The 71922-nt window shown below is 43.5% G+C and overlaps 1 protein-coding gene across 1 annotated transcript; it reads left to right on the top strand.

Annotated features, from left to right (window-relative positions):
* Positions 1 to 7725: 7725 nt before the first annotated feature.
* SDHAF3 (succinate dehydrogenase complex assembly factor 3) lies at positions 7726 to 43414 on the top strand. Its single transcript, XM_054385080.1, has 3 exons — positions 7726 to 7736; positions 17075 to 17225; positions 43034 to 43414. The coding sequence occupies exons 1-3, from the start codon at positions 7726 to 7728 to the stop codon at positions 43238 to 43240; spliced, it is 369 nt and encodes a 122-aa protein (XP_054241055.1). The 3' UTR covers positions 43241 to 43414.
* Positions 43415 to 71922: the final 28508 nt, after the last annotated feature.

Genomic DNA, 71922 nt, shown 5'->3' on the forward strand with positions numbered 1-71922 from the left:
TGTGGTGGAAACACAATGACATCTACTGGCCAATGCAGATGGCTGGAGGAGTGTTTGCAGGAGGACTTCAGGCAGAAACCAATGCAATTTGACTTTTGAAGGGAAAGGGGATGACATCCTCCTGAGAGGTGGGACAATAAATCAGACGACCAGCTGCAGATACTTCAACTAACACAATGTAAAGTGTAAACCAGAAAGTGTAAGGTGTTCTATTTACACACCACTTGTTTATTGTTATTTGAAAAGCAAACAAACAAGCAAAATACTGACCAAATCCTCGGGTGGTGCAAAGCTTCCCTATTGTCTTCAGTAGTGGCTGTCAGATGAACAAAGGAGTTAATGCAATTTACACTGGGTGTAACCAGCTGAAATCCACAAACAAGATCCAAAGTGCACAAAAGCCTCCTCTGCTCTTGGAAAAGAGATAGATGGAAGCAGAGCTTTCTGCTATCCTAAAATGCCACAGTCCTGATTCCTGCACCATGATGCCATTGGTGCATGTCTCTCTTAACATGATGCGATCTCTACAAATGTTGTGCTGAAAATGATACCTTATCAACCCCAAACACATGGGGCTCCAGCAGTAAGGTGCAAATAGTGCTATTAAAAATAAATAAAGGAGGCAATCAAAACATGCCTATTTCTGAAAAAGTGGATGCTAACGAGACAAAGAGAGTAAATTCCCTACCAGCTCACACTCCTTATATTCGAAGTGTAGCAGTTTGAAATCCCTTCTTTGCATAGAACCATAGAATGGTTAGGCTTGAAAGGGATCTTAAAGTTCACCTAGTTCCAACCACCCAGCTGGACACAGTGCTCCAGGTGGGGTCTCACGAGAGCACAGTAGAGCTCCCTCACCTCCCGCAGAATCACCTCCCGCAGCTTTCTTGTCACGTTTCTTTGGATGCAGTTCAGAACACACCTGGATTTTCAGGCTGCGAGTGTACATTGCTTGTTCATGTGGAGTTTTTCATCAGCTGACATCCCCAAGTTCTCCTACAATTTTCAGTTCTGTTGCCTCAACAAAAAGATGCAATTCAGCAGAACTGGCACCTCAAACAAACCATCACGCTTGCTGAAACAAGTGGGTTGTGCCAGTTTACTCAGTGAGTGGCACTGGACTGGAAATGTCACACAGCTACAATATCTGCTTAGCATCCAGAAGAAGAAAAGGCGGCTTTGGCTCTAGTTCATGGAACCAAATCTATCCAGAGCTGAGGGATACAGTATGCACTAGATGCAGTCCAGGGTTGTACAGGCTTCTAGGTGGTGAGGAGAAAATCTAGGCTGTCCAGAAAGGGCCAGTACTGTACACAGAGGCAAAAGCAGCAAATAGGAGCAGTGTGTTGCTATAAAGTGGTCACCCTAATCTATGGAGACCTAAGTGCTCTTGCACATTGATTTTAGCAGGAGTCAAGAAAGTGCTCGAAGGGAAGCATCATTTTGTAGGCTCTGTTTCTAACATGAGTGGCCCAAAGCTCTGTACAATATTGTGTGCTACTCTCTCACTTAAACTTCATCCTTTGGAGAGCAGAAGACTGAATGTGAGCAAAGGGGTAAGGATTTGACCTTAATGTCACAACCTCACTGCTCAACAATGAGCTTTTCACTGTGCTGTTTTTAAGGAAGGAAAGAAAAAGGGAGGAGGGCAGAGGGAAGAGACAGAAGAAGAGGCAAACCACAGAAATAAAAAAAAATGGCAAGGTGTTACTATTTCAGTCTGTGATAATAATGATCTAAAAATGGTCTTCCTCAGAGCAATGAAAAAGAACTCTGTGATAAAAATGATCTGACAGTCAAAATAACATAGAAAGTTCTCACCAGGCTGTGTACAGCAGATGGGTCTTTCTGTACATCTGATTTAGACAGCTCCTGAAGGGGATGCAGGCAAGATAGCAATGAGACAGCTGTGGGCTGGATTTCCCACCTCAAACAATTCCAGAGCATCAGAATTTTGGCATTTGATTCCTGACTAGCAGTGTTCAGAGTGCAGGACAAACCAGGAATGTGGGTGTCTGCAAAGCTGCTTGTTTGGATGTGACATCCTGAGCTTTGGTTCTGAATGGTTATATTGTGTTGAGGCAGAAAAAAAAAGAGGAAAATCAAAGAGGAAGAAAATGTCTTCCATATTTTCTGATATGTGTAACTTCTTGAAACAGAGCTATTATGGGACGTGAACTTTCATGTTAAACACAGTGACATCTAATAATGAATCAAAACTAAATCAGATGCAGATTTCTGGGCTGCTGTCCTACCACAACACCCGTGACTTCTGCAAGTGGGCCTGTCTGTTAGTGATTTCCCTGCTGCAGGAACAAAACAAGATGTGGCTTGAAAACTCTAAGTGTGATGCTTGTGTCTCTGTTTAGTGCTGATGTAAACCTTCCACATTCTGTGCTGGCAGGTGGGTGTACATCTCTATGTGTCCATATTTGTTGCTCCACAATAAATCTTGGTAACAAACACTCTGCAGAGTCCACTCAGTTATTCTCTTCCCTCATTTGACTTTTACTTACATTTACCCAGAGGTTGCCCAGAGATATGGTTGAGGCCCCATTCCTGGAGACATTCGAGGTCAAACTTGAAGGGAGTTTGAGCAACCTGATCTAGTTGGAGGTGTGCTGCCATTCAATGATGTCTGGACAGGTTGGAGAGCTGGGTGGAGGCAAACCTCATGAGGTTCAATAAGGACAAGTGCAGAGTCCTGCATCTGGGGAGGAATACCACCAGGCCCCACTACAGGCTAAGGGTCATCCTGCTGGAAAGCAGCACCATGGAGAAAGACCTTGGAGTCCTAGTGGACAGCAAATTATCCATGGGACAGCAATGTGCTATTGTGGCCAAGAGGGCAAATGGCTTCCTGGGGTACATTAACAAAAGTGTGTCCATCAGGTCTAGGGAGGTTCTCCTACCCCTCTACTCTGCCTTGACGAGGCCACACCTGGAATACTGTGTCTAGACTTGGGCTCCCCAATTCAAGAGAGACAAGGATCTGATGGAGAGAGTCTAAAGGAGGCCATTAGGATGATTAAGGGACTTGAACTTCTTTCCTGTGAAGAAAGACTGAGAGACCTGGGATTGTTTAGTCTTGAGAAGAGAATGCTGAGAGGGAACCTTATCTGGTTATAAAGGAACTGCTAAGAAAAAAAAAATTGCTCAGATAAGAAAAGTATTTTTTTCCTATCCAGATCCCCCAAATCTGCTGCATCTCTTGACTAGCAAGAAGACAATGGTAACCTTTGCTCCCCCTCTGAAATGCATTGCATTGCCTGGGATATTTGTTTGAAGGTACACTGGGATGCCAAACTGGGACCTAAAGATAGTAATTGTAAACACAGGGTTTTTTTAACAGACTAAAGACTTATGGAGGTATTTCTGTGTTTATCATTTCCAGGGGATCCAGGGTTTTTTGGTGTATCTTTATTACAAATAAACATCTTCCACTCGGTCAGGGCATCCCAGACAATGAAGCTTTATGTTTGTGCATGGGAGTCAGCAAGAGAAAATGATGAGAAATTCTTTATTTAAACCTGAAATGAATCAACCCATTTTGTTTGTCTGAGTTGAGAGAATCAGGAAATGCAGAGAGGCAGATCAATACTTGTGAAATAGAGTCTCAGAAAACAAAAGTGGGAGGGTGAAACACCCTGGTTAAAAACACATGTGGAAGAACACTGCTTTTCGGGAGCACTCAGCCTGTCCCATCTTTAGGTCACTTAAATCAGACATCAGAAGTGATCAACACTTTTTTTTCCAGCCTTACAGCAACTTCTGTCAAGCCCAAAGACAGAACTCCTCTGGGACACATAAACTGCACATGGGAACTCCCTGGGTGAGGGGTGAAGACAGGAGAAGGAAGTGAGGCTGCTGAGGCTGCTTGGCTCTTGCTTTGACCTCTTGTTGGCCCTGGGTAAATCTCTTTTCTTTAGCAAGCAGGCAAAAAGGAGACACTTACCCACCAAGGTCAGGATGATTACTAGGTAGTGAGTGAACAAACTATGAAATGGGTAAACAGCACAGCCATGCTAATTATTCTTAGCAGCTTTCAGTCCTCATCTCCTTTTAAACAGACTTTTTTGCCCTGTGGCAGTTCTCAGCTGCTTTCTTCTGGTCCTGCAGTGTGGCTCAGTGCTGAGATTTGACTTACCAACATCTGGAGGTATATGGAATGGAATACAAAACTTCTCTTTTTGCTAAGTGAGAAACACAGACAGCAGTCTTTGGGCCCTTTCCCATCCTTGAAAAGATCAACCAGAGGATGGAACAGGACACATATAAAATATCCTGAAACCTGTGAGCATCTCCCAGTAGGTGGTGTTCAAATGACTTTTGAATGTTTCAGCATATCTTTAGTCCTCTTTGATTCTGAGGTTAGATGGGTGGTGGTTACTGGCAGAATTATACAAATACAGGCTTCACAGCTCAGCAATCCTTGGATCCAGATTTGGAGTTCAATGTGGGTGGCATAGGAGCGAGTGCCAACAAGGCGGCTAGGACAGGGCTGTTACTTACTGAGATGAAGTGACTCAGTTTTGAGTCTTTGCACATGGCAATTAAAGAGCCAGAATAATATTTTGTAACTCCTAAACTGTAAGGGGGAAGCCTCTTTTTTATTTTATTTTCTTTTTTTTTTTTTTTGTAATACTGTTTTATTTTCCCTCTGATGAATGTTTTAATCTTGCCTACAGACATATTTCTGTTACTCAATGTCAGTCAGAGACAATCAGTAATTTTCAAGTCTTTTGCTGCTAGGGGCTTTTGCACTTCTGCTGTGGGAACACGTTTTAGTCCATTTTAGGGTTAAGAGCTCCTAATAACTGCATGTTCCCTTTGTCAAGACAGCTTCGACAGTGTATGCACAAAGATCATAGAATTGTTTCAGTTGGAAAAGACCTCTAAGATCATTGAGTCCAACCGTCAACCTAAGACCACCACAGCCATTAAACCATGTCTTGAGTGCCAGATCTACACAGTTCTTGAACACCTCCAGGGATGGTGATTCCACCACTTCCCTGGGCAGCCTGTTCCAGTGCCTGGTAACCCTTTATGTGAATAAATGTTTCCTAATATCCACCCTGAACACCTAATACCCACCCTTGGCACATCTCAAGGCCATTTCCTCTTGTCCCATCACTTGTTGCATGTGAGAAGAGACTGACCCCTACCTCAGTACAACTTCTTTTCAGGGACTTGCAGAGAGATTGTGGACTTTGCACTGGTTTTGTAGGGGTAACTTAGCACATGATGATGAGGTACTGTTCAAAAAGCTTTTAATAAAAGGCATTGACAGAGCGTGGATTAATACAAACCTCAAAGCCAGTTTGAGCAATTGGCTAAAACACTGAACTGAGACCCAGGAATGTCTCAAGTTATTGTCCTGTCTCTGCTGCTGTCTCACTGAATGTTGGCTTTGCAGGATGTCACAGTTTTTCAAGCTTCTCCCCATCAGTTGAACAGGGATGCAGTACTCGCAGGCAAGCTGGGTGTAGCTGAGAGAACATTCTGAAAGGTAAAACAATCAGTGGATATCCAGTACACATGCACAGGGCACAGTCTGCATTGTGGGAAAACCTGGGATGAATTACAAGAAAGAAAGAAAGAAAGATAAAAAGTCACCATGTTAAAACTCTTAAAAAGTCTGATTACAAAGTAAACCAAGGAAATAGGTTTGGGTATGTTACTTTAGACCACTACAACAACAGAACACTCACATGAGGTGAGTTGTCTGTAGCTCTGCTTAACATCTCTGTCAGCCTTTTAACCATGAGGTAGAGATTCTTCTCTTGCTTAGGACCACAATGATGTTCAGAGAGCTGCAGCACCTCTCCTCCAAGGAGAGGCTGAGAGGAGTTGGGGCTGTTCAGCTTGGAGAAGAGAAGGCTCAGGGGAGACCTTGAAGCTACATTTCAGCATCTGAAAGGAGGCCTACAGGAAGGCTGAAGACAGACAGTTTAGAAGGACCTGGGGTGACAGGACAAGGGGAAATGGTTTGAAACTGGAGCAGAGTGGATTTAGGTTGGAGGAAGTTCTCCACAATAAGGGTGGGGAGAACTGTAATAGGTTGTTCAGGGAGGTTGTGGATGCCCCCTCCCTGGAGGTTTTCAAGGCCAGGTTGGATGAGGCTGTGAGCAAACTGATCTGGTAGAAGGTGTCCCTGCCTCCTGGAACTGGGTGATCTTGAAGGTCCTTTCCAACCCAAACCATTCTGTCATTCTGTGTGTGCACTCGTGCATGTGTGCATGGCCATACAAAATGATCTTTAAGGTCTTTTCCAACCCCAACCATCCTATGAATGTATGAATATGTGTGCTTGGAAGGGCATGTGGGTGTATGTATATGTATATACATTTATATAAACCATATATATATATGTACACACCACTGCTGTAGCAAATCTGTGGCATATCTATTAATTTTCTTGTACAACAGCACATACATCATACAGACAATAGCTGAGCAGGAATCAAAAGCATTTCCTGACAGCAAGGAAAAATTATTTGTGTTCTAGGATCAGAAAAACAATTCATGAATTTGACTTTGTCTTACTCTTTTTTTTTTCCTTTCTCCTAATCAGTCAACAGTGTTAAATATTTCTAAACTGTTTACCCCACTTCAGTAATGTCATTTGATAAACTGAAGTGCTGAGCTCAGGATCACATACTTCAGAGGATTCATACCTGCAGATTTTGCTGAGCTGTTCATGAAAAAAACAAACAACCACCAACAAAAACAAAACCAAGAATAAAAACCTGCTATAAGCAGTCCCACAGAGAGGGAGGAGTGACTCCACATTTGCACTGTGAACTGTCCTGCAATCATTGTCACAACTGCGTGCTCTTATGCTACTATATTTCAGAGCATATTCAACACAGTCCTTCCTAAGAAGGTTGAAAAAAAAGGGTATTATCTACAGACCTGCTAGACCGACTGACTTCAGACCTGCATGGATGATGTTGCCCCTGGCTCTGACGAGGAATAACAATTTTCAAAACATGTTGGAGATGCCTGTGGATTTTAGAGTACTTTGAAATCCCGGTATTAAATGAGAGGTTTTGCTCCCAGGGCATAACTTTGAAAACAGAGAGCAGGAAGACAGTAAATGAGTCATAGCAAAGCCCTCTGGAAGCTTGTGAAGAGCAGTTTTTGAGGAATGGAGCTGCACAACAGAAAGGATACAATTCTTGTCCTTTTGAAGAATTTCTGAAGTATTGAGCCCCTCCAGTACATCTCTGCATAAGAATTAAAGATGATCCCTTGAACACAGTAAGCCTTGACAGACATTGATGCTGGGATATTTTTTAAAGGTGGGCTTCCTTTTGGGGTATCCATTTGTTAAACAAGAAAGATATGGACCTGCTGGAATGTGTCCAGAGAAGGGCCATGAGGATGATCAGAGGGCTGGAGCACTTCTCCTATGGAGACAGACTGAGAGAGTTGGGGTTGTTCAGTTTGGGGAAAAGTATCTGAAGGGGGCCTACAAGAAAGCCCGTGAGGGACTTTTTAGGGTGTCAGATAGCGATATAGCGATAGGACTAGGGGGAATGGATCCAAGCTAGAGGAGGGAAGATTTACATTAGATGTTAGGAAGAAGTTCTTCACCATGAGAGTGGTGAGACACTGGAACAGGTTGCCCGGGGAGGTGGTAGAACTCCCATCCCTGGAAGTTTTTAAGGCCAGGCTGGATGTGGCTCTGGGCAACCTGATCTATGGAAAGTGTCCCTGCCCATGGCAGGGGGGTTGGAACTAGATGATCCTTGAGGTCCCTTCCAACCCTGACAATTCTATGATGCTGTGGCATTTGAAATGCAAACGGTATCCTATACCTGGATGGGATTGTCCAATTTCTTAACACGACACAGCTAATGAGCTCACAATAAAACCAGCTGTCCCTCAGAATACCTTTTTTCACCACAAACTCCAGAAGGAGATCACTGCACCACTAAACACTCTGCTTTCAAGCTTCACTGACAAGGATTTTAAAACAGGCATTATTTTTTCTATACTATGAATTAACATAAAAATGTTATCATTTATCTATGGTGAAAAAAGAAAACAATAAAAAAGGAGAATAAATGGCACTATGGCACTTTGCAGATGCTATCTTCCATCAGTGGAAAGCCTCCAACCTTTTTCTTTTGAAGAGACTGTACCTCTTCTACCATTTAACACAGACTGAAACAGTTGATTTTTCTCCTACAGCTTGCTTTTGCAACTGAGGGACTTCGTGCTGCCTATAGCACCTGGCACTGTTGCTCCACAGCTGTTATTGCTCCACAGCAACAAGAATAAATTATCATTCAGCATCTCAGTGTAAAAACAGATATCAAAGTAGTAAAAAGCAAAATGCCACTTTCAGAAATCAGCAAGGAGTTTTGATTGCTAACTTACTTATTTTTCAGTCTAAAAATGATTCCTGTGGCACCCTGTAAATAACTTTTGTTTTGGTTTAGGAGTAGTGCAAAGCTGTATTTCATGAACCAAAAGGCAACCAACTCATTATTAAACCCCATATTTCACAGACGTGATCATTTCAATAGTAAGAAATGCAGCATGGCCTTTGATCACTACTGATCCTGCCTTCAGGTGGTTTGGGAAGGGGGCAGAGAGAGGAACTGATGAACAGTGATTGTGCTGTTGGATGAAATGGGTTCAAGGAACCTTGAATATTTATGCTACAGAGACCTTTTGTTTTCATGTGGTATCCTACAGTCCTATCCGGAATTTCAACCATTAATATATGATGTTATATCAAGAAACCACAAAGGAAAATCCTGCCTACCGTGAAATGTAACCCCAAATATTGCCAGATCCAGTGAATAATAAACCTGGTATGAGTAAACATCCAGATTCCTCCCCCCCAGCCTGCAGTGGGGTGCTGAATGTCAGGGTAGGGAACACAACAAACAGACACAAACATTTATAGAGCTACAGTTTCAGGTCAGATTTGTTTTCCTGCTTGATTACAACATCAGAAACTGGATAGAGACAAGATGCCTATCCAGTGCCTCACATCAAAGGTGATGCCAAGCGTTTGAATGTAAAGCCAGTCAAGTATTCTAGTACTTGGCCAGTATGTTAAATTATCCTGGACACACTGGATGCATTCAGACGGTAATCAAAGAGCCTGGAAGAGTCTGAGATGGGAAATGTACTTTGACAGAAAGTGACATTAAATTGCATGTGCTTCCTTTTAAACAGCAGACAATGATCTGGACTGGTTAAATGCTGACAGCTTTATGGACTCATAGAATTGTTTGGGTTGGAAAAGACCTCCAAGACCTTCATGTCCAACCTTCAACCTAAGAACAGCACAGTCATTAAACCATGTCCCAAAATGCCATGCCCGCACGTTTCTTGAACACCTCCAGGGACAGTGACTCCACCACCTCCCTGGGCAGCCTGTTCAGTATAGAAATTTTTCCTAATATCCAACCTAAATCTCCTCTGGGACAATTTCAGGCCATTTCCTCTTGTTCTATCACTTGATACTAGGAGAAGAGGCTGGCCCCAACCTCACTCCCACCTCCTTTTAGGGAGCTGCAGAGAGCAATGAGGTCTCTCCTCAGCCTCTTCTTCTCCCAGTTCCCTCAGCTTCTCCTCAGCAGACCTGTTCTCCAGACCCTTCACCAGATTTGTTGCCCTTCTCTGGAGCACCTCAATGTCTTTCTTGTAGAGAGGGGCCCAAAACTGAACACAGTATTTGAGGTGTGGCCTCATCAGTGTTTTATGGGAAAGCCTTCCACCTGAAAACCTGTAGCCTCTGAAGAAGGTAAAAGGAGAACTCCCAGCACCCTCAAAGGATGACAAAATTCGTGGTTGGCTTCAGATTTTGCAGCTCAGCTCTGATCTGCGCTGTGGGGCGTGCAGCACAATCTGGGTGCTTGCAGCTGCACCTCCTCTGAGCAGTGCAGTCAGCTGCTCTGTTTCTCCCCCAGTGGCTGTGGGCTTCACACCAGTATGACCCATAGGGTGACATGTAGTCTGTCCTCCCTATATCTTTAAAAAACAAGAAAGGACTTCCAACTGCTCTGTGAGTGGTTTGCTTGGTGGAGAGAGGGTGAAAAAGAAAGCCTGGTTTTCTTCCCACTCCCCTTTGCCACAGTACTGCTGCCAAAACTGAAGCAGCCACACAGAGAGCTGAGGAAACTTTTAAAACTTAATTAGGGAAGAAAGCAAACAAAATAATACTATAGTGTGTTTACTTAGAGCTGCAGTGCTGCCAGAGAAACCACATAGCTTGCATTTGTAAGCTGTGCTTTTCATATAAAACATACTTAATTAAACCACGAGACAGGACAACAAGCTTTCTCCTAACTTCATTTAAACACATAGTTATGTTGTGTTTTGAATTCCCCTTGGGTTAATGTGAAGCTGGGCTAAAAACTGAAAGTGATGTGGCCTATCTAGTTTTATTCCCTGAGTTTAGACTTCAGGGCCTAAAGGCATGTCAACTGAAGCTCCCAGGATCCATTTTATTCCCTGAGTTTAGACTTCAGGACCTAAAGGCATGTATCACAGTATATCAGAGGTTGGAAGGGACCTCAAGAGTTCATCAGGTCCAACCCCCCTGCCAGAACAGGATCACTTAGGGCAGTCCACACAGGAATGCATCCAGGTGGGTTTTGAAAGTCTCCAGAGAAGGAGACTCCACAACCCCCTGGGCAGCCTGCTCCAGGGCTCTGTCACCCTCACTGTAAAGAAGTTTCTCCTCACAATGAGGTGAAATCTTCTATGTTCTAGTTTGAACCCATTGTTCCTTGTCCTATCACTGTGTATCACCCAAAAGAGCCTGGCCCCCTCCTCCTGACACCCACCCCTCAGATATTTATAGACATTGATCAGATCCCCTTTCCTAACATCCAACTCAAACCTCCCCTGGCGCAGCTTTAGGCCATGCCCTCTAGTCCTGTCACAAGTTGCCTGGGAGAAGACCCTGACCCCCACCTTACTACAACTTCCCTTCAAATAGTTGCAGAGTGTGATAAGGTCCCCCCCTGAGTCCCCTCTTCTCCAGGCTAAACACCCCCAGCTCCCTCAGCCTCTCCTCACAAGACTTCCCCTCCAGTCCCTTCACCAGTCTCGTCACTCTCCTCTGGATTTCTCCTCTGGAGAAGATTTGGCATCTTCTCCCTTGTTCTGTTTCCCCCACTCTGTTACAATCATCAACATAATTTCTGTGCTCTTTTAGTGTTCTTCTGGAAGGAATTTCAACGACTCTGTAGAAGCACCTTTGCATAGCTTTCAGTTGTATGACAACTTACTTAAGGAGAACAGGAAAAAAAAGCTTCACCCATGAATGGTGCCCACTTCATATTTGTAATAACAAAATATGCTCTTTCATACTATATTTACAGGAGAATATTGCATTCTTTATAGAACTTTAATGTGGCTGAACATGTAACCAAGTAGAACAGTTTTTACCCCAAAGATTGTTCATAACAGAAGTCACACAGTGTTTCTAAATGTTGACATTTTCAGCTTTTCTTTGAACTTTCAAAACTTGAAAAAGAGATGTTGCAATAGAGGCAAAGTTTTGGGTGTTTTCTTTGAATGTCAGAAAAATTAAGGACAAAAAAAAAAAGGTTTCCAGCTCATGGTCTGATTTGGCACTACTGCCTATAAACGAAGGTGTAGGATCTTCCCCCTGAGTTTTGTTGCTCTTTAATCATTCTACTCAAAATTTTAATTTTGGATCAGTTCACTGAGCTGAACTCTGTTAGATAATTTCAGCAGAAGAGAACATGAAATCAGGGGAAACCCTCAGAGGTTCTTTGCAACCCTTCCCTCTTTCTTTCACAAGCACTTAGCTGGGAAGTGCTGGTGCCTCTGTGCTTTGGAATCTGGCATTGGAGTAAGGAGAGGTGAGTTGTGGAGAGGAAGGTGGGGAGATGGTGAGCAGGAGGGTCCACATACAAAGCATGGCATTCCTCCAGCATGAAGGTGCCTGCTTCTGGCTGGCTGCAAAAAGGTCTGCTCAGACATGTTCAAGCAGAGACTTGATAGAGTTTGGCAGCTAAATATTCTGAAGATTTCCAATCCACTTGGCATCTTTCAAGTCTGCAGGAGGCGAGCAGAGCTTCCTCAGGAATTGCTTCTTTTGACTGTCAGAAAAATGTGGTTTGGATGATACAGATCATATGCTTCAGATGAAAAGAACAAGAAATCCTGCAATGAATGAGCAGCTCAAGCATAAGCTGAACCAAAGCAGAACTTCCTTTTAATGTCCAAAAGCTATCAACATGCCAAGCATGCAGTTGGCTCAAACCCCAAAACAAGCTGGCTGTCTCTTGCTTCTGAAGTCATCAGTGCTTTATTTCCTACAGTTCCTGCTATTTGGTTTCATCCTATTATGAGATGCTTCTGTGGGTACCTGAGGCCACCAAGACGTGTTACAACAAACAACATTTATTATGGCATCATTTTTTTTTCTCTTCTCACTGCTTCTCACTGAAATGGAGCTTTTGAATGAAAACCATCTGTCCTGATCTCACTACTGTACTCTGCTGACAAGCCTGGAGCACATCAAGGACAGCCTGTGTGAAGAATGCCAGTTTCATCCAGGCCAGCCATGGATAGGAAGTTGCCTCTGCAGCCAGCAGCAAACACAGAATCATAGATTCATAGAATGGTTTGGGTTGGAAGGGATCTTAAAGATCATCTAAGTTCCAACCCCCTGCCATGGGCAGGGACACCTCCTACTAGACGAGCTTGCTCAAGGCCACACCTAACCTGCCTTTGGACACTTCTAGGGTTGCAGTCTCCACAACTCCTCTGGAAAACCTGTTCCAGTGCCTCACCACCCTCATGGGGAAGAACGACTTCCAAATGTCTAATCTCAATCCAGCTTCTTCCAGTTTGAAGCCATTACTCCTCCTCTTCTCACTGGACATGGCTGGTATCTTCATCAGCCTGTATCTTCCTGAGGCCTGCAGAAAGATTTGGTCCATTTTTTACCAGCATCCATGTATTAGAGTTGGCACATCCAACTTTTTAGTGATTTTGAAACAGACTGTCCCATGAGTCTCCCCTGGAGATATTCAAGGTCAGGCTGGACAAGTCTCTAGGAAACCTGATCCAGTGGAGAATGCCCTTGCTCACTGCAGGGGGGTGGACTAGAAGACCTTGGAGGTCTCTTCCACCCAAACTGTCCTATGATTCTATGCTAGGACTGATTTTGCTCCTGTTGAATCAAGGACAAAGCTCTACCTTGCTTTGACAGAGGCACAAGCACCCTGTGAATCTCCAGCTGTCTACAGCTTTTCCTAAGTGATTTCTGAAACTCTTTATTTTGCAGTTTGTCCCCACAAAGCAGGGATAATTCTGAGTCTTTTTAGTTTACAAGGTACACTGGAAGATGCCACAGAATACCTAGCAGGCAGTTTGTGCTGTCCTAACAGATCTTTGGATGGCTTCTGAATCAGAAAGCCTGCCTTGGTTTGGAACATGCAAAAAGGAATTGCCCTGACTCTATTTGAATGTTTAGAGAGTTGCTTAAAAACTTCATAGTTCTGAAGGAAGAGATGCAATTTTGATGTGATCTGCACAGTGCAGAAATAGGAAACACGTTCAGGAGTAGATGTTCTTTATTTGGGGGTTTTGTTTGTTTTAATTAAGCAGGAATTTAGGTTGTACATCAACATATACCCACAGTTAGAGAAGAAGACTGCAGATTATCCTGTGGTTTTTTTTTTTTTTTTTAAAACATGACAATGGGTTTTGGAAAAGAATTTCACATCATTGCATTCTATATTTAACAATTTCTCTTGATTCACAGAAAAGAACTCCTCTCAGGATGCTCTTAATCATTTAAAAAAATTACAGCAATTAGGACAGCTCAATAAATACCTCGGCTTCATCAGCCAACACATTACTGATAGAAGAGAAAATAAATGTGGCAATGTTCTTCTAGTCTTTCTGTATTTAGAGTTAGGACTGTAGCAAACAAGGTGGCCACTCTGGCAGATTCACAGGCTTAAAAGTCTGTCTTTTACTTGTTATTGATTTGCTGCTAGCTCAGAAGGATGGGTAAACAACTAGAGCACTTTGCATCTCTGCTTTACCACTGATTTCTTGTGCATCCCTGGGAAAAGGCAAGCAATTGAAGCAGCCCAGAGGTGCATAGATGCTGCAGGAATCCTTCTCTCCTGCCAGGCAGGAACCACCTGCCACAGAAGATGGGTAAAATGAATTTTGGTCTCTGTGGGGAGAATAACAGAATAACAGAATGTTATGGGTTGGAAGGGACCTCCAGAGATCATAGAGTCCAACCCCCCTGCCAAAGCAGGACCACCTAGGACAGGTCACATAGGAAGGCATCCAGGCAGGTTTTGAAAGTCAGACAACAAGGAAAAGATGTTGAAGGCTGCACATCTCTTGGTGGTGTCTGATGACAGGACAAGGGACAATGGACACAAACTGGAACACACAAGATTCCATGTAAACATAAGGAAAAAACACTTCAATTTGAAGGTGTCAGAGCACTGGACCAGGCTGCCCAGAGAGGTTGTGGAGTCTTCTTCTCTGGAGACTTTCAAAACCCACCTGGATGCATTCCTGTATGGTTTACTGGAGGTGATCCTACCTACAGCAGGGGATTTGGACTAGATGATCTTCAGAGATCTCTTCCAGCCCCTACCAGTCTGTGATCCTGTGAGTCACAGAGAAAGTGCCCAGTAGAGGGCTTAAGCAGGCCACTAATGGAACAGGACTCCTAAAAAAGAAACAAGGATGGGTGTAGCAAGAAGAAAGCTGTCAACCTGCAGAGTTAATGAAGTTTGGTGGTCATTACATTGAAAAGATTAAAATAAAATCTGTAAATGAATGCACCCTCAGATTCAGTGGAACTGCATCACCACAAATAAAACTGATTAAGCAAAGCAGGTTTTTAAACGTCAGTCTTTTGAAAGGCTTCAACATATTGAAGTCCACAAGGATAGACAAAATACAGAAAGACCAGAAATCCTTCCTCAAAAAAGTCTGAAAAAATACAGTTTGAAAATATAACGAAATCAATTAATCTGAGGATCAGGCCTCCCCTGCTAGTGCCTGTCTGTACACCCTGAGAGCATCAGAGGCACGAGGAGAAATGGAAACTGCCAGTGAGAAGAAGTGAAACTTGACAGTTTTCTTTCACTTTAGTATAATTTTTGTGTTACTGGGAACTTCAGTTGTCCATCACCAAGGTACTTGGCAGAATGAATAAACCTGAAGAAATGGTAGTAAGTGAAACAATGTGGAGTTTGCTTTTCCTCTGCTGCTCAGGCATAATGGACTTAAGGCAGCATGTTTTTGTGACATTTCTCAGTACCCTGGGGAAAGCTTAACACTCCCATGGCCTGTAGAAATGTTTCCTTTTTTTGTTCGAATCATCAGTGACTTGACTGGCTGGAAGGAGCTTTACAGGCACCCCTGATGTGGCAGGACTTTCACCAGGCTGCCACCACCTGATTTTCAGATTCTTTGCTTCTTCCAAAATCACCGCAACTGCTGACATTTGAAGATTTTCCCCTCGTGAGCAGGTTGGGTGTGACGCTAAACAGCTGGAAAAACTTCACGGAGAGATGTGGGGTTGCAGCTTGGCCTGTAGGTGGGAAGGAACAGAAAGCAGGAGCTTGGTGGTACAGCAACATGGTGGCACAAAGTCCAGGGAGGCAGTAAGATTTCTTACTACATCTCCTTATCTCTCAGTCAAGCTTAAAAATGCAGATACATAAAATTTAAGCTTCTGAAGCTTGATTTGAGTTGATGAATTCACTTCTGCCAAATTCTAACCCAGGTATAAGGCACACAGTTTGTTCTGCTGGTGGTGAAAACAAAGCTAAAAATCAACTGTTTAAAATTTTTTTATCATTATCTCTGCCTTCCATGCACATCTTTGTACAACTGTGAATCACTTAATTCATCCTCTATATATTTAAAAAGTAGTATTTGCAACTTAATTTCTTGGCAACATTTTGGAGAAGTGAGCCTAGATCAACCTCATGAGATTTAACAAGGCCAAGTGCAAGATTCTGTACACAGGTCAGGACAATCCTTGTTATCAATACAGGCTGCAGGGTGATGTGATAGAAATCAGCACTGTGGAAGAGGATTTGGTACTAGTGGACATAGTGGTGGTGTTAGGTTGACAGTTAGACTTAGATGTCTCCTCCAACCAAAATAATTCTATGATTCTATGAGCCAAAAAGGTGCACTTGCAGCCCAGAAGGCAAATCGATAACATCTTGGGTTGCGTCAAAAGCTGAGAGGCCAGCAGACTCAGAGAGGTGACTCTGGCTCTTTGCTCTGCTCTGGTAAGACATCACCTAGAGTACTGTGTCCATCTCTGGAATCCTCAATGCAAGAAGGACATGAACCTGATGGAGAGGTTCCAGAGGAGAGCCACAAAAATAATCAGGATGCTGGAGCAGCTTTCCTGCGAAGACTGGCTGAGAAAGCTAGGGTTGTTCAGCCTGCAGAAGGCTCTGGCACACCTTAGAGCAGCATTCCAGTATTTGAAGGGAGCCTACAAGAAGGCTGGAAAGAGAACTGTTTACAAGAGCATACAGCACTGGGACAGGGGGCAATGGTTTTAAACTAGGGCATGGTAGATTCAGACTGGACATTAGGAAGAAGTTCTTTACTATGAAGGTGGTGGAACACTGCAACACATTGCCCAAGGAGGTGGTGGAGGCCCCATCCCTGAAGACATTCAAGGCCAGGCTTGATGGGACTCTGAGCAGCCTGCTTAGTTGGGGATGTCCCTACTGACTCCACGATTTGGACTAGATGATCCTTAGAGGTCACTTCCAACCCTGCGTATTCTGTAACTCTAGGGTTTTAAAGACTGGGCAAACGAACACGGTACAGATGAATTTTCTGCAAAAAGCAGCTTTTGAGTTTACTCGGCAGAGTTTTCTGCCACAGCTTTAGTTTCAGTCGTCACTGAAGCGAGCATGGGATACAACCGCGGGTGCCAGGAGGGCCCTCTGCCACCCCGCCTCGGCCCCATCGCTCCGCCTCCGGTGCAGCCGCCTCAGGGCTCCGCCGGGCCCCGCTCCTCCGCCGCTGCCATGCCGGGTGGTGCTGGTGCCAGTGCACGGGGCCTGTACCGGCGGATCCTTCTGCTGCACCGAGCGCTGCCCGCCGCCCTGCGGGCGCTGGGGGACCGCTACGTGAAGGAAGAGTTCAGGAAGCACAAAGCGGCCGGGCCCGCCGAGGCCCAGCGCTTCCTGCGGGAATGGGAGGCAAGTGCCCGCCGCCCCGCGGGGGTCTGACGGGGGGTGGCGGCTGCCTCCCGAGCCGCGGGCCCGGCGAGGGGTTCCGAGCCTGGGCCGGTGCGCGGGGAAGGCCGAGGCAAGGCCAGGCGCCCGGTCCGGTGAGGGAGAGCGGCCCCTCGCAGGCTGCCGTTCAGTCGGGTGCTGGACCCTGGCTTGCCGTCTCTGTCAGCCCATGGCAGCAGCAGCTCGCTGAGCTCCGCGTTGTGTAAGGATCCGTGCCGTAGAAAGCTACACAAAAAATGCCCATTAACTCTTTCTCTCCCTGTTGCCACTGAGCTTCAGATGCCGGTTCGTGTGCTTCAGCAAGTCGAGGGAGATTTACTCGCCCCTGTACTCTGCCCTGCTGATGCCTCATCTGTAATACTGTGTCCGGCTCTGGTCTCCCCAGTTGAAGGACAAGGAACTGCAGGAGACAGATCTATGAACAGGCTTCCCATGCTCATTGAATTCCTGCTTTGACAGTATTTTTAGATCTCAAAACTGTTTTATTTTCTGTGGAGGATCATTGTGTTCTGCTCTGCCTTGAAAGCTAATTAGTGTAGACGGTGTCTAGGTTTACCAGCACAGATCTGACCTATCCCTTCTACCCACTGTAGCTGAAATTTTGGGATAAAGTAGCTCTGTTACCCTTGTCCTGTGGCATCAGGAACCACCAGGGAGAACACTACCTGGTATTCCCTTGAGAGGAAAGGATTAACTGTATTTTAATTGCCTCTTGCCAGCTGAAATATCCTGAAATCAGGGACATTTGTGTCTTTCTCTTATGCACCTGATGCATTGTAATTCTCAATTGCCAAAATGTTTCTGCATCACTGCTTCCAATTTTAACATCAGCTAAAAAAAGACAAGTTACAGGTTACTATTTTCAGTGCTAAAATCTTCCTTTAAATAGTTTTAGGAAAGGAAGAAAATGTTTACATTGAAATATTTGTAGCCATTTCTGCAAAGTAAGTGAATAGTGAAAATGTTTCTCAGGTTCGAAATGTTTTGGAAGTAGGTTATAGGGAAAACTGGGGGAAAAAATAGACTACAAGGAGCAGAAGTTGAATTTTGAAACCTGACATTTAGTGCTATTAGCTATGATATGTTCAAGGAAAGAAAGCTAATTTAATAACTGTTTTGAGTGTGTGTGTTTGAAGAACTTTGCAAATATGTCTGTCTTCTAACAAGATGCTGAGAGATACTAGCACATAGTTAATGTGGCTCTTCTCATTTTTAATTCTTGGTTTGTGATGGGAGGTTTTTTTTTTTTTTTTCTCCCCCAAATAGTAATCTGTTCCAAGGGTGGAATTTAAATCAGATTTCCATGGTTTTGGCTTGTGGGATTTACTCTACATCTTAGCCAGCGTCTTGAAGACTTGAGCTAGATAATTGAGGAGGGTGGACTGTAGATGGCTTGGATTAGTTTGGAAAGGACCATAGAGATCATCTACTCCAACTCCTCGCAACTGGACTTGGTTGCTCAAAGCCTCATCCAACCTGGCCTTGAACACCCCCAGGCAGGAGGCATCCACAGCCATTCTGGGCAACCTATTCCAGAGTCTCACCACCCTTGTACTGAAGAACTTCTTCCTAAGATCTAGAATGATGCTTTAATTCATGCTGGAATCCTCTCTGCCCCCTTTCTGGGCAGCAGGACACTGTTTTCATCAGAAATAGGCTGGAGGATGCTAGGACATGGTTTAGCCCTACAGTTGGTAGAGTTGGCCTTGATTGGTTGGCCTCGATAATCTGAAAGGTCTTTTCCAACCAAAACCATTCTATGTATGATTCTATGTCTCATGCTACAGCAAAATAGTATTAATAATTTTATATTAAAATAGTGTATCTTAATATATATTTACTAGCAGGTAAAGATTATAGATCTGATGATTGTGTTGATGATTGCATTGATGTTTCTTGATTTTAAATACAGTCTTCCATTTGAAGTGGAATCTTAATAAGCCACCCCATATGCTTCTTTTTTTCCAATGAAAATGTCCAAGGGTCACTTACTTTGACATGAAACTGTCTGACTTTTGTTAAAACTCTTCAAGTGTTTTTTGGATACTCAGACCTTCTGCATGTGCTTGATAACTAGCTCATAGTCTGTGTTTGTGGTGTGCTTTTATGTCCTCCAATATGATCTGTATTTTCTAACTGTTTGGTTGACAGGCATGACATTTTAGTCACATTATGGTTACACCAAACCATTTTTCCCCCTTTAAATCATGGTGATTCAAGGGAACAGGGCAGATTGATTATGTATTAAAGGAAACAACCTGAGCAAATTCACTTTATTTCTTGTGAAACATGGTAAAAAAACTGTAGGATTTTGCTGTGAAAAGCTTTAAAAAGAACTGCTAAAAGAATCCTAATTTTACAGGTCATTCAGGTATCCATAACTTCTAATATTGTTGCAGTTCTTTAATGTTAGATTCTGTTCTGTGGCTTTTGGGAAGATCCCAGAATATTCAGCCTAATTCTCAAACAGGGGTACAGGCATTTTGCAGTTCACAAAAGCACAGGTAGAAGATTAAAGGGAGATTTCTAAGATTAACTTCAGAAAGAAGTGGAGGAAAAAAAGAGGTAAAAAGGCTCCCAGATGATGCTGTTTAGTATGTGAATTATTCACATTGTTTTCACGTAAAGGAGATGAGAAGGGATCTCCTTGCTTGCCATGCATAGGAATGGAGGGGTGTAGGGATCCCTTTGCTGTGCATTGGAGTGGAGGGATTTGGGGATCCCTTTGCTTGCCATGCACAGGAATTGAGGGGTTTAGTGTTGGAACCCAACCATATAGATCATTAATGTAATTTTATGGGAAAACTAAAGTGACCTGTTTTCATTTAGAAAATCAGGAAATTTTGTTCTTGTAAGAGTTCTTAAGTGTGTAAGACTGATAGAAATACTCTGCAAGTACATTGTTCTACTGCATTGTTGTACTTTTATATAAGTGTATGTTGTGTTTGTCCTATCTTTGGTTTTGGATCAATGGTTTGTACTGCAAAACCTGCTGGAAAGCATCAAAGTGAGATACAAAGAAAGCAAGCTTTGTTGTTCAGGAGTTATGGTTGCTCAGGTGGATTCTAGTGAAGTATATAAATTTTTAATATATGTTCTTTTCTATTTTCTAAATATTTAATACATTAATTAAAATAATTGGTGCTCATTTACAGGAGATGGCTGATATAATTAGATTGATAGTGGTATTACCTTGGAATATTATTGAGTTAACGTTGACAGATATGGTAAGTGAATAAGATCGACACCAGTAGCTGGTGAAGGGTCTGAAGAGCAGGTCTTAGGAGGGAGAGCTGAGGGTTGTTTAATCTGGAGACAAGGAGGCTGAGGGGAGTCCTTCTGGCTCTCTACAACTCCCTGAAAGGAGGTTGGAGCCAGGTTGCAGTTGGTCTCTTCTCCATAGTAACGAGTGACAGGACAAGAGAGAGCGGCCTCAAGTTGCACCAAGGGAGGATTAGATTGGGTATTAGAAGAACCTTCTTAATTGAAAGGGTTCTCAAACCCTGAAGCAAGCTCTCGAGGGAGATGGTTGAATCCCCATCTCTGGAGGTGTTTCAAAGATGCAGAGATGTGGTGGTGAGGGTCATGGTTTAGCCCCAGACTTGCTTGAGTTAGAGAATGATTTGACTAGATGATCTTAAAAGTCTTTTCCAGCCAAAATGATTCTGTGGTTCTAAATCTTGTGGTAGGTGATGAGAATATTCACTTAAGAATAGGTAAGATTAATTACTTTGCTCCAGGTTACAAATGAGATAATGTAGAACATTCAACTAAGTAAACACTTGTTTTACATCATTTAAGTTAATTCTTCATTTAATTTTTGTTAAAAAATCATGACCCCTTAGATGTCTCGAGGTGAACAGAATCCTTCTGCAGAATTGAATGACATTTACTCACATCTAACAGATTGAATAAATTGCCTTTGAAATGCTTTGGCCACTTCTGACCCTGAAACCTTTTTTATAAGCTTCCAAATGAACTGAGACTGATTAGGGATCTGGGACCTAGTTTTGTATGCTCAGAAAAGTGATTTATATGTTTATTTATTTATCCCCGCCCCCCATTCCTGATTAAAAAAAGTAGGTAAAATTAAGGTGAAACTGTATCACTGTCTGGGGTACCTGGTCACATAAGGCTCAGTTTTTGAATCAATGTGGTGTTTGGTATGATGCAAACGATTGTCATTCATCAAATTTGTCTTCAGTTGCTTGTGTCACTTGCAGTATTGAGTTTGCTGAGGTGATTGTGAGATGATCTCATGCTGTTTCCCAGGACATAGTTGTCCTGATGCATCTTATTCTGCTTAGGAGTGGAAACACAGAAATTTTTACTTCTTAATTCTTTGGGCTTTAGCCTTTGACTTGCCTCTTGCCTCTTCTTGCCTCTTGCCTCTTCTTGCCTTGCCTCTCCTTGCCTCTTCTTCCCTCTTCTTCATTCTTCCTTCTTCTTCCCTCTTCCTCCTTTTTATTTTTAAGCTTCTCACACTCAAAAATACATCAAGATGTTAAAAAGAGAATTTGAAGTGCAAACAGCCAAGGAAAGGTGGGTTAGTGGAAGAGAAAGCTGTGGCCCAGTCAGACTGGGATGGAAATGGGAGGTGTGGGTTGCCCTTTGTACTGTCTCCCAGCAAATATATGGGTTGCATAAGCCTAAACTTGCTGCTAATCTCTTGTATTCTGCATTCAGTTTCAGAGAAGGACATTGTATTAGTGATCTTTTCTTTGTCTGACAAAGAAATACATTTTTGAGAGAGTGAAATATGGCTTGAAGGTTTTTGCCACTGAACGACTTTAATAAAAGTGGTGAAATAGGATTTAAGAGCAGTATTTCATTTTAACATTACCGGATACAGTGGAATTTGCTTTCAGTGATTTTATGGCTATCTGGATGAAAAACTTCTTGTTAGAAGTAAATTCCTACTGAGACTTAACATTATTAGCTCCCACTTAGGGTGTTCACTGGGTATTAATTTCTAAGAACCAAATTGGAGACAATTTCCTCTCTTTTCTTTGCTCTTTCTCAAAAGGCAGTACAGAATGTCTCACTTTTCTGAGAGTTTTGGATTTGTGGCTGATCAACTGAATAGAAGAACTTGTGGGATTTGGGTATGACTAGCCACAGGAAATCAGCCTGATGCTCTGACCTGGCCTTCCTGGTGGCCTCCTTTCCTCTAAGATTTGAAGTCTACCTGTGTAAGATGGCAATTTTGCCTTAGTTTGCCATGACTGGTTGAGTTTCCTGTGCAATTGTCCCTTTGACCAAAAAAATAAAGGTTGACCACATGGATCCCTGTAGCAGAGTATCACAGTGATAGCATCCTTTTCGTGTTATGGTAATACTTCCATCATAGAAATCATAGAATGGTTTGGGTTGGAAGGGACCTGCAGAGGTCATCTGGCCCAGCTACAGAGCAGTGAGAAGGGATACCCTCCATTAGATCGGGTTTCCCAGAGCCTTGCTGAGCCTCACCTTGGATATCTCCAAGAATGGGGCCTCAACTGTCTCCCTGGGTAACCTGTTGCAGTGTTCACTATCCCCATGGTAAAGAACTTGTTCCTAATGTCCAACCTAAATCTTGTCTTCTCTAATTTCAAGCCATTGTCCCATGTCCTATTACTCCAGGCCTTTGTAAACATTTCCTTTCCAGCCTTCTTGTAGGCTCCCTTCAGGTGTTCAAATTTAGGATTTAGAAGCAGTGTCTGCTGCTCTTCCATGGGAATCCAAGTGGTCTGGGAGATTTCTTGTGTGGAGAGACTTGGGATAACCTGGTGGATACCCACTGGCTTGTACATTGTGCACGGCCTACACTAGAAGGGACATTTTAATATGTCAAGGAGATGCTGAGGGAACTGGGATTGTTTGGTCTGGAGAAAAGGAGGCTGAGGGGAGACCTCACTGCTCTCTACAGCTCCCTGAAAGGAGGCTGGAGTGAGATAGGGGTCAGTCTCTTCTCCCTAGTATCAGGTTATAGGATGAAAGGAAATGGCCTGAAATATTTCCAGGGGAGGTTTAGGTTGGGTATAAGGGAAACTGTCTTCACTGAAGGAGTGGTCAGGCATTGGAACAGGCTGCCCAGGGTTCGTGACAGCCGGTGTGTGATTAGATCTCTAAATACCAAAGTAGGAGTGCTCAGAGACAGCAGAAATAGAAGCAGCAGTGGAGGTATTTTTACAGGATTGTCAGTTTAAAAGGTAATTCAGGTTTCCATCTAGTGGTAGTATCAAATTCTGTCCAAGCCATATGAGACAGAGCATATGCATAACTGTGCTGGATAACATACCCTGTAGTGCTTGTGTGTGTGCTGGAAAGCCTTTATCATGTATAAATTCTATACATAATAGCAGATCGCTCTTAGGGCTTCCAGTTTTTCTGAAGTCAGAGCTGTAGTGATCAGGAACCTTTTATTTCGGCAGCGTGCAGTCAGATCTCTGAGTTTTATCTTTGCTGCAAATTAGCCTGATTCTCTTTTTTCAGTGTTCCTTGACATCCATTTCCAAGTATACTCAGGACAGCGTACAGAAAGGAAACTGGTGTCTTAAAAATTGTACATGTGCAGGCTTGAGTCTTGTTAGATTTCTTGTTTCCACTTAAAAGGGAAAGAGGGGAAGGTGAGGATTCTGGTTGCTTTATCCTCATCTCGATGTTCAAGCACTGTAAATTTTTCATTTTTTAAATCTTTTGCAGGAGATTTTAGAGAACCTGAAGTATTTTACAGGAGATTTTGTAGAACTATACCAGCATAGGTTTTCAGATGAAGATAATAGGCAAGTAATTAGAAAATGAACCAAATCCTGGCCTGCAGGAAAAGCACTGGCCAGCAGGTTGGAGGAGGTGATTCCCCAGCTCTGCTCCACTCTTGTGAGACCCCACCTGGAATACTGTGTTCAGCTCTGGAGCCCTCAACACAAGGAGGCCACGAAGGTGATCAGAGGGCTGGAGCATCTCTGCTGTGAAGGCAGGCTGAGAGAGTTGGGGTTGTTTAGCCTGGAGAAGGGAAGGCTCCAGGGAGACCTTAGAGCAGCCTTCCAGTACCTAAAGGGGACTACAAGAAAGCTGGGGAGGGACTTTTTACAAGGGCTTGTAGTGACAGGATGAGGGGGAATGGCTTCAAACTGAAAAAAGCATAGATCTATATTAGACAGTGTGTGAGGGTGGTGAGGCACTGGAACATGTTGCCCAGAGAAGTTGTGGATGCCCCCTCCCTGGAAGTGTTGAAAGCCAGGCTGGACAGGGCCTTGAGCAAGCTGCTGTAGTAGGAGGTGTCCCTGCCCATGGCATGGGGGCTGGAACTAGATGGTCTTTAAGGTCCCTTCCAACCCAACCCATTCTATGAACTAATCCACAAATCCTTTGACCTCTGTTGTATTTTAAGACAACGCTGTGGGTCAATCCAGCAAACTGAACATGACTTGGAATTGCAGATTCCTGAGGATTTCTGCCTGTCTGTGTTTTCTCAACACCTTCCCTCTAGCATTTGTTTGGTACTTGTGCGAATATTGTCAGCTGGTAGTGTTTTGTAAGCATGGGAAGTTTTTTTTACTGTGTTGTCACTGCATTTCCACTATCAGCACTACAAACACTGCCAACTTTCCACAAGTGCTGTCAAGTACCATATTTTGTAATTACTGCAATAATATTCTGAGTGCTGTAATTGCACATTCTCTAATAGATGTGCTTTTCTAGCCTGTGTACACACAAAATTGATCTTTTTTTCCTGTGACTTAAAATGGATATTTTCTACATGTTAAAATGGAATCTGAAGAATTGTTCCAGAATTCTGTTTAGGTTTTTTTTTTTTTTCTTCTTTCAGCATAATGGGAGGTGTCCACTCAAGTAGCATTAAATAAATTGGATGACATTTAAAGCCCCACAGCCCCACATGTGTATCACATCTGAGTGTAGAGTTGTCATTAGGACACACTGATGGTGAATGAAGTTAAAGCCAGTTGGCAGCCAGTTACAAGTGGTGCTCTCCAGGGCTCAGTTTTGGTGCCAGTTCTCTTTAATATCTTTGCCAGTGATCCAGATGAGGGAACTGAGGGCATCCTCAGTAAGTTTGCAGGTGACAGCAAGTTGTGCAGGTGTGCTGATCTGCTTGAAAGTAAGAAGGCTCTACAGAGGGTCCTGGACAGGGTCAATCAATGGACCTAATTGTCTGAGGTTCATAAGGCCAAGTGTTGGGTCCTGCAGCTGGATCATAACAACCCCATGAATGCTCCAGGCTTGGAGCAGAGTGGATGGAAAGCTGCCTAGTAGAGAAAGACTTGGGGGTGTTGGTTGACAGCTGGCTGAGTATGAGCCAGGATGTGCCCAGGTGGCCAAGAAGGCCACCAGCATCCTGGCCTGGATCAGGAAGAGTGTGATTGTTCCCTTGTACTCGACACTGGTATGGCCCCACCTTGAGTATTGGCTTCAGTTTTGGGCCCCTCACTACAAGAAAGACATTGAGGTGCTGAAGTGGGCCCAGAGAAAGGCAGTGAAGCTGGTGAAGGGTCTGGAGAACAGGTCTGGTGAGGAGCAGCTGAGGGAACTGGAATTGTTTAGTCTGGAGAAGAGGAGGCTGAGGGGAGACCTCATTGTTCTCTACAACTCCTTGAAGGGAGGTTGCAGTGAGGTGGGTGTTCGTCTCCTCTCCCTAGTATCAGGTGATAGAATGAGAGGAAATGGCCTGAAATTGTGCCAGGGAAAGTTTAGGTTGGATATGAGGAAAAAATTCTTTCCTGACAGAGTGTTCAGGCATTGGAACAGGCTGCCCAGGGAGATGGTAGACTCACCACCCCTAGAGGTATTCAAGAGATGTGTGGACAAGGCACTTTGGGACATGGTTTAGAGGGCATGGTAGTCTTAGATCAGTGGTTGGACTCTGTGATTTTAGAGGTCTTTTCTAACCAAAACAATGCTATGATTGTATGATTCTCCTTCTCTTCTCTCCTCTCCTCTCTCCTCCTCTCCTTCTCTCTTCTCTCCTCTCTTCTCTCCTCCCCTTCTCTCCTCCTTCTCTCCTCTATTTTTCTGCCTAACCAAAGTCTGTTATGCCCACACTTGTAGTCTGGTAGCTGATTTTTGACTCTATAAATGAAAAGCATCCTTCCTAAGATTGCAGCTTTTGAAGTGTACACATGATGGCAGCAAGTGCTTAAACTGAGAAGGCTCATTTCCCTACTAGAAGCAAGTAGGATACTGGATGTTCTAATAGAAACTAGAGTTTTCACAGTTTCAATTCTTGTTCAGTCATTCATGGCCATGGTGGGCTTAGGTTGGGGGTTGGACACTATGATCTTAGAGGTCTTTTTCAACCAAAACAATTCTGTGATTCTATGATTTATTAAAGTACGTACTGAGATTTATTAACATACTGCTGCACATTTTGAGAAGTTTTTTTTAATTCAAGAACTTGACTGTGGTGTCCACATGGTTCAGCTGTATTATTTTCATAGTGTGCTTGCTGGTTTTGATTTGCATGGGGGTAGTTCACCACCCCAGTAACAAAACGCAGCAGCTATCCAGGTAGTTTTCACTGTTTAGCACAGCTACCCTTTGATAGCCCAGCAGGGAATCACAGAATTACAGAGTATCAGGGGTTTGAAGGAACCTCTAAAGATCAAGTCCAACCCCCTCCAAAGCTTTCCAGCCACTCTGCCCCGAGCCTGTAGTGCTGCAGGGGGTTGTTGTGACCGATATTCTGGTTCATGCTGAAATGACTTGTTCTCTTTGTGTACTTCATTTACAGTAGTTTAAATCTGATGTAATGCTTAGAATTAATTTTAAGGTGTACAGCAAATCACGATGTTCAGCTGGTTTCTGGGCCTCTTGAATTTTTAAACTCGGTTGATTGCAGCGAAGCACGCCAGCGAGCTTTTTAACATCCATTACACTGAGTCATTGGAAGAATTTATTTAAGAGATCCATGATGTGAAGAATTTTAATTAAATAACAAACGCATATTATGTCCTTAGTGGTTTAGAGATATGAGGTCTTGTATAGCTGTGGGGTTTTTTCTGCTGCTAATAGAAGAGAGAAAAGAAAATTTCAGAGGCAGCGCTAGAAGCGTTGTGCTGGTTCATGGGCAATTCAGTGCCATCACTGTAAATGAAAGGAGTTATGTTGTTAAGACAAAAATCACCAGCCAAGAAGCAAGTGAAAGACTTACTTTGTGAATAAGTGAACTTCGTTTCTTACCTTCCTTCCTTTCCCTTCCTTCCTTCCTTCCCCTTCCTTCCTTCCTTTCCTTCCCTTCCTTCCTTCCTTCCTTCCTTCCTTCCTTCCTTCCTTCCTTCCTTCCTTCCTTCCTTCCTTCCTTCCTTCCTTCCTTCCTTCCTTCCTTCCTTCCTTCCTTCCTTCCTTCCTGCCTTCCTTCCTTCCTTCCTTCCTGCCTTCCTGCCTTCCTTCCTGCCTTCCTTCCTTCCTGCCTTCCTTCCTTCCTGCCTTCCTTCCTTCCTTCCTTCCTTCCTGCCTTCCTTCCTTCCTGCCTTCCTTCCCGCCTTCCTTCCCTCCCTCCCTTCCTTCCTGCCTTCCCTTCCTGCCTTCCTTTCTTTCTTCCCCTCTTTCCTTTCTTGCCTTTCTTTCTTGCTTGCTTTCCTTCCTTGCCTTTCCTTTTAAATTTGAGTGATGGATCTGTTTTTTGCAAGAGTGCCTGCCTGCCAGCAGGTGCCACTCCTCAGCGGCAGAATGGTCTCCTAAAATTGACCAGATAGTTATGATAGACCTTTGTTTTTAGAAACATGGATGGCAGTTTGCCTGGGACTGTGTTTTTTTCCTTGATAAGCATAACTTATGCTATAAACAATTAAATATTTATCTTTAACGATGGAGCTGGTTAAAGTTTTGTTTCCAGATGATGCATTAAATCCCAGGGGTGGAAAAATAGCAGTACGTAAATATTCCTTTATTCCTTAAAGTTTTGTGTAGAGCAGTATTTTAGTTGAATAGAGGATGACCCAGAAACCTTCTAGCACTCAAGAAGCTTCATTATGGAAAGAGTTTGGATGGAGGAAGTTTGTCTGAATCAAGATTGCCTAAAAGTCATACTGGAGACTCTTCTCGGTGGTCCCCAGTGACAGGACAAGAGGTAATGGGCATAAACTTGAACATAGGAAGTTCCACCTAAACATGAGCAGAACTTTACTTTGAGAGTGGCAGAGCACTGAAGGAGACTGCCCAGAGAGGTGGTGGAGTCTCCATCTCTGGAGACATTCAAGGCCCACTTTGGGCCCTGATGTGCTTTAGGTGATCCTGCTCTGTCAGGGGGGTTGGACTGATGATTTTCAGAGGTCCCTTCCAACCCCTACCATTCTGTGCTTCTGTGGCTATGATGGCAATTAACAAGGCTTGGAAACTAGTATTGTGCTGTTTACAACATTATTGGTGTTCTTGTGTTGTTTTTAATGGGTTGTTTGTGCACTCACTTGCACAAATACACACTTCCAAGGCACAGCATCAAGTATTGCTGGAAATAAATTAAGCAGATGAATTTCCTTTGCAAATCAGTTCCATGGTACCCAAAAGCCTTAATTCCAGCTTTTCATGGCACTGCAATTTTCAGATCCATTAGCCAGATTGATACCTAAGAGTGCTCCACTTGAACTTCTTTTTGTAGTCCAGCAGAAAGCATGCAGCAGTGTGTAATGAATTTAATTGCAGTGTGAATGAGCACTTTGAATTTGTTTTTGTTTGTCTTTGTCTTTTTTTTTTTTTCTTGGTGGTCACCTTCAGCTGTTCAGTTCTGTTGTGTGAGACGAAGTTCTCATGACTCCTTGTACTATTTAGCATATCCCATTTGCTGACTGAAGCTTTTGGTACAGTGTTGCATCTACCACTGGCAAGTTAGCCAAGTTTCTTCCCAAAGATTTTCTCTTTTTTTCCCCCAAGAAATGGGACTTTTTTGTTTGTTTTCTTGTTTTCATTTGTGATTAGATTGCTTGTAGGCAGCATTTTTGAGGGAAGATAGCATCTTAAAGATATTTCAAGCATCCCTACCAACCCAAATGATTCTGTGATAACTGATTACATAGTCAGTTTGAAAACCCTTCTTTTCCCTCATCACATACAGTAGAACAAGGACTTGTTGCTTAGCACAGTGTAGACAGTGCAGCAGTCTGACATTTGGACTAATGGTAAAAGCATCTTTGTATTAGTGTGGAGAGAGCATCCAAGTGGATGCACCATTCCAACATCATTAAGTGGTACCACTTAACTCAGAGCAGAGGTGGTATATCTCAGGGGGGTTTGATACTCAACTAGAACTAAAAACTAAGGTGCTACAATTTCCATTCTTGCTATCTCCTCTCCAGGAGGGTGCTTCCACTGTAGCTAAACACCGTTGTACTCGGCTGTCAAAGCACCTGTGGGCTGGCAGCCAGGGCACAGAGCTAAGCCAGAATGACCAATCTTAACGTGGCACATCTGGGTTTCTGTCAGGTTGCTTTGATATTTTCCTGGCTCTGGTGCTTTCCTATTCTCATATAAGATGCTTTCTTTTAGATTAGTGAGGTAAATTAATGTCTGTTTCAGCTCAGCATGTATTTTACTTGGAATTGGACAGCTTGTGGTTGCACAGAAGAAAAGGGAGAGGTTCTAGGTGGGTGAGAATTTTTAGGAATAAGGAGGCAGTCAGGATTTTTGCTGTAAAAGTTTAAGGTTTTATTAACTGAGTGCTGATTTCCAAACAATGTATGTACAATGTATTTGACTGACTTGATTTCCATCCCCTTATTACTCCCTTACCCTGATTTCCCTGTCATTTGGTAATTGAAAGCAAGCTGCAAAACCTCCTGCAATAGCAAAACCACTACCCCCCAAAAAACCCATAACCCCATCCCCCTCCCCAAAAAAACAACCCAACCCAAAAAAAAAACAAAACACAAAATAGAACCAAACCAAACAAACAAAAAGCAAACAGAAAAGAAGGAGTAGAACAAGATTTAGGTGAGTCCATTTGGAAGTATTTGTTGTATAGAGATCAGAGGAGAACGTGTTCAGGCTTGAATTTGATATGTATTTGATCTCCCTATGAAGAGTACAGAATATTTAATGGAGTTTCTCAGAAGTGCTCTCAAATTAGCTGTCTCTACAGTACTCTATTGAATTTTGAAACTGTGAATCAGTCAATTTTCCTTTTTCCTTTTGTACTTAATCCTCCCCAATCTTCTGTGACAACCCAGCCCATACTTGCTGTATTGTGACAGATGCTATAAAAAATCCTTTTAAATGTCAGAGTCCTTGGATAAAGGGATAAATAGATAGTGACTTGCAGGTGATTATGGAATTTGGGGGGCGGGAGGGGTGTGTTTCAGATTTGGGGGCTCTGGTGTAGTCGCTAGAGATGGATGGCTCCTCTGTAGCAGCTGTTGAATGTACAAGCTGCCCAGGGAGGTGGTTGGGGCCCCATCCCTGGAGATATTCAGAGGGAGGCTCAAGAGGGCTCTGGGCAACCTGATCTAGTTGAGGATGTTCCTGCTTACTGCAGAGGGGTTGGATTGGATGACCCTTGGAGGTCCCTTCCAACCCAGACCATTCTATGATTCTATACTGATGACATTTGTTTTCTACAGCTAACTTCTATGGCTACTTCTGAAGTAGTTCAGTTACTGTATAAAAATCTGCAAGGTAAAAACCCTTGGCAAGATCCATAGATTTCTAAGCTTTAGATTTTTGTGACATTAAGAAACTGCTTTAAAAAATCAGCAGAGTTTTGGAATTGTATTTAGAATGGGAACTTTTAATTTCTCCGACTGTTTTTGTCTGCAGGGTTTTCTGTCTATGGTATTTTCTACCATATGATATATCACAATCTTTTAGGAAACTAAAACAGAATAAAGAAGTTGCTATTGTGATTTTGAGAGTAATAAAACTAAAGAGGAAGAAAATATTCAGATTTGTTCTAGTGCTTAGAAAATAAGAAGGCTTTTAAAACATTTTGTATGATTGATTTGATAGAGGTAATGTTTATGTCTTTACAAAATGTGTGTCTGGTGTAAAATTTGACTGTCACAGAATCACAGGATGTTCGGGGTTGGCAGGGGGTTGGAGATCTTCGAGTCTAACCCCCCTGCCAGAGCAGGACCATAGAATCTAGTGCAGGTCACACAGGAATGCATCCAGATGGGTCTTGAAAGTCTCCAGAGAAGGAGACTTCACAACTTCTCTGGGCAGCCTGTTCCCAGTGCTCTGTGACCCTTACAGTAAAGAAGTTCTTCCTCATGTTGAGGTGGTACTGCCTGTGCTGTAGTTTACATCCATTGCCCCTTGGGTTCTGCTGCTGCAGCAACAAGAACTTTAATGATTTGCACTGAGTCTACTACAGAGACTAATGAGTTAATCTTCTTTGCCTTTTATGAAGTACCATGAAGTAGATGTTAATTGTAGAAATAAGCCTTCTGTCCTCAGGGTGAGTTTATGAACATAAACCAGTATGTTGTTAATTGTCTTAAGGAAAATGTCAATGATATTAGTAGACATTTATTAGCAGAGAGATGCCCTCTTGCTACTCTTTCAAGGCAAGATAGAAGACACTGTAACCAAATGATTGTGGTCATATAAATTGAGTTATTTCTATAGAATAGAACTTTGAAGAGTACCAGCCTGAGTAGATTGACTGCAGGAGAGCTGGAGAGAGACTTTTTACAAAGATATGTAGTGATAGGATGAGGGGTGATGGCTTCAAACTGGAAGAAGTTTGATTGAGATTAGACATTAGAAAGAAAATCTTCACCACAATGGTGGTGAGGCACTGGAAGAAGTTGCCCAGAAAAGTTGTGGAGGCTGCAACCCTGGAAATGTTCAAAGGCAAGCTGGTCTGGTAGGATTTGTCCCTGCCCATGGCAAGGGGTTGGACCTGGACAATCTTTAAGGTCCCTTCCAACCCAAACTATTCTATGATTCTGTGAATGTCACACCATGTAGCACCCTTGTATAAGAACTCATCTGTGTTTCCCAGGGGCAGTATTTATTATTGAAGTCACACTGGTCCACCTGTACATGGTCTTTCTTTCATTGATGGTCAGTTTCCTGGGTGGCTTTCTGTGAAAAGCACACCTCAAAATGTTGTTTGTGCCATGTTGAAGAAGCAGGTTGATAAACTTCAGTGACTCCTTGTCTATTTGAAATGCCTTCACATGCACCCAGGTAGGGTTTCTGTCTCTCCCTTGTTACTAGAGGCACCATGGTAAAACTGGCCAAGAAAATCAGCCTTTGACTCAGTATTTTCTGTTGCTTAAATTTGCTGTGCTAGGTTAGCATCCAATATATCATACTGGAACAGGCAATGCACAATGTGCAGCCCAGGCGGCCAGCTGTGTCCTGGGATGCATCAAAAGCAGTGTGACCTGCAGGATGAGGGAGGTGATTCTCCCCCTCTACTCTGCTCTTGTGACACTCCACCTGGAGTACTGCATCCAGTTCTGGTGTCCCCAGAATAAGAGGGACATGGAGCTGCTGGAGTGGATCCAGAGGAGGCCATGAAGATGATCAGAAGGCAAGAGAACCTCCCCTGTGGGGACAGGCTGGGAGAGTTTGGGGCTGTTCATCCTGGAGAAGAAGAGGCAATGGGGAAACCTATGAACAGCCTTGCAGTACCTAAAGGAGGCCTACAAGAAAGCCAGGAAGGGACTTTTTACAAGGGCTTGTGGTGACAGGATGAGAGGGAATGAATTGAAGCTTGAGGAGGGCAGATTTAGACTGGAGATCAAGAAGTAATTCTTGACAGTGAGGGTAGAGAGACACTGGGACAAGTTGCCAAGAGAGGTCGTGGATGCTCTCTCCCTGGAGGTGTTCAAAGTCAGGTTGGACGAAGCCTTGAGCAACCTGGGCTAGTGGAATGTGTCTGCCCATGGCAGGGGGGTTGGAACTAGGTGATCTTTATGAATGTGTTCACTTAAAACTGGGCAAGTTTCTATCTGTTTGTCCGAAGCGATAGATCTGACTTTTACACTAATGACCTTCGATCTGCTTGTTAAATGTTGCCTGTGACTTTTAACCTAATTTACGCAAGCACATTTCTGTTCTACAGGTCCACTGAAGCAAAAAAATTCAGTGTACCCTCAGCAGAAACATTATTTGTGGTGTCAGGGAAATCAGTGCAAGATGCCTGCTATTGTCCTATGATGACAGGCTGAGGGAGCTGGGGTTCAGCCTGGAGATGAGAAGGCTCCAGGGAGACCTAATAGTGGCCTTCCAGTACCTGAAGGGGGCTGGAGAGGGAACTGTTTGCCAAGGCCTGGAATGACAGGGCAGGGGGCAATGGTTTGAAATTAGAGCAGATCAGATTTAGATTGGATGTTAGGAACAATTTCTGCACCACGAGGGCAGTGGAACACTGCAACAGGTTGCCTAGGGAGGTAGTTTTGAGGGCCCATCCCTGGAGACAGTCAAAGTCAGGCTTGACAAGGTTCTGAGCAACCTGATCTAGTTGCTTGCTGCAGGAGGCTTGGACTAGATTACCTTATGAAATCCCTTCTGACCTAAACCACTCTGATTCTGTGTTTGCATTTTTGTATTTAAGTTTTTCTTCATTACTGTATTTCTTTAAGGTTTTTGGCTCTATTGAGCATATGGGAATTTAATGGAAAGACAAGAATCCCAGGGTTCTTTTTGGACATATGTATAGACTTGAAAAACTTGATTTGGCATACATTTGGTAGACGAACCTGCATGGAAAGTCTTTCAAGTGTCATCATCTGGGATATGTAATCTTTTGCATCTTCTTAGTATCTAGCAGTTGGGAAACTAATGTGGTTGTCTTGGAAACTGGCTTTATTTTCCTTTGGCAAATCTGTAGATGAGAAATTATTGCCTTCCATCAAAATCTGGAAGTAATACTTCTGAAAGAAATAACTGCAATTTGAAGATGTTTTTCCTCTATTTAAAGGATTAATATGGTAGTTTGTAAGTGATGTGCTTTAATTAGAGTTGTGTATGTTCCTAAAAACAGTCTTTAGGGTTTGGATTTTTTAGGTAAAATTCCTGTACTTAAGTGTTGGTATTTGTCTGGGAATTATCTGCAGTGAAGCACTTTTGCCAAGATTTCCTAGTTTGATGTTTCAGTAGAAATATCCCAGTGTAACTGATGAATTGAGGAAGTCAAGTTCCTAAAAACAAATTGATATTATCACTTCCAGTCGTTTCCCTTGCCCTGCTTTAAATTAACAGCATGTGATAAAACCTTGATTAATCTGTGAGGTTGTAGCATAATATTTGCCAGACAAAATATCATCGGTAGATAAAAGTGCACAGGACAGCTTTTTTATTAGGCACATGCTGCCAGGCAGAGCACAGAGTATCAAAACAAGTCAGGAAATAACCATCTTGCAAATTGCTGAGAAATGATTATGGTTTGTATGAAAATACAAAATGATTTTCTTGGGAAAAGTTGAACTTTTTAGGTCTGTAACTTATTTGTCCAGTCACAGCCATGAGACTGGTATCAGACCCAGTGTAATTTCATCATCATTTTTACAGATGAAGGTGCAAACTGAACAATTCCCCATCTTTTCTTTGGAACTTCTTAACTGTATTAAATTCTAATGGGCTTTTAAATATATTTCTCTTCCCAAGTATTTTTGCCTCCAGTGTCAGTTAAAAGGACTCTCAAATACTGATATGGGCTGCAGAGAAGAGTATTTTTCTTTATTCTTTTGTTGTGGTTGGGTTTTTTTTTGGAGGTTTGCTTTAAATGATACAACCTGTCCAAGGGAAGAGAACCATGACAAGATCTTGTTGAGCCATTGGGAGCCATCTGCATGACCATCTCTTTCGTTCTGCCTCCCATCTCTTTCTCCTCCCCCATTTCTTCTGCTGCATCTACATTTGGGAACTCTCTTTTCAGAACTTATTTGGCCATTTTATTTTTTAAATGTTGTTTTTTCTTCAAGTATGTTATGATTTGTTTTTTCCTTTCTTCTTCCCCAGAATGAGCTCAAGCTTTTTATATTTAAGGGCTGAGATGAAGGTTATTAACATAAGTGGAGAGGATCTTAAAGACTATGGTTGTTATCAGATGATGCAAAAAGCTTTTAGTGACCTAGATTTTGGTCCTAATGTACAGTACTGATGTAAGTCTTGTGCATCCAGAAAGAATTAATTAATTACAGCTCGTTTTTCCACAAATGACAGTAAAGTCACTCTGATGAGAGTTGGGGCTGTTCAGCCTGGAGAAAAGAAGGCTCTGGGGAGACCCTATAGTGGCCTTGCAGTACCTGAAAGTGGCCTACAAGAAAGCCAGGAAGGGACTTTTTACAGGGGCTTGTAGTGATAGGAAAAGAGGGAATGGAATTTGAGGAGAGAAGATTAAGACTGGAGATTAGGAAGAAATTGTTGACTGTGAGGGTGGTGAGGCACTGGAACAGGTTGCCAAGGGAGATCATGGATGTTTCCTCCTTGGAGATGTTCAAAGCCAGGTTGGACGAGATCTTAAGCAATCTGCTGCAGTGGAAGGGGTCCCTGCCCTATGGCAGGGGGGCTTGGAACTGGATGATCTTCAAGGTCCCTTCCAAACTAAACCATTCTATGAGTCTCTGAGGTACTGTGATGCTGTTGTATTCCATTATGGAATTAATAGCATGTAGATAGGTTTACCTTGATGGGCAGGCCACAAAGGTCCCACTTTCACCTCAAATTACGATTTCACAAGTTTTAGATGGAAAAAGGACATGAAAATAACATGTTATCTAAGCCATAAAGAAAGCTGAGTTAGTCTTTGAGCTTTTTTCCCCCATATTCCTCTAAATAAATTTAATTTCTTCTAGTTTAACCATGTTAGTACACTGTGTTAAAAAAAAAAAAGTAGCTCATTTTATACCTTCCTGATCAAATAATAATTCGCCATGCTGATTACTAAGTATGACATAATTATATTCCCTGGTTCCATTTTAGCTGAGCAATTTTTCTTTCTCTCTTCTCAAACTCCAAATAAAGCCACCAGAAAAAACCTCTACAGTTGTGTAGAGTTAGAGTTTGTGCATCGTTGTGTTGTTTTGGTCACTACCCTGCAATGTGATCAATAAGCAAATATTTTAGCATCTTTCCTGCGTCTTCTGGGAGAACAGGATGTTGGTAAATTTCTCCTGGCTACAATTTCTTTGCCACTCTGTGTTTCAGGATGTTGCTGAGCCTCACTTCAGCAGTTACCCAAAGATAAAGCAAACTCCAGAGGAGAGATTATGGGTTCATTCAAGGAGAAATGGTATTTTGGTTGCCTTTCTGTAATTAAAATCCCACAAAAACAAGTGCTAAGGCTTCCTTTTTCCATAAGAAAGGAAGTTGACTGAAGCCTGTCACCTACAGCCAGAGAGACATAGTTGCTTCAGCAGTGATGAGCCCTGCATCTCTGAAGGCAGTGTATCCAGTCAAGTCATAAAGTCATTAGATGATGTTTAAGACAGAAGTTTGTCTCCCTGACACTCAGCACAAAGTCAACCTACATCTCTAGCTTCCTATGACGTGTAATATTTAGATGTAGACAATCCCCTCATGAGTGTCAAGGTGTCCTCTTGGTTTTCAACCCACCACATGGCCTCTGCAGATCTTTCCATCAAATAATGGACTGAAATACAAAATAGCTCATCCAAGCTGCTCTTCACACAACTTGATTGTGGAGCTGCTTAATTACAATTTGATATATTTGTTAGAAAAGGGAGGGTTGTTTTTCTCTTGGATTGTCTTTCATTGTGGGTAGGAGATGTATCCCATAGTAAGATGAGTTTTTTTCACACTGGCAGCCCAAAAAGCCAGCTGTGTCCTGGGCTGCATCAAAAGCAGTGTGGCCAGCAGGTCAAAGGAGGTGATTCTGCCCCTCTGCTCTGCTCTTGTGAAATCTCACCTGGAGTACTGTGTCCAGCTCTGGATCCCTCAACACGCAAGAAGGACATAGATCTGTTGGAGAGGGTCCAGAGGAGGGCTGTGAAGATCATCAGAAGGCTGGAATGCATCTCCTATGAGGATAGGCTGAGAGAGTTGGGTTTGTTCAGCCTGGAGAAGAGAAGGCTCCAGGGAGACCTTACAGCAGTCCTGCAGTATTTGAACAGTAGCTCTGGAGCAGCTGAAGAGGGACTTCAGACAAAGGCATGTAGTAACAGGGTGAGGGTGATGGCTTCAAACTGGAAGAAGATGGATTTGGCTTAGATGTGAGGATGGTGGGGCACTGGAACAGGTTGCCCAGAGAAGTTGTGGACGCCTCCTCCTTGGAAGCGTTTAAGACCAGGCTGGATGAGGTTTTGAGCACCCTGGTCTAGTGAGAGGTGTCCCCACTTATGGAAGGGGTTTGCAACTAGATGATCTTTAAGGTCCCTTCCAACTCAAGCCATTCTATGAGTTCTACACGTGGTCTTGTATGGTATTTGAGGAACCAATTTGGTCTCTGGCAAACCATGCCAGGGAGTTGGGCTTTTGGCTGTGTGGTTTTTGGTGTTTAATCCTTTCTCAAACTTTGCAAACAACACAGCTGACACCCTTTCTGCAATGCCTGGTATCTGAAAACCTCAAATGTCACCCATCCCTTTACCCTTTTGATCAGTTTGTGCATTCTGTGAATGCTGATGAGTCAGAGAGCAGAGGACAAAGATGTATCTGCTTCAGTTAGTGAATTTAAATAACCCTCCTCTGTGGTTACTGATTACAGCAAATACCTTCTGTGTTTCTGCAGAAATCTCTTGGAGGCTCAAGTTTTGAATTCTGTCAGAGGATTTCAGGAGAGCCTAATGGCTAGCTTCAGCTTACATGCTGCAGACAACAACAGGTTCTGTGGGCAGCACCAGCATCTCTAAGGAATGCATCAGAGCATTCAGGTGAGGCATCTGCCTCTCTGTGCTGGTGATACAGAGAGTTTTGGGGTGTCTCTGTGGTTGCATGTTACTGTTGGCAGTGCAGGGACCTGTCCAGTCTGCAGCTCATACTGTTACTCATCCCCACCTTCAAGGAGGGTACCTGGAAGAGTGTAGCTCTGAGGTTCCTCCATGCCTGGAGATAATCAAGTGCTGCAATGTGAGAGACGGGACGAGGCCTGATGCAAGCCAAGTGTCAATTTATTGTACAAAGCTTTTTCTTTTATATAGGCTAACATAATATCAGAAGGCAGCTTGTAATTGGTTAATAGTATGTCTAAACTACAGTTGTAAATTCATGATTGGCTACAGAGAGAAAGTATCACACGAACGCATGTATTTTTCAGAAGGCTTAAGCAAACGTCAAGCAAGAGATAAAGGGATTCCATAATTCTGTCCTAAGTTTTGCTTTGTTCTTGTTATCAGGTCACCATGTAACCCCACAGGTCACAGTGGTCTCTGGGGAGCCAATCTGTCTGTGTTTTCCTTTCTAGCTGCACTCTGTTCCCAGGGTTTGCCACCCATCAGGGTTAAAGCATCTCCTTCTATCAGTAACACACTGTCTGGAGTTATGGTCCCTAAATCAATTCCTTCAGTCAAGGTGAGGCTCGACAAGGCTCTGGGCAACCTGATCTAGTTGAGGGTGCCCATGTTTACTGCAGAAGGGGTTGGACTAGATGACCTTTGGAGGTCCCTTCCAACCCAGACCATTCTGTCATGTGGATGGCTACCATGCTAGGATTGAATACTGAATCAGCCATTTTTTCATAGACTCATAGAATGATTAAGGGTGGAAAGGACCTCTAAGATCATCAAGTCCAACCTTCTACCCAGCACCTTCATCTTTTGGTGGTAAATGGTCAGGAGAGGTTACCTTGACTTGGACTTCTGCTCCTCATTGTTTCTGGTGGCTGTCATATCCAAGGTGCAAAGGTTTTTAGCACTCAGCCAGTGGTTTGGCTTTTGTTTTTCATGTAGAAAAAGTAGGGAGTGTGCAGCAGGTGCAGGCAGAGAATCACTGCAGTAAGAGCTACTTAACCAACCAACCTAAAAAGCCCATAGAGGTGGAGAAGTTGTCCTTGGCTATCTGCCACACTCACCCATCTGTGCACCTCTGCTGTCCTTGGCTGTATGAGGGTGCAGGCTTGTCTTCCATTTTGTGTCTCCTGTCTCTCACCCTCCTCTGGACCTGCTCCATCAGGTCCATGTCCATCCTGTGTTGAGGGCTCCAGAGCTGGATACTTTGTTGATTCTTCTGCTGCTGCCACAGGCAGAGAAAATGAGATACGCCATGTGGTTGATCTTTTTCCAGCTCTTTTGTGAAAGTGGAAATTGTTTTCTTTGGTGCATCACTGACTTTCGGTAAAATGAGCTGAAAGTTCCATTTTCTGTCAGGGGCCAGCCAAAACCCAGCAGGTTTTCAGGGTCCAATTTTGAATTCTTGCTCACATCACAAATTGATGTGAAACCACAATTCTTGAGGCTTTCTGGCACGTACAAAAGATTTGTTCAGCTAGACCATGAGTGAGGAAAAAGCCAAGGGTAACATGGTCAGATGAGAGCAGGTTGGAAACTCTTCAGAGCAGAACACCTGGTCTCAAGGAATGAGGAAATTCAGTCTGTTGATGTGTGACTGGATACAGGGCATCCATGAAAGTGGGCGTCATGGTTTTGTGGAGGACCACTTCCAAGATCTGGATTCTTTAACACTGATGCTTTGTGAGATGTGAAGCTTTGAGGTTACATTAAAAAATAAAGCAATTGCAGACTCTTGAGCAGTAATTAATTAGATGGTTTTGGAAAAGATGATCTTCTGATCAACCAAGTTTGTAAAATTGTAGCCAATCATTCAATGGACTCAGTTGTTTCTAGGTTCCATAGCGTATGGCTGCACCTGGCCCCTCCCAGGTGGTTAATCATTGCTAGAGTGGCAAGCAGGACCAGGGAAATGATTGTCCCCCTGCACTCAGCACTGGTGAGGCCACACCTTGAGTACTGTGTTCAGTTTTGGGCCCCTCACTACAAGAAAGACATTGAGGTGCTGGAATGGATCCAGAGAAGGACAGTGACGCTGGTGAAATATCTGGAGAACAGGTCTGGTGTGGAGCAGCTGAGGGAACTGAGGTTGTTCAGTTTGGAGAAGGAGACTCTGAGGGAAGATCTCACTGCTCTCTACAACTCCCTTAAAGGAGGTTGGAGCCAGGTGAATGTTGGTCTCTTCTTCGTAGTATCAGGTGATAGAATGAGAGGAAATGGCCTGAAATTGTTCCAGGGGAGATTTAGGTTGGATATGAGGAAAAATTTCTTTCCTGACAGAGTATTCAGGCTTTGGAACAGGCTGCCCAGGGAGGTGGTGGAGTCATTGTCCCTAGAGGTGTCCAAGAAACGTGTGCACTTGGGCACATGGTATAGAAATTTCTCCTAATGTGGGATTATTACACTGTCACTGTTCTTGAATGTGTATGTAATGTAAAAAGGGGAGAGGTGGTGTGGGGAAGGATTATGAAACAGTTGTGATTTTTCTTGTTTTTAAATAGGTAACTTGATCACAGTGTTCTACCACTTCTGATCTTTCCATTATGAAAGGAAGTAAGGAATCAGTTCAGAGCCTTACACTAATAAAAAATTCATTTTGTTTACCCTGGTTCGTTTGTCTCTATTTTCTTTAACTAGGCATGAATTAAGCATTGCAGTGGAATTGGTTAGATCCTGCTAACCTGGTTTGGGTTGGAAGGGACCTTGAAAAATCATCTAGTTCCAAGTCCCCTGCCATGGGCAGGGACACCTTCCGCTAGACCAGATTGCTCAAGGCTTCATCCAACCTGGGTTTGAACACCTCCAGGGAAGGGGAATCCACAGCCTCCCTGGGTAACCTGTCCCAGTGTTTCACTACCTCCGCTGTAAAGAATTTCTTCGTAATCTCCAGTCTAAATCTGCCCTCCTCAAGCTTCAGTCCATTCCCTCTCATCCTATCACTACAAGCCCTTGTAAAAGTCCCTTCCTGGCTTTCTTGTAGGCCCCCTTCAGGGGGATACATTACTAAAGTCAGAGAGAATCCTATATATTTTTTCCAGTTAAAAAATCAACTTTTGAAATTAATGTCTTAATTGTCTAGCTTGTTTTTAAGCTCCTCTTGAGAAAACCAAAAAGTTCAGGCTCCCTTCCAACTCAGTGTTTAAATGTGTCTTTAAGTAGGTCCACTGATTTCAGCAAGTAGAGATGCCATCAGGATTTTGACAAATGTACTAGCTACAGCTTCTTGGAGAGCAGCTGGTGGTGGGCAAAGAGAGCTGAGGAGCACAGAGTTTACATGCTGTTAGGCTTTGAACACAGCACTAGCTGGATTAAACCTGCAGAACTGCTGCTCTTGCAAAAGCACTGAGTGTTTTAGTGGATAAGAATAATGGTTAAAGATTGCTCCAAAGTGGTGAGAAAGACATTTTCCAATTATACCTCCAGTACTTGGTGTGGCCTGTTGGCCACTTCCATTTCTGCCCTTCAGAAAGTTTTGCTTTTATGATGCTGATCAGGCTGGTATTGATGTGGCGCACACTGACTCTTTTGCCTATCCGTGGATATAAATGCTGGTGTTTAACTGGGGGCCAAATGCTTTCTGTTACAACAGGACAAAAAGTGAGTCTGGACAGACTGTTTATGTTCAGAACAGTAGGGAAAGAGAGGGGCCATCCTTTTCTCCTCTTCCTCTAGGGAATGAACACACAATATGTGTTTAAAGGTCATTTAGATGTGGTGCTTGGGGATGTGGTTTAGGGGTGAGCTTTGTAGAGTAGGGTTATTGGTTGGACTTGATGACCCCAAAGGTCTTTTTCAACCTGAATGTTTCTGCGATTCTGTGATATGGAGATATCTGTCCTTGAAGTTCCTTCTTATTCTCCTCTCACTTTTCATTTTACTAATTTCTTCCCAGACTGGCAGAATGACAGAAGTCTCTGAGATGCTGAATTCCTCCTACCTTTGGAGCATTCCAAGACTGGATTACAGATTCCTTTACCAGTTTCCAGAAATGCAGAGGACATTAGTGTAATGATGCTTTTTCTAATACATTTCTGCAGGAATAATAGTTTTCCAGCTGTATCAGTTTCCAAAGTGTTCCCTATTGATATCTTGCTAGATGGAAACCATGTGTTTGAAGAGTTACATCTGCACATATTTGAGCTCTAATTAAATTTTGGGTTGTTTTCAGCAGTAATATTGATGTGACAGAATGCCTCTGTAAATGATATGCACCTTAGCTACGGAAAATTGACCAGAGATCCCAGAAATGGCTTCGTCTCTTAATTCTTACAACAAGTGTATATTTTTCTTTTTTGGTCGTTTAGTGTTGATTAACAGACTGTTGTAGGAGATTTAAGAATATTATTGCATCCACTTCTGGGCTGCCCAGTTCAAGAGGGACAGGGATCTACTTGAAGGAGTCCAGTGGAAGGCTACAAGGATGATTAAGGGACTGGAGCACTGCCTTGTGAGGAAAGTCTGAGAGGCCTGGGGCTGTTAAGTCTGGAGAGGAGAAGACTGAGAGGGGATCTAATAATTGTCTATAAATATCTAAGGGCTGGGTGTCAGGAAGGAAGGGACAGCCTCTGCTCACTTGTGCCCTGTGATAGGACAAGGGGCAATGGATGTAAACTGCAGCACAGGAAGTTCCACCTCAACATGAGGAAGAACTTCTTTACTGCACGGGTCACAGAGCACTGGAAGAGGCTTCCCAGAGAGGCTGTGGAGTCTCCTTCTCTGGAGACTTTCAAGCCCTGTCTGGATGCGTTCCTGTGTGCCCTGCACTAGATTCTGTGGTCCTGCTCTGGCAGGTGCCTTCCTAGAGGTCCCTTCCAACCCCTAAAATCCTGAGATCCTGTAATATGTTGTGGTAAAATGGGATTAAAAGTCGACCTGAATCCTGCCTTTGTCATTTTTGTAACCTTTGTATTTCTTCTTTGTTAGAACTATGCAGCACTGATCCAGCAACAAATTAATGAAGACAAAGAACACTTGAGAGAAAAGACTGTGTATGGAATCCAGCTCACAGAAGAAAAACTGAATGACTTCCGTGATGAACAGATTGGGCAGCTGAAGGAACTGATGGACGAGGCTACCAAACCTAAGAGGAAAATCACCATTTCTAAAGACACAAAACCGAAGAGGTTTTAAGAATGGTTTTAGTGCCTACAGAAGCATTTTGAAACTTCCTTTTCCCAGTTGGACTTGAATGTGTTTTGTGTGGAATAATAGGAACAACTGATCCCATGACTTGCCTGAAACACATCTCTGGCTATTTGGCTTTCTGTGCAAGAATAAATGTTAAAATGGAATAATCACAACAATTTAGTTATTTAGTAGAATTGGTTTTTTTTCCTCCTAATGGAAAGTGGCTTAAAGAATTGAGTAAAAGTAAATTAACAACTTTAACATAGAAAGTTTTGGGTTGGTTTTTTTTTTTATGTTGACACTCATAGTGCAAAAGATCTTTCTATTACCATATTACCCTCTGCCTTAATGGAACAGATGCATTTAGCATTTGGTTCCTCTTTGGATTCAGTAGACAAAGTCCTAGAGTGGATTGGTTTGGATGGAAAGAAATGAGGAACATTAGGAAAATGTACTGTTATTGAAAAGGAAAGTTGATTTTCATCTTGAGCTTCATTGTGAAACAGAAGATGTAGTTCATTATTAACTCTGAAGGAGCTACTGGCTTATGAAGAGAATACTACATTTGTTTCAAAGGTAAACTCAGATTATTGTTGTCCCTCTGCACTCAGCACTGGTGAGGCCATACCTTGAGTATTGGGTTCAGTTTTGAGGCCTTCACTGCAAGAAAGAGCTTGAGGGGCTGAAACAGGTCCAGAGAAGGGCTACAAAACTGGTGGAGTGTCTGGAGAACAGGTCTGGTGAGTAGCACCTGAGGGAGCTGGGGTGGTTCAGTCTGGAAAAGAGGAGGCTGAGGGGAGACCTTCATGCCTTCTACAACTACCTGAAAGGAAGTTGGAGGCAAGTGGGTCTTGGTCTCCTCTTAGTAACAAGTGGTATGACGGGAGGAAATAGCCTGAAGTTGCACCAGGGGAGGTTTAAGTTGGATGTTAGAAGAAACTTCTTCACTGAAAGGGTTGTCCAACAATGGAACAGGCTCCCCAGAGAGGTGTTTGAATCCTCACCTCTGGAGTGTTTCCAAGAGGCAGAGATGTGATGCTGAGGGACATGGTTTAGCTCCAGACTTAGCAGAGTTAGAGAATGGTTGGACTTGGTGACCTTAAAGGCTTTTTCCAACCAAAACAATGCTGTGATTCTATGATAGTAAACATCTCCCATAGCTTCCATGCATTAAGAGCAGCCAGGATGAAAGCATGCAGACTTTTGTACTGACTGGCTGATGGCCTTCAGAATCAAAAAAGCCAAAGAGAAGTGAGATTCCAGGGGACATGTTATAGGAATTCCCCAGTTTGACCCCTAATGCTGAGCTGTGGTAGGGACTTCACTGGATAGCACAACAGAAGCTCACTAAAAGCTATCCAGTGAGACACAGCAAACAAGAAGTATTGATCTGGAATGCCAGGGGGGTACTTGGAGTTAGAGGCAAACCTGTAAAAGCTGTTTGGATGTTACTGACATCCTGCAATGTGGATGGTTATTTTGAAACCAATACTCAACAATTTATAGCTCAAAACAGGATTCTGCCCACCTCAAAAACTGGATGAGCTCTAAAGGTCAATGTGAAAGTCAATTTCAAAAGAAGGGAGAGTGAAAATGCTCTTGAGAAAACATCTAGGGAACTGGAAGGGGGATTTGGGAGATGTGCAGGAGGTCACTCAAACCTCAGGGTGTCTCCAAATGCCAAGTGCAAGTTAAAAATTGATACTGCCTGGAAGTTCTGGCCTCTTGCCATGAAGTCGTGGTGCCATCCAGGCTGAGCAGGTCACACGTGGACAGAAGTTGATGTCTGTTCTGCTCAGAGGTGACCAGGGAATCAAAAGGGCTTCTGAGAGCAAATATCAAGCTTTGCAGGACAAAACCTGCTCTTCTAACTTCCTGTGAATGGTACTGGTTAAGCTGTGTCATGAATTTCAAGGTAAGGTTATCATCATCATCTTGACCCAGCTTGTTTCCTTGGTCATTCTCATCAGGTTGGGGAGCTAGGGTGGCTTTGATTTTTTTTTTGTTTTAATTCTATGAAGTTGAAATTGCCCACAGGTATGGGAAGCCCAAATGACCAACTTCTGCTGTTCTTCTTATTTCCCTCTGCTTAATTGTTTTTTATTAACTGTAAGAGCTACTTGATGAGTTAAAAAAATTTGAATTTGAGAGATTTTATGAAAACTGGAGGCAAAGGGTGGCAATGGTTCTTAAGACCCCTGTAAAACAGTTCCTGTAAGTTACTACTCTGCTCTTGTGAGACTCCACCTGGAGTGTCCAGTTCTGGTGCCCCCAGCATGAGGGCAGAGGAGGCCATGAAGATGATCAGAGGACTGAGGGACCTCCCCCATAGGGACAGACTTCAAGGCCTGGAGCTGTTCAGCCTGGAGAAGAGAAGACTCCAGGGAGACCTTAGAGCTGCCTTCTAGTACCTGAAGGGGGCTACAAGAAAGCTGTGGAGAGACTGTTTACAAGGGCTTGTAGTGATAGGATGAGAGGTAATGGACTGAAGCTTGAGGAGGGCAGATTCAGACTGGATGTCATTGAATAAGGTCTGCAACAGCAACTTTTTCAAAAGAATGGCCTTAAAATGCCACCTCTGTAAACAAAAAAATGACCTTTTTAGTGAACATTGGCAATAAGCCCCAATCCAGCCTGGTTCTTTTATTTCCTTAGAAACAAGTCTCACTCCTTGCGCCAATGGAAATATCTATTATGTATCTCAGAGCAAGAACCAACATCTGCTGTGTAAGAAGAACATCTGCTCAGCAGGAGGAGAGGGGAAAGGCACAGAGATCACCCCTGGAGAGCCTGGGAGTGGTTGGGGAAGAACAGATGGAAGAGGCTGTGGAGGGTGTTGAGAGGCACTCGGTATAGCTGCTCTCTGGAGACCTTGTAGCACACACTACTCCTTCACAGAGAAGAAGGCTTCCTGAGCCCCAGGAATGTCACTAGACTCATGGTCTCTGATGTAAATATGGAGAGTTTCTTCTACTCTTTCCATGACACTGCCCAGATTGTGTGCCCTGAAAATTCTGAGCTGTCACAGAGCCCTGGGTTGGTGTGCTGGTGAATTGTCCAAGCAAGGTTTTAAGTGTATTCTCAGGTTAAGTGTTTTGGTTGGAAAAGACCTCAGAGATCCATGAGTCCAAGCACTGACCTAACACCACCATGCCTGCCAAATCATGTCCCAAAGTGCCATTTCTACAGGGTTTTTGAACAACTTGCAGGGATGGTGACTTCACCGCTCTTACAGTAATTTCTCCTAATATTCAACCTAATCCTCCCCTGGTGCAACTTGATCTCATCCTCTCATCCCATCTTTAGTCATGTGGGAGAAGAGATCAATTCCTCACCTCACTCCAACCTCCTTTCAGGGAATTGTAGAGAATGAGAAGGTCTCCCTCAATCTCCTTTTCTCCAAACTCACCAATCCCAGTTCCCTCAGCTGCTCCTCACCAGCCCTGTTCTCCAGACCCTTCCCCAGTTTTGTTGTCCTTCTCTGGACCCACTTCAGCACCTCCGGGTCTTTCTTGTAGTGAGGGGCCCAAAACTGAAGCCAGTACTCAAAGTGTGGCCTCACCAGTGCCAAGTCCAGGGGCATAATCACTTCTGTGGTCCTGCTGGTCACACCATTTCTCCCACAGTCCAGGATGCTGTTGGTCTTCTTGGCCACCTGGGCACACTTCTGGCTCATGTTTTCCTCTCCTGGTGAACAGATGGGACAGACAGGTCCTTCTTCTAGGCTGTGGGCCACAGGTCTAGCAATGCCTTTGGTATGTGTGAAAATTTGATGGAGTTCAGGAGTAGCTGAATGAAAAAACTGATAGTATTTGGCATCTTTCTATGAAGTATTTAGAGGTGCTATACTGTAGGGAATTGTCTTGATGGCTCCTGCAGATCAGATGATAAAAATGTCCTTTGTAACCTGCAGAAAAGGAAACCATCAGCACTGTAGAAATGAGATTTGCAACCTGCAGCTTCAAAGACCAACTGGAATCCAGGACATGGTCAAGCACCATTCCTCCAATACACCCAGAGGGGAAAAGGTGTCAAAGTTCACCTGCATCCATAAAGCCAGGCACCTACTGCTTAGAATCATTGACTGATTTGGGCTGGAAGAGACCTCCAAAGGACATCTAGTCCAACCCCACTGCAGTGAGCAGGGACATCCTCCACTAGATCAGTTTGCTCAGAACCTTGTCCAGTATCTCCAGGGTTGTGGCCTCAACTACCTCCCTGGGCAACCTGTGGCAGTGTTCCAGCACCCTCATAGTGTAGAACTTGCTCCTCACATCCAATCTAAATCTCCTTTCATTTTAAACCATTGCCCCTCACCCTCTCACTGCAGGCCTTTGCAAACAGTCCCTTTTCAGCTTTCTGTAGCTCCTTTCAGGTACTGGAAGGCCACTCTGAGGTGTCCCCTGAATCTTCTCCAGACTGAACAACCTCAGCTCCCACAGCCTGTCCTCGTAGGAGAAGCTTGTGTCAGGGATGGAGGTGTGTCAGTACCTTGGCCCAAGAATGAACCTTGGATGAAGCAGGTTCATCCTGATGAACCTTGCATCATCCTGATGCAAGATGCATCAGGGGAGATGAAAGAAAAAAGGACTGGAAAGTTAAAACTCATGCATTGTCATGGGGCTTCCATACACAAGTCAATGAGGTAATGAGGGCAACAAGGCTGGTGAGGGGTCTTGAACACAAGTCCCATGAGGAGCAGCAGAGGAAGCTGAGGTTGTCTAGTCTGGAGAAGAGGAGGCTGAGGGGAGACTTCATAGCTCTCTACAACAACCTGAGAGGAGGTTGGGGTGAGGTGGGGGCAGGCCTCTTCTCCCAGGTAACAAGTGATAGAACAAGAGGAAATGGCCTCAAGTTGTAACAGGAGATGTTTAGCTTGGATATTAGATAAAATGGGTTTACCTAAAGGGTGGTCAGGCACTGGAAGAGGCTGCCCAAGGAGGTGATGGAGTTACCATCCCTGAAGATGTTTAAAAAGCATTTGGATGAGAAACTCAGGGAGTTGTATACAGGGAGATGTTAGGTTATGGTTGGACTTGATAATCTTTAAGTCTTTTCCAACCAGGTGATTCTATGATTCCATGTTGAGGGCAGCACAGTGCTAGATCCACCGGAGAGTACAGGGTACTCTGGGCAGCTGGGTTATCAGGGAATAAAGCTGTCTTCTTTTTGTCATTTGCCTGCATTGGGGTCTAAGGTTAACCTTGGCAAACCCAAACAAGCTCCATGTCTGAACTGGTTTTCTCCACCTTGAACATGCCTGGTTCTGAGATGCTGGAAACCATCACTGTTTCCTCCTCTCCTCACTCACCTGAGCTTTCTCAGTTGGTAGCAGCATGAATTCCTAAGTCTCTCTTTCTTGTTTTTTTTTCTCCCCCCCCTGTAAGAAGTCTGTTTATAAACAGAAGTGCATCAATTTCAGGATCATCCTTGTTTTAGGGCTGTCCTGCATGAATTTGCCTTCAAATCCTTTGGATGGTTAATTCCTCTTTGAATCCCCTATCAGTGCACATGGTGATTCATCTTTAAAATAGTAATCACTGCACTGGCTGCACATAGATTCATCTTCCAGCAAAATAAAGACATGATTGAAACTTGCTATTATCAAAGCAGACCAAGTTTGTTCCCAAGAAGAAAATAATTCTGTTATTTTTGGGCAAATTGGTATAATGAGCTGTCTCAGTGCTATTATCGCTGAGCATTAACGGGCTCTGTTAGGCAGGATAATACTCAGAATAATTATTGCTTATCTGCATGTACATACATTGAATAATAAAATAATTAGACCTTTTAAAACAGAGGCTAGAAAGGATTCCATTTACTGTAATCCTGATTTTCTGATTATAAGGTTGGAATAAATAATGGGATGTTTTATCAGTGTGTCAAGGCAGTAAGTGCTGGATTTAGAGATATGGGAGCAGGCTGGGGGTAAGGTGTGGATTTGTGGCAAACTCCACAGACAGAGCAGGGATTTCCACATGGATGTGAAGGATCTATTGGAATTCAGATGTGGATGACCTAGATGATCTTTAAGGTCCCTTCCAACCTAGATGATCTTTAAGTTCCCTTCCAACCCAAACCATTCTCTGATTCTGTGATCAGTGATTCTGTGATTCAGTGATTCAATCAGTCTATGATTCTGTGATTTATGATTCTGTGATGATTCCATGATTCTATGATAAGTGGGATAGATGGGAGATGGATGCTGCAGAGGACAGCATGAAAACATAGTGGAGATGTGAGTGGCACTTTGAGCTTCTCTTTTTTGGCTGTTGCTCATTATTTTCAGGAACTGCATTTCTGTCATACACCAGAGTCTCTTGCCTTCACTCACATTCTTTCGTGAGCTCATGTTGACCTGTGCCAGGCTGGCTGAATATTTCTTCTTTGCCTGTGATTGATTTTGCTTCATTTGCTGTCTGAAGAGCATGACTTTATATATGGTGCTGAGGGCTGGCAGTGGGTGTTCCCCACTGCTCACTGAATAATGATTTTTAAGGGGGAGGGTTGTTTGCTTTCTTGCCTTTTTTTTTTTTTTTTTTTTTCTCCTTTCAGGACACCTCAGGAATAACTGAACTATGTCAGATAATGAAGAGCAACCAATTCAACTCATGCTCTCTTGCAAATCCCAGCCACTGGATTAATCACACGAGTGATCAGGAGCTGGGAGCAGACTGGTGGAACATTTTCATTCTGTTTGTTGAGAGCTGTAAACATAATTGATTTACATTTTTCTCCAATAAGTTAATTTGAGAGAGTGTTCCCATTGTGAATAATACCAGATTCAAGGCTCTGCAGCTCACAAATCTCAATGGCTCCACTGGAGAAAATACAGATCACTCCTTGCTGCAGCAGGATGAAAAGGATAAAGACTAATGACTGGTAAATGTTGGCTTCCTGTAAACAGAAAATGATCAGACCTGACAAATGCTATACATTAGCACTGTAGCACAAGAAGCAGGGTGCTCTCCATTATCTCTGATAAGTTAATGGATCAGTGCTAAAATTCTGAGAAAAAAATAATTATAATTAAAGCAAATCTTCTTTGGAAGCCAAGTCCCCAGCTTGACACAGAATAGTTTTGGATTTAAAGCCCTCTGTTTCCTGGAAAGGTTACAATTAACTGCGGGGTTGCTGGATGAAATGTTTTTCCATCCCCCAATGTAAGGGGGCTGAAGATGAAGGACATCCCTTGAGATAAGATCTTTTGCTTTCATTTTGGTGGAGTCAGAGAGAGAGGGAGGGAGGGAAGGAGCTGAGCACTGAAATGCAGCAGACCCAGATTCATCAGACCCATGCAGATGTTGATCTTAATCTTCACTGGATTGCCTAAGCTCTTTCCAGAGGGTGTGTGGGTGTTCATTTATTTTTGATAGAATCACCAAATCACAGACTGGCAGGGAAGGGACCTCTGGAGATCATCTAGTCTAATCTCCCTGACAGAGCAGGGTCACCCAGAGTAAATCACACAGGAACATGCCCAGGTTGGTTTGGAAAGTCTCCAGAGAAGGAGACTCCATAGCCTCTCTGGGCAGCCTGTTCCAGTGCTCTGCCACCCTCACAGTAAAGTTTTTCTTCACCTCTATGTAGAACTTCCTGTGTTCCACTTTGTATGCATTGCCCCTCCTCCTATCACAGGGCCACCAGTGAAAAGAGGCTGATCCCCATCTTCCTGACACCCACTCCTAAGGTATTTGGGTGTTTGTAAACATTGATCAGATCCCCTCTCAGCCATCTCTTCTCCAGACTAAGCAGCCCTAGGTCTCTCAGCCTTTCCTCACCAGACAGAGGTTCCAATCCCTTCATCATCCTCGTAGCCTCTGTTGGACCCTCTCCAGTAGTTCCTTGTCTCTTTTGAACTGGGGAGCCCAGAACTGGACACAATACTCCAGGTGAGGTCTCACTAGGGCAGAGTAGAGGGGGAGAAGAACTTTCCCTGACCTGCTGGCCACACTCTTCTTAATGCACCCCAGGATACCATCGGCCTGGGGTGGCCAGCAGGTCACAACAGCACATTGCTCTCATAATTATGGTCAACTTACAGCCCACCAGGACTCCAAAGTCCTTCTCTGTGTAACTGCTTTCCAGCAGGTCAACTCCTAATCTGTACTGGGGCATGGGGTTATTCTAGCCCAAGTGCAGAGCTCTACACTTGTCCTTTTTATAGTTCTGTGGCAGTTTTTTTGGTGTATGTGGGGTTTTTTTTTGTTGGTTGGGGGGTTTGTTTGTTTATTTATTTGTTGGGGTTCTTTGTTTCGTTTTCTTTGAAAGATTATTCTTGCTTACTGTTCAGCTATGAGCTCCCTTCAAAAGAGCAGGAGAAAGATGCTGTGAAAAATCCCTTGCATGCCATGCTTGCCTCCTGTTTGTATGGCAAAGTGAAACAATTCAGAGAATGGAAGGGCTCAGAATTCAGTTTCACTCCCCATCTCTCCCCACCCTCACCCCACTAAAAATTCCATAACTAGCAAAGAAATCCCCAACCCTCAAACCTCACAATGACTGGTGAGACAAAAGTGCCCTTATCAGCATGATACAGGCAATTGGGTGAAAAGAGCCAGAGAGAGGATCCTTATAAGTGATGAAAAGTAATTCAAATCAAGGATGTTGTAATTGTTTTTCAGCAAATATTAATAATTGCAAGCATGGAAAAAGCTTCCTTCTGACACAGCTTAATTGTGATGACAGGCAAAATAATTCCCTTTTGCAATGTGATTAATGCAGGTCAGGGTTTGCTGTGTTCTGTCAGGAGCATTCCTGCCCTTGCCAATGCTTGTGTTTGCTCCTCTGGTGAGCTCCTTTGCTGCAGCATGCTTGGGTTCTCAAGCCTGTCTTCTTAGGGAAGAAATGTTGTCATCTGCTGGCAAAAACATAAGAGGAAGACTCCTTTTAGCAGCAAAATTGGAAGATATTTGTGATTGACTTTGATACGTGCTCTGGTGAGACTGCACCTGGAGTACTGTGTTCAGCTCTGGGGTGCTCAACACAAGAATGAAATGGACCTGATGGAAAGGGTCCAGAGGAGGGCCACAAATATGATCAGAGGGCTGGAGCATCTCTCCTATGAAGATGGGCTGAAAGAGTTTTGGTTTGTTCAGCTTGGAGAAGAAAAGTCTCCTAGAAGACCTTAGAGCAGCCTTCCAGTACCTGAAAGAGGCCTACAGGAAATCTGGGGAGGGACATTTTGCAAGGGCTTATAGCAATAGGACAGGGGCAATGGTTTTAAACTAGAAAAGGGTAGATTTAGATTGGACAGTAGGAAGAAATTCTTTACTATGAGGGTGGTGGAACACTGCAACAGGTTGCTCTGGGAGGTGGTGGAGGCCCAATCCCTGTAGACATTCAAGGTCAAGCTTGATGGGGCTCTGAGCAACCTGCTCTAGTTGGGGATGTCCCTGCTGACTGCAGGGGGGTTGGACAAGATGACCTCTAGAGGTCCCTTCCAACCCAGTGCATTCTGTGATTCTGTGATTCTATTCTGATGTCTCTTGCATCACACTGCACAGGGAGGTGGTGTCTTGGCTGTTCTGTGCTTGTCTGGATCATGAAGTGCCCTGGTTCATGGGTTGTCTCCCTGGGAAAAGGCAGATCCATCTTGCTGCAGGGATGGGTCATACCCAGCATAAATCATTCATCAACACTTTCTGACACGATGATATTTCATTGACAGAAAATAAAAACATTTTTAAACTGTCCTTCAGAGCATGAGCTCTTGCCCCAGGCTATTCATCAGTGTTTCCTTGCAACTTCAGTTCTCTTGGGAACTACTCTCACTGCTGCTCTAGAATGCTATGTACCAGTACCTGTCAGGTGAGGTGGGCTGGCTTGCTCCCTGGGGAACCTGGCATTGGTATACACTGAAATACATAAAAAAATGGACTTATTGAACTCTTTCCTCCTCAAAATTCAGATGAGTTTGTTCAGAGAGATGAATGCACATGGCATGCCTTGTTAACCATTTTCTTCTAAGTGGACTGGTTTTTCATGACTGAAAGCACTAAGCTTGCTTGTGCTTGGTCCAAGAGAGCTCTGAAGGACACCAACTTTCCTAATGCTTCCATTTGCAACCTATGCCTCAGAAATTCTAGAGGCCTGCTAGCTAAGTAGGTGTCAGATTTGTGCTTTCTATAGCCCTTCAATATCCATCAGCTTATGCCCCTGTAGGTCTTGCACTGCTTCTTATGCACAGTTTTACAATACTTTGGAAACAGTGGAACAGAAACTCTTGGGAACAAGAGCTAGGAAACATCATGGAATCATAGAAAGGTCATCTAGTCCAACCCCCTCTGCCCTAAGCAGGGGCATCCTCAGTGAGATTAGGTTGCCCAGAGCCCTGTTGAGCCTCACCCTGAACATCTCCAGGGATGGGGCCTCAGCCAACTTCCCTGGCAGCCTGTTCCAGTGTTCCAGTACCTGCTGGCTCTGCATGACCTTTTACATCTAAACCGGCTGTGAACACCAGAAAATACTTAGAAAATTCCCAAATACCCATCCTGTCCTCCTTTCCTCTAAGTCTTCCATCATTTGCCTGTCCATTGTAAAGTCAGCTTTGAATTTCAGCTAGCAGAGAGACATGCAGACTGGTATGCCCAGAGCAAGTGGTTCTGGAACCAGCAATTAGCCAGATCATTAGACACTGCCCTAGCATCAGATGGAGTCTTTCAGACTTATTTTTATGGATTTTTTTTTTAAAGCAGCAATTGCCACTGCCTTTAAAACTAACAAAAGAAATGTATCAAAAGGCTTAATTTACAGGCTGGGGGACTTAGACTGCAAACTCGGAGGCCTGAAGAAATTTTGAAGCAGATTTTCATGCACTACTTTACTCTTCTCCCCTGTACTGGGGCAGGAAGCTTTTATTCTGGTGAAGCACAAGAAGCTCCAGGACTGTCTTCAGTAAGAAAGCCTCCTGTAGACTCACAGAAGTAGAATCTATAATTATTACCTTGCAAGGTAACAGCGCAGCAGAGGGAAAAGTCAAACAGTGACACTAATGACATGGCAGCAGGGGAGCTTTAGGTTGGATACCAGCAAAAGTTTCTTTCCTGCAAGAGTGGTCAGGCATGGGAACAGGCTGCCCAGGGAGGTGGTGGAGTCACCATCCCTGGGGGTGTTCAAGGAGCATCTAGATATGGTACTTCAGGATATAGTTTAGTGATCATGGTAGTTGGGTTATGGTTGGGCTCCATGATCTTAGAGGTCTTTTTCAACCTTAATAATGCTATGATTTTATAAGTTCTACCTTTGTATGGATGAGTTCAGTGAGAGCAACCACCTAATAATCATGGTGAAACATCTGGCACTAATGCAACTGGCATTCCAGTGGTACATGATAAAATGAGTCACCATATCTGGAATTGTTCAAGAAATGCACAGACATGGCACTTCAGGACATGGTTTAATGAGTTGGTGGTTGGACTTGATGATCTTGAAGGTCTTTTCCAACTGAAAGAGCTCTATGATCCCATAAATACACATTCTTAAGAATTGACTCAAAAATAAATGGTGAGCACTGAGTGAGGAAATAGCAGTAGAAGAGGAAGTCCAACAGCAGGCTCATCCTGATCACAGTATCCACTGCAAATCACAATCTCTCTCTTTTCCAAGCTCTTTGGTTTGTTTTTCTGGTGCAGGCATGTGTTAAGTGGCTTTCCCTAGAGAGGGAATTGTAGGTGAAGTTGTTTCACACACAATTCCCTTTTATGAGCATTTATGAGACCTTTTAACAGGCTGTAACTTTCATTCCTGGAGGAAGAAAGGATTTTTTTGACCAAGCTTTTAGTTGCAATTCAAAGAAAGTGGAAAAATAAAATCGATACAGCATCGTTTGCAGATGAAACAACTATGCCTCACTCATGACATTACACAGGATCACTGCATCACAGGGTGTTAGGGGTTGGAAGGGACCCAAGGAGATCATCCAGTCCAACCCCCCTGCCACAGCAGGACCACACAGTCTAGCTCAGGTCACAGAGGAACACATCCAGATGGGCCTTGAAAGTCTCCAGAGGAGGAGACTCCACAACCTCTCTGGGCAGCCTGTTCCAGTGCTCTGTGACCCTTACCGTAAAGAACTTCCCCCTTCTGTTGAGGTGAAACCTCCTGTGCTGCAGCTTACATCCATTGCTCCTTGTCCTATCACAGGCAGCAAGTGAGAAGAGCCTGTCCCCTCCCTCCTGACACCCAGCCCTCAGATATTTATAAACATTTATTAAATCCCCTCTAAGTCTTCTCTTTTCCAGACTAAAAAGCCCCAGGTCCCTCAGCCTCTCCTCATAAGGCACATGCTCCAGTCCCCTAGTCATCCTCATAGCCCTCTGCTGGACCCTCTCCAGCATTCCTCACCATGATTATCGAGAGTGTGGAGAAGGAAAGATGTGGGTGCAAGGTGGCTGGAGGAATGTCAGAGCAGGATTCCTGGGGCCTGACTTTGTCATGTAAATAAGGCATCAAGCATAAAGCAGTTGTCTCCACTCTCACTATGATCTTTGAGAAGAGCACCCTTAGGGGCTCCTCCCCAAAGATGGGAGGCTAAGATCTGTGGATCTAAGTCTCTCTAGTAATATTTTTTTCTCATAAAGCTTTGGGACTCTGGGAGCAGACAATGAGAAGGTACCCAACAGAACCAGACAAACCCCCATACAGCTCATTTGTGATTGAATGCCAATCCATGCTACACTGCAGCATGGAATAGTGTTGGATGAATTGTTGTGGCCTCACTGTAAAATAGGAAGTTTCCATAACAGCAAATTGTTTGACTTTTGGTATTTCCCTTTAGTCTTCATTAACGTGCTATCATTTGTATCCATAAGGAATGGTGATTACAGCTAATAAACATCATTACATTCTGTGTGAGTAAAGGAATTTTTATTCTTGTTTTCCTCCTGCTGTGCATTAAAATCATATAAAGATACCACAGAACAAGTAAAATCCCAATTAACATAATTGAATTACCTTTAAATCACCACTGAAGCATTTTAATTGTGAGGCACAGGGATGACACAAATCACCAAGTGGTTTGTAGATTCATGGAATGGTTTAGGTTGGAAGGGACCTTAAATCCTCCAGTTACAACTCACCTGCCATGGGCAGGGACACCTTCCACTAGCCCAGCTTGCTCAAGACCTCACCCAACCTGGCCTTGAACACCTCCAGGGAGGGGGCATTCACAACCATCCAACCTGTTCCAGTGTCTCACCACCCTCACTGTAAAGAATTTCTTCCTAATCTCCAGTCTGAATCTGCCCTCCTCAAGCTTCAATCCATTCCCTCTCATCCTATCACTACAAGCTCTTGTAAAAAGTCCCTCCCCAACTTTCTTGCAGCTGCCTTCAGGTAGCGGAAAGCTGCTCTGAGGTCTCCCTGGAGCCTTCTCTTCTCCATTCTGAACAGCCCCAACTCCCACAGACTGTCCCCACAGGGGAGGTGCTTCAGCCTCTGATTGTCTTTGTGGCCTCCTCTGGGCCAGCTCCAGCAGTTTGATGTCCTTGTTATGTTGGTAATGAAGTTTACTTGAGCACGTCTGCCTACCCTTCCAGCAAAGAAATGTTTCCCAGTATCCAACCATACGTGACTCAAAATCGAAAGAGCAAACAGAAAAAAAAAACAAAACATGAAAGGCGCTTTTTTTTTTTCTTTTTTTTTTTCCCCCCCTTTCTTTTTCCATGAAAAGTTTGGAAGAACTACAACAAATTGTATTAGTCACAGTTTGGGAATTTAATATGAATTGTTTGCTGCTATGTCATGGTTTCACTGAAGATAATACACACAAACACTGACACTCACTTTTAAGTAAAAAATCCCCTCCTCACACACAATGACTCACTATCTCCAGGTGCTTCAGAAGTTTCTTGTGGTCCTTAATGACAATGAATGAAGACTTCCATGCCTTCAGAGGTTTGTGGATGAAGCTCTTAAAAGGAAAACCTGAGTGGAGATTTCTCTTTTGAAATGTATTTTCAATGTATTGGTTTTCTCCCCCTGTTAGTCAAATTTAATCAAGGAATGTTGATTGTTTTATGCCTTTAGCATAAATCTCTGTTGATGGCCTCTCATTCTGCACAACTGAGAGGGTAAAAGCTTCTAAATTCTCTGCACTGGCTTGGAATGTAATTTCCCTCAAAAGGTGGAGAGGTTTGTATCTTCTGCAATGTAACTTAATATCATCCATAAAATACACGTAGCTGCAAAGTGCCAATCACACTCTGCACAGTGTTTGTCGACTCAAATCTCATTCTCTGACTTGCCCTGATGAAGATGAAAGCAGAGTCCGTCCTTTATTTTTTATTTATTTGCCTTTTTAACGAATAAAAACATAGCAACATTCAGATTGTTTACCTATGTCCTCCCATTTTCTGACCAAAAATCAATACCTAAGTGCCAAAAATGCGGTCACCAGCTTACCTTAGAATCATAGAATCAGTCAGGGTTGGAAGGGACCACAAGGATCATCCAGTTCCAACCCCCCTGCCATGGGCAGGGACACCTCACACTAGATCAGGCTGGCCAGAGCCTCATCCAGCCTGGCCTTAAACAGCTCCAGGGATGGGCCCCAACCACCTCCCTGGACAACCCATTCCAGGCTCTCACCACTCTTATGGTGAAGAACTTCTTCCTCATGTCCACCTTACCTCCGTGCAAGCAAGATATGACAGGAGGCATAAAAATCCCAGCTCAGAGAAACAAGGGGGAAAGGAGCCTTGCAGTGATTTTGGTTTCTGTGTTTGTCTCCTGTGGCTGGGTAAGTAATACCTGGAGAAAGGATGTGGCTGGGTTCTGGTCATTTTGTGACCAAAATCACACTGTTTTACATTTTTGTGCAGTAATGTCACTTTTCACTGAAAGAAAAGGCAAACATTTTTCTCTCTACAAGGTGATCTGGCCACGGTGGTCTTGGGTTTATGTTTGGACTCGATGAGCTTAGAGGTCTTTTCCAATTGAAGCAATTCTATGACACTGTGGTCAAATAACTTGCCACATCTATGCTCACAATAATGCATGTTGGAAAGGGACAAATACATCTGGAAAAAAAAAACAAGAATTCATGTGAGTCCCTAGCCTACCTCACACCCCTGCCCTCTACAACAAAGGTGGCTCTCTGGGGGACTTGAGGACTCTGCCTTTAGAGTTTGAAAATGTCTGGTATATCATCAGGAAATTATTTTTGGTAGACTTCTTCTAGGACATGCTGGGCAAGTCAATTAGTCCTACTGGTTGATTAGTGCAGTGCCAGCTCAGGTGTTTAATTCAGACTAGTCCAGCAGTGCCGCAGAAAAGCTTCACCTATGTTAAAGTTAAATGCAGTAGAAACGTCATCCTGAGAGCACCAGGCAGGGCAAAGCAAGGTCTGCAAGAGATGCCACTTTTTGGGCAGATTGAATGGGGTCTTGAGCAAACCAGTCTGCTAGGAGGTGTCCCTGTCCATGGCAAGGTGGTTGGAACGAGATGACCTTTAAGGTGCTTTCCAACCCAAACCATTCCATGACTCTATGGTTCTATGAGGCCAGGCTTGCATCATCAGATGAGGTCTTGGACCCACAGCTCTGACAGGCTGAAGAGGTCTCCACAGCCCTGTTTTGCTCACACAGTGGGCCATGGAGCCACTTCCCTCCCCTGCTCCCTGGCTGCAGCACCCATAGTGGTGTCCCAGGATGGAGCTATCTCCTGGCCAGGGTGGGATGAACTCTGAATCTCTGGAGAGCCCAATGGCTCCTGGTCCCCAGGGAACCCACTAAGCTGCATGGCACCCTGACACGCCAAATCTGTTCAGCCTTGCACAGTTACTTTGCTGCAGTTTTCTCTTGCCTTTAAAAAAACATCTTGTAAAGCAATTGTGATTCATGACTAGATATTAATAAATTCATGTGGGTAAATATTTGGTTCTCTTCAGCTCTATGGAGAACAATTAAATGATGAGCAGATTGTGACTAAGTACAATTAATAGTGCCAGAGTGTACCTTCACTGGGGAATAAATACAACAATTAGTGTCTTATTTTATCAGTTGTGTAGGATTGTTTCTAGCTGGAATAACATTCACAGAGCAGGCTGAGATTGCATACAAAACAGCAGCTCCTCTCAAATCTCAGGGCTATGGAAGTTGGGAGGAGTCAAACCAAAACTTTTTTAGGACCAGTGTAAGCTCAGAGACCAGCTTTGCTTTTTAGAAAGCTAAAGGATAGATGATCATGGAAATTTTTGAGCTCTAAGCCTGAGCTCCAACCCAGAAATCTGAGGTTCAACCCAGAAAGTGGTGACTGGGATGGAGCACCTCTCCCATGAAGACAGGCTGGAAGAGTTGGGGTTGCTCGACCTGGAGAAGAGAAGGTTCTAGGGAGACCTAATATCTGCATTTCACTATCTGAAAGACGACCTACAGGAAGGGTGGGGAGGGACTGTTTAGAAGGACTTGGAGTGGCAGGATGAGGGGCAATGGTTTGAAACTGGAGAAGGGTAGAATCAGGTTGGACGTTAGAAGGAAGTTCTTCACAATGAGGGTAGTGAAATACTGGAACAGGTCATCCAGAGGTGTGGTTGAGACACCATCCCTGGAGACATTCAGGGTCAAACTTGATAGGGCTCTGAGCTGCCTGATCTAGTTGGAGATGCCCCTGCTCACTGCAAGGGGTTGGACTAGATGACCTTCAAGGGTCTTCCAACTCAATTCATTCTATGATTCTGTGACTGGGCTGTGCTAGGAGTCGCAGTTACCCTACTGACCTGACTTTCCCTCCTGTGTCCCAGGATGGAGATCAGCTGCACTTGGACTTTCTGCTTAAAGTGTGTTCTGAGAGTTTGGGACAATGGGCTAGGATGCAGGAAATCAAAGCTACTGCTGCTGAGATTCCTAAATGAGTGAGATGCAGAGCACCAGCCACCAGCCTGTGCAGCTGCAGTTGGGTGTGATGTGAGTGAACATCAGAAAACATGATTTAAACAAGAAAAGAGGGTCCCAGAACTTCCACCTATATACTGTCCATGATTCATTCTGCAAGCTGCTAGCTCTGGATCACACACCCCAAACCCCCCCCACCCTCCTGCATTGTATGAAAGTCTATTGTACCAAAGGTGATATTGGAGCCTGAAATCTGTTGTTCACCCAGAAAGGACCTTTTGTAATTTAAATGAATCTGAACATGCTTGGAAAAGCACAGCTTTTCAAACGACTGGGCTTCTGTTCTCTTCTTAAAGGCACACAAAACTTCAGCTGATTTTAGCTTAAGAAATGCAGGTTTTGGTAAGAGGCTAATTTTCATGGAGGCAATCTTCTATAGCTCTCTTTCCTCCTCCAAATAAGCTTCTACAGCTCTTCAGAATGGTCATTTTTCAGCTGTGCTTTCTGAAGCTGTTACCTATTTTCTCATCCTTATGAAGGCTTACAGAAGTTTCAAAGCAGTGCATTTCTTCAGCTTAAATTGACAGAAGCTTTTCCATTTCAGGTGAGATTTGAATAAATGGTAAATTTCTTTTATTTTCTGTAATAAAAACATTTTTCTGCTGCTTTCTTGAAGCTGGATGCACATTTCCAATGCTGCAGGCTAAAATTTTTTTGTCTGTATTGACTTGCAGAAGAACTTTGCATCCTGGTCCAGCTCTCATTTACCAGAACAAAAAAAGTTATCTCCTTAAATTGTCTTTCCTCTCATTGATTCTAGTGTATTGATTAGATTTATGATGACTATAATGAGTGCATGGACTTCTACCAGACTTAATACTAGTAAAAAACTCAAACTAATTCAGAAATATATTACATGCTTGTGTTCTTAAATCTCTCCTCTTGCTGGTCCCCTAAAAATAAAACACATATAGTCCTTATGATAGTAGTGAGGAGCCTGAACCCTCAACAGGCTGTGAGCAGATTCTTTGCTGAAGTTCACCCACAAAATGGAACAAGCCTCCAAAGTCTTAGAATCAGAGAACTGTTTTGGTTGGAAAGGACCTCTAAGATCATCAAGTTGACCTACCACCACCACCACAGCCATTAAACCACCTCCTGAGGTTCTTTCTGACTTCCTTGAAGATCACTGTGGTGTGTTTTGTGTTTCCATATTTCTAGGAGCTAACTCGCTCTAGTGAAAACGAAAATAAAGATAGAGGAAACCCTCGAGCCCACGGAGCTCAGGAGGTGGTTTAATGGTTGTCTTAGGTTGGTGGTTGGGCTTGATGATCCTAGAGGCCTTTTCCAACCAACCAAATTCTGTGATTCTAAGTTTTTGAGCCCTGGTTTGTTACAGTAACCCTACACCAAACACCCAGACAGTTTACCCATTTATGATAGCAATCCCCACCACCACCTGGTGAGCAGGTCTTCTGCCAGAAGTGATTTTGTGCTGGCCTCCCAATGTAGCTCTGCATGAAATCTTGAATTGCAGAAGTCTTCTGCCTTCCAGAGGATTATAGAAGTAAACACTATAAACCCATTAGCTTCTGCTGGGCTGCTCTCCTCTACTGTCAAACACCCTTGGGCAGCCAAGATTCATCTGCTCCCCCAGGAACCACTCTTATGCCAGCACAAATTCATTCTACGTCAGTGAAGTTCCTCAGCACAGAGGGATCAGACTGGACCAGTTGTCTTTGGCAGTGTTTTGCTTTGTTGCTGGGTAGACAACATATCCAAGGCTTAATTTAATAAAATCAGCCTGTCTAGCATAAACCAGATGGACTATGGGTTGTTGACAGAACAGGGAGGTTATTTTGAAGGACACTAATTCATGGGCTTTCCATGAAAAATAACATTTAACAGATTCCAGCAGCAGAGAAGCTGGGGAAGGTTGATTCACCTAATGTTACTTTTATGCTTTTGAAAGCCTTTTGCTGGCCAGCATCAGAACACAGTATGCAAAAAGCAAACCTTTTGCTGATCATTTTTTAGAATCACAGAAAGGCTGGGAGTGAGGTCACCTTCTCCAAGCCTCTGCTCCAAACAAGGTCAAGGTTGCTCAGGCCGTGGTCAGTCTTTGTTTTGGTGTCATTAAGGATGGAGATTCCACTTTTTCTGGACACCTGTTCTTGATTTTGACGACCCTCATGGTGTAATCTTGCATGCAGTTGGCCTTACCTTTCTTCAACTTGTAACTGTTGGCTTTTTCCTTCTACTGCTCAGCTCAGAGCAGTGCAACTTCATCTCCTCTATGATTCCCCACCAGGCAGCTGAAGAGATCAGTTCATTCTCTCTTTAACCTTACCCTTTGTGGCAGAGAAACCCCAGATCTCAGAAAGGGAGGTGAAGATTGTCAAGACAGTGTTCCGAATACAATGTGAGACAAGAAGGAAGAAATTTTTGGGTTGCTGTGGTGGGTTGACCCTGGCTGGATACCAGGTGCCTACCAAAGCTGTTCTGTCACAAACCTCTTCTGCTGGACAGGGGAGAGAAAGCATAATGAAAAACTCTTGGGTTGGGATAAGGACAGAGAGCTCACTCACCAGTTACTGTCACAGGCAAATCAGACTCAACATGGGGAAAATTAAATTGATTTATTGCCCATCTAAACCAGAGTAGGATAATGAGAAATAAAATCAAATCTTAAAACATCTTCCCCCCACCCCTCCCTGCTTCCTGGCCTTAACTTCACTCCCCATTTTCTCTGCCTCCTCCCTGCCAGCAGCACAGGGGGATAAGGAATGGGGGTTGTTGTTGGTTCATTACAAATTGCTGTAGCTCCTGTGGGGTACCCCAGCTCTAGCCCATATCACATCACTTAGCCTTTGGCTGTGAGGAATGCAATTAGGTTTAGGAAGTCAAAATGTGGTCTTCCAACATTAAAGGGCTTCCCTAGGCAGGTGCTGTGTGGAAGGTGTTCTGCTCCCTGCCTGCTATTAATACTCATGCTGCTTTTAAAAGCTAATATTGATTAGACCTCCATAGATCACACACAAATGAGATGGCATCCCTCCCTGCATGTTCTTGAGAAAGGCAGGGCATTAGCATCTGTCTACTGTTCTCTGAATACACTCTCAGAGTGCTGGCAGCATTGCCTGAATCTCATATTCAAGCATTTTAGCAGTCATGATATTCTAGCAATTCCATCTATCTAGAAGACAGGCACTTTGAAGGACTCTGGTGGGTTGGCAAAGCTGCATCTGTATGGAATAAGAAGCATGTAGGTATGAAATATTGCATTAAAATATCTCTTTGCTCTGTTAAGGTAATTTCATAGAATCATGGAATCATTTCATTTGAAAAGACCTTCAAGATAATTGAGTCCAACCATTTCAGACCTTCCATATCAAAGTTGCTTAACAAAGCTTGGGGCCATAGATGAGCAGAAATCATTTCAGGGAATCACAGAATGGTGGGTTTGGAAGGGACCTCTGGAGATCATCTAGTCCAATCCCACTGCCAGAGCAGGGTCACCTAGTGTAGGTTGCACAGGATCTTGTCCAGGCAGGTTTTGAAAATCTCCAGCAAAGAAGACTCCACAATCTCTCTGGGCAGCTTGGTTCAGTGCTCCAGCACCCTCAAAGTAAAGAATTTTCTCCTTAAGTTCAAGTGAAACCTCCTGTGTTCTGATTTGTGCCCATTGCCCCTTGTCCTATCACTGGGCACCACTGAAAAGAGACAAGCCCCATCCTCATGACCTCCACCTATTAGCTATTGATCAGCATTGATGAGGTCCTGTCTTTGTCTGCTCTTTTCCAGGCTAAATAGCCCCAGGTCCCTCAGCCTTTCCTCATAAGAGAGCTACTCCAGTCCCATCATCATCTTCATGGCTCTATTTCCACCACAAAGAACACTGCACCAGTCAGGGAACTAGCACATTTCCACAAGTAGTTTTCACCTCTCACCATTTTGCCTTTTCTTTCCAGCAAAGGGCCAAATCCTGCTGGCATCACTTGGTACCACTGGGGTTCTGCCAGGGGGAAACAAAAGAGACAACCCAATGCAAAACAGCAGCTTCAATACTCACAGTAGGAAAGAAGTGAAGGATACATCCTGCTTTCCCCAGTGTTGGTGTTTTATTCCCATGGTCCTGATTTCTCCTTCTTTCTCTCTCTCTCTCTTAGACATACAGCAACAATGATTTTGTGAACTGAAGTCTTGAGCTCCATCTCCTCACACCTACAAACAAATGCAGGGCAAGACACTAATGAAGTGAGAGGGTGCAGTGCCTGCCTTGGGGGAGTGCTGCATTTTGTGTCAGCTTGATCAGAAGCAAACTCCTCCTCTAAACCATCTAATAATTATTAAAATATATCTTCAGTACTTAGGAAAGGCCTTTAAAGGGCTTCTGTGAAACAAAAACTGACAGAGGAGTGTCAGTTTTTAGAAGTACTCTTGAAAACCCACACACTGCATAAATGCTTTCAACATATATAAAAATATATTTTAACAGAGCTTTGAGGATGATCCATTTTCCCACTCTAGGATTCCCACTCTAACAATTCCCAGAATTTTGCTCACAATACACTCAGACATTATGGAGGCAGTGCTGTGAAAAGACAGATGGACAAGTTGACAATTTTCATAGAATCATAGAGTGGTTTGGGCTGGAAGGGACCATAAAGATCATCTAGTTCCAATTCCCTCCCATGGGCAGGGACACCTTCCACAAGACCAGCTTGCTCCAAGCCCTGTCCAAACTGGCATCCACAGCTTCTCTGGGCAATTTTTTCTGGTGTTTCAGCACCTTCAATGCAAAGAATTTCTCCCTAATCTCCAGTCTAAATCTCCCCTCTTCAAGCTTCAACCCACTCCCCCTCATCCTATCACTGCAAGCCCTTGTATAAAGTCCCTCCCTAACTTTCCTGGAGACCCCCTTCAGGCACTGGAAGGCTTCCCCAGAGCTTCTCTTCTTCAGGCTGAACAGCCCCAACTTGCTCAGCCTATCCCCACAGGGGATGTTCTCCACCCCACAGGGAAGGTTCTCCAGCCCTCTGATCATCTTTGTGGGCTCCTCTGGACTCACCCCAACAGTTGATGTCCTTCACTGTGGCTGGAGTTTGCCCAAGCATCCTCTCCAGGGCTGAGCAGCAAGGCAGATCCCGTGCCCAGTGGGACATTATATTGGGAAGGATGAAAGCTGCAAGCTGGAAAGTAAAAATGGCTTTTCCACAAAGTGTGGTCTATGACACCATGAGTGGTGTGCAGCAGGGCTGGAGGCAGCGGAGAGTGCAGAAAAAGTCTTGTGCTCAGGTAACTAAAATTCATATCATGATGTGTCCAAATAAATCAGACTTTAAGGTGGTCTATCAGCATCCTTAGCTGGTGGTGTCTGATTTCTCTGATGTGTGCTTTGCTGTACAACTGGAGTGGGGTAGTCCTGTTGGGGAAGGTTTTATGGAATTGATTGTAACATTTGATCTCTCTGGGATGTTTCAGAGAGCAGAGCAGAAAGCCTGTCCCCAAGGACCTTGAAGAAGCAAGCTGTATCATCTCCTCCTACATGAGAATTAACAAGAGAAGATGGCTAAAGAGCCATGCACATTTGGGTTTGGAAAGGAAGTGAGGATGAATATAGAAAGGGGATCAGAGAGAAAGATCAGACAGAAAGAACTGAAAGAAAAATAAGAAAAGGCAGCAAAAAAGTAAATAATTTTGTATTATGTTTTAAAGAAATATTTTTTTTTTTACTTTTTGTTTAAGGAAGCAGACACTGGAAAAGAAAAAGCTTATCTGGCTGGTGTCCCAGCTGAAATTCTTGGAAGTGGCATTCTCCTTCTGCAGTTCCAGACCCTGAGTGATCCAGGGAGGGGAAAAAAAAAAAAGAAAAAAGGAAAGAAAAATAAGAAAGGCAGGAAAAGACAAAGCATTCTCTATTTTAAAAATAATGGTATTAACTTTTTGTTTAAGGAAGCAGTCCCTGGAAAAGAAAAAGCTTTTCTGGCTGGTGTCCCAGATGAGATTCTTCCAAGTAGCATTCTCCTTCTGCAGCCTTGCTGCTGTCTTAGACCTCTCTGATGAGCACAAAAGGACATCCTTCATCAAGGAAACCATTGCCCCTTGTCCTATCACTGCAGACCTTTGGAAACAACCTTCTTGTGGCCCCCTTCAGGTACTGGAAGGCTGCTATTAGGTCTCCCTGGAGCCTTCTCTTCTCCAGGCTGAACAACCCCAGGTCATCCACTAAAATATGAGCAGCAGATAAATAATGATAAAAAAATGATAAAAGGATGCTCTGATAAAAGACAGAGAATTTATTCAATCGTTTTCAGACAGTTTGATTATTTTTTTTCACCTAAGTTATTGAATTTCACCTCAAAATTAATAAAAAAAAAATGAAAAAAGGAAACAGAAAAAAAGAGGAAAAACAAAGGGAAAAGAAGGGACAAAAAAAGAAAAAAAGAATAAAAAAGGAAAAAAGGAAACAGAAAAAATAAAAAATAGAAAAGGGAAAAGCAAAGGAAAAAGATAGGACAAAAAAAGAAAAAAAAGAGAAAAAAGAATAAAAAAAGGAAAAAAAGAAACAGAAAAATAAAAAAAATAAGAAAGGGAAAAACAAAGGGAAAAGAAAGGACAAAAAAAAGAAAAAAAAAGACAAAAAAAATTCAATTTGAGGTTGAACAAACTGTTTTTTTTCAACCTGGGCAAGCATTGTAGAGACAGGGAGGAGGGAGCTGCCTTTTACAAGACATAAAAATGAATTATTCATCCAGCTTAAATATGATGTATCTATTATTTAGTATCACCCTGTTGTTTCAGTTTCACCTCAGGCAGACAGTGTATATGAAGAGAAAAAAAAAGATGGTGATTCTCTTCAGTTTCACCACTTTTGATATCACAATAAATGAGATTTTTCGAATAAAGTGGAGTGCTACAGGTCTGTAAAGGAGAGTACCAAGTTCCAAGTGTATAATTGCTCTCTACAACTGCCTGGAAGGAGGTTGGCGTGAGGTGGGGGTTGGTCTCTTCTCCCTAGAATCAGGTAACAGAATGAGAGGAAATGGCCTGAAATTGTTCCAGGGGAGGTTTAGGTTGGAGATCAGGAAAAATTTCTTTGCTGCAAGAGTGCTGCCCATGGAAGTGGTGGAGTCACCATCCCTGGAGGTGTTCAAGAAGTGTGTGGCCATGGCACTTTGGGACATAGCTTATTGGCCATGGTAGTCTTAGGTTGATGGTTGGACTTGATCTTAGGGATCTTTTCCAGCAACAACAAAAAAAATCTGTGATTCTATAAACCAGGAGAGTTCTGCCTTGTGATGCCTGAGAGGAGCACTTTAGAGCCTGTGGAAGCAGGAGCTGCTCTCACTGCAACTCCTGCTGTCAGTCCAAGGCAATCCTTCTGACAAGTGCCATCGATTTTTCTGAAATGCCAGCAGGGCTGACTCCTGACTGCCTCAGCTCTGTTCTTCCTCAAAAAACAAGCTGCAACTCTTGAGGAGAAGTCAGCCTGAAACAGAGGAATTTGATGTGCTTGAAGGGAAGACTCCCCAAAATCTGCAGAACTTGTGGGAAAACACTGAAAAAAAAAAAGAGAGCACAAATTAGTTATATTCTGGCTTCTACAGCGAGTCAGAAGAAAGAGAACTGTGAAATAATGATCAGCTGAGATTTGCTTTCCTCTGCCTCAGAGATTGGAGCAAACAGCCTCTCTCTTCAGAGCTTGGTTCCCAGTGGAAATCGATACCAAGAGATGAGGAAGCGCATGTCAGATGCCCGGCCAGGCTCTGTCTTGCATTCTTACAGGTTTGGTTTTATTCTCTCTCTCACATCTCTTCCCACAGTTGCACTCCATTCTCTGCAAGAGCTTTCATGCCAGGAAGCTGGGCACGTTCACAACAGCAATGCCTCCTTGCATATTTTATGAGGGTCCTTAACCGCATGCATGGAAAATGTTTGAGTGCAGAATTGTCCCCCTGGGGATGTTTTGCTTCACAAATGAGCCTAATGAGCATTAGATAAGGAGAGGTTTGTTTTCCCAGGAAAATGGTAAGGTTTGGGGTTTTTTTTCCTTCTTCATTTTTCTTTTTTTAATCACAGCCCCCAGGCCTGAAGGACCAGCACGGAACTATAAACAGGCCAGGGTCACAAGACATCTTTAAGTTGTCAGCACAAGAAGGACATTAACCTGTTAGAGCATGTCCAGAGAAGGCCACAAAAATGATCAGAGGGCTGAAACACCTCTGCTGTGAGGACAGGCTGAGAGAGTTTGGGTTGTTCAGCCTGGAGAAGAGAAAGCTCCAGGGAGACCTTGTTGCAGCTTTTCACTACTTAAAGGGAGCCTATGAGAAAGATGGGATCACATTTTTTTAGCAGGACCTGTTGTGATAGGACAAGGGGTGATGACTTTCAACTAAAAGAAGGAAGATTCAGACTAAAGAAAAGCAGGGATTGTGTTACACTGATGGTGTTGGAAGCACTGGCCCAGGATGCTCATAGAGATAGAAGAAGCTCCATCCTTGTAAACTTCCAGGTTGGTTGGGGCTCTGAGCAACCTGATGAGCTTGTGCCTCTACTTGCTGAGGGGTGATTGAATGAGATGACCTTTAAAGGTCCCTTGCAACCTAAAGCTTTCTATGATCTCAATGTACTACAAGCAACATGCCTTTTGCCATCGGCTCCACCAAGGGGGATACACTGGTACACATCTCCCACACTGCACGAGGGTGATGCAGAGTGACCTCCTCCTCTGCTGAGTGTCACCTGCCCCTCAGGAGCTCCTCTGCTCTTTGCCAGGGACCTGCCTGGGCTCCCAGGGGTTTGAACAGCTGGACCTGATGATCTTAGAGGTCTTTTCCAACCTCAATGATTCTATGATCTTTCTCTTGCTACTCCCAATCATGCTGTCAGTGTGTCAGCAAAAGCCACGTCATGTATGTGTATATATAGACTATCTATTATCTGGCACCTGCACTTACATCTGGGTATATCTATTTTCATAACTGATATTTATTTTAAGTCACATGGGCTGTCAGGCAATTGTTCTGCTCTCTTTACCTATCTGTGGCTGTGAAGGAGAATCAGTATTTTTAAACACCTACAATAATAGCTGGTATTACCAAACAGTCAAGACAAATAATGCAGCAAAAAGAATTTCATTTGGGGAAATTGTTCTTGGCTTTTGTGTTAAATTTATTGTACTAGTAATCATAGAATTGTAAAGATTAGAAAAGACCTCTAAGATTGATTCCAACCATCAACCCAGCACCACTAAACCATGTCCCAAAGTGCCATGTCCACATGTTTCTTGAACATCCCCAGCGATGGTGACTCCACCACCTCCCTGGGCAGCCTGTTCCCATTCCTGATCACTCTTGCAATAAAGAAATTTTCACTAATATCCAATCTAACACCCCCATGCCATATAAACCATCTCCTAAAGTGCCATGTCTACAAATCATAGAACCATTAAGGTTGAAAACGACCTCTAATATCAAGTCCAACCAGCAACCCAGCACCACCGTGGCCACTAAACCATGTCCCAAAGAGCCATGTCCACACATTTCTTGAACACTTCCAGGGATGGTGACTCCACCACCTGCCTGGGCAGCCTGTTCCAATGCCTGACCGCTCTGTTTTCACTAATATCCAATCTAACACCACCATGCCACATAAACCATGTCCCAAAGAGCCATGTCTACAAATCATAGAATCATTAAAGTTGGAAAAGACCTCTGAGATCAAGTCCAGCTGTCAAGCTGACACCACCGTGTCCTCTAAGCTGTGTCCCCAAATGCCATGTCTACTGTTTTTTTTTTTTAACACCTCCAGGGATGGTGACTCCACCACCTCCCTGAGCAACTTATCCCAGTGCCTGAAATGTACCATGTGAATCTGGTAGATAGAAAATAGAGGTTCCAAAGAACTCTGGTCATGTACACTTGTAAATATCTTTGTCTATCTCTCTTTTCCATCCATACACACAAGGCTGGAGTCATCTGCAACTGTAGATGAGGTTCTCTTTGTGTAATTTTTTATGCTAGGGATGTGGAACTGCTGAGACAAAAGTGAAGACGAGCATGCTCAGAGGGCTGTCTTTCAAAAAGATTGAAGCTCTTCTGTCAATAAAAGCATGGTAACAATAAGAGTATTCATGCTCTGCACAAACAGTCCTTACCAAGGGAACATCAGATTTCTGCAGGAAGAAATCCATAAAAAGACATTTTGAACAAAATGGAAAGCTGGATCCAAATATAATTGCAAGTTTGCTGGTGCCTAGAGAGTCCTTTAAGGTGGATATTTCTCAAAAGAGTCTGGTTCATTCTAGCAGGAGATTGTGTTACCTTGTGCTGACTCTGCTCAGTGCTGTTTGCAGGAGAGATGCCTTTTAGTTTGGCACTTGCTGAGTATACAGAAGATGGAGAGTGGTTTAAATTGTACCAGCTGTTAGCCACACCACAGTAATGTATCTGCTGCTTATCCTAGCAGAAAAAAAAACCCCAGCCCTCAGGGATTCAATGTGTTCCTATTTTCTATTCTACTTCTGCCCCATATGCTTTCATGATCAAAATATCAGGAGTTAAATGTCATAGATCGGCTCAAAGAAAAAAGAAAACAGAAAAAAAAGGGCAAGAATCTGATGTCTACATCAAAAATCTTGGTTTTATTTTGCAAAATATGCTTTGCTTAAGACTATGGAAGGGTGGTGGTTGGGTCACTGAATCTACATACACATCCCTTTTCCAAAGAGGTAGTTTCATAGAATCATAGAATGGTTTGGGTCAACCAGTTCCAACCCCCCTTCCATGGGCCATCCTCTGGCAAGACCTCACCTGGAGTACTGTGTCCAGCTCTGGAGCCCTCAACACAGGAAGGACATGGACCTGATGGAGAGGGTCCATGAAAATGATCAGGGGGCTGGAACACCTCTGCTACGAGGATAGGCTGAGGGAGATGGGATTGTTCAGCCTGGAGAAGAGAAGACTCTGGGGAGACCTACTAGCAGCCTGCCAGTATCTGAAGGGGGCTACAAGAAGGATGCAGAGGGACTGTTTCCAAAGGCCTGCAGTGATTGGTCAAGGGGCAATGGTTTGAAACTAAAGAGGAGATTTAGGTTGGATGTTAGGAAAAGGCACTTTACGATGAGCGTGGTGGAGCACTGGAACAGGTTGCCCAGGGAGGTGGTTGGGACCCAGTCTCTGAGGATATTCAAGGTGAGGCTCAACAGGGCTCTGAGCAACCTGATCTAGTTGAGGATGTCCCTACTCACTGCAAGGGGGTTGGGCTAGATGACCTTTGATTCCATGATTCCATGATTTTATTCTGTGTCCATATACTTTTTGGAGTATTTTTCTTCTTAACTAATATCAAGTGGGAAAATAGGCACTTTCCCTAAGAAACAAAGGAAGGTATTTCCCATAACATGCTCATTTCTTTGCTCAGAGGCAGTTGCTGTGACAGCTTTTTTACTCTGCCATGCAGGTCCTGCTGGGTTCCAATGTGCAGGAAGCAGGTAATTCTGAGATAACAGAGCCATTATATTTGAAAGAATATAGGCTAATACCCAATAAGAAAGAAGAGAAGATAATTTTTTAAAGAACACTTGTTCCTTCATCTCAACAGTAATTTTTGGGTTTTTATAGGTGAAAATCCTCATGAAAAGGGTCAGGTATTAACAGTTCCATGTCTTAAGTGCCTGTTACCTTGCTTAAACTCAAGCAATGTCAGGAACTTCAATTATTTTCAAGATCTCTCCTGCTGTGAAGCAAATTCAGACATTGTCATAGGGGTGCCAACCCTTTTGAAAGATGAAAGATTCTTTGAGTCAGTGAAGTAATGGTTTTACTTCACTAGCTGGCACCAAAGTGTGAG

The sequence above is a fragment of the Indicator indicator genome, chromosome 11 (genome assembly GCF_027791375.1).
Source record: "Indicator indicator isolate 239-I01 chromosome 11, UM_Iind_1.1, whole genome shotgun sequence".
In the NCBI taxonomy this organism is placed as follows: Eukaryota; Metazoa; Chordata; class Aves; order Piciformes; family Indicatoridae; genus Indicator; species Indicator indicator.

Excerpts from the sequence above, each read along its gene's own strand:
- SDHAF3 (XM_054385080.1), top strand. Across the intron at positions 17,226-43,033 it reads GCTTCCTGCGGGAATGGGAG|AACTATGCAGCACTGATCCA; the intron begins GCAAGTGCCCGC and ends CTTCTTTGTTAG.